General features: G+C 36.4%; 8 protein-coding genes and 1 pseudogene across 9 annotated transcripts; 6 read left to right on the forward strand and 3 right to left on the reverse strand.

The window, feature by feature from the left end:
• The first annotated feature begins 8900 nt into the window (after nt 1-8900).
• Nucleotides 8901-15562, forward strand: LOC129244491 (uncharacterized). Its single transcript, XM_054882136.1, has 6 exons — nt 8901-9913; nt 10334-10718; nt 14287-14418; nt 14493-14680; nt 14766-14952; nt 15013-15562. The coding sequence occupies exons 1-6, from the start codon at nt 8991-8993 to the stop codon at nt 15202-15204; spliced, it is 2007 nt and encodes a 668-aa protein (XP_054738111.1). The 5' UTR covers nt 8901-8990; the 3' UTR covers nt 15205-15562.
• On the reverse strand, nt 10855-13960 carry LOC129244489 (protein O-glucosyltransferase 2-like). The gene is made up of 4 exons (XM_054882135.1): nt 13674-13960; nt 12684-13599; nt 12322-12621; nt 10855-11848 (listed from the first exon to the last, which is right to left on the reverse strand). The coding sequence occupies exons 1-4, from the start codon at nt 13856-13858 to the stop codon at nt 11735-11737; spliced, it is 1515 nt and encodes a 504-aa protein (XP_054738110.1). The 5' UTR covers nt 13859-13960; the 3' UTR covers nt 10855-11734.
• Nucleotides 15563-18622: 3060 nt separating the features above from the next.
• LOC129245022 (U3 small nucleolar RNA-associated protein 18 homolog) lies at nt 18623-20418 on the forward strand. Its single transcript, XM_054882971.1, has 2 exons — nt 18623-19551; nt 19617-20418. Exons 1-2 carry the CDS (start codon nt 18748-18750, stop codon nt 20346-20348), a joined length of 1536 nt encoding a protein of 511 aa, XP_054738946.1. The 5' UTR covers nt 18623-18747; the 3' UTR covers nt 20349-20418.
• Nucleotides 20383-21829, reverse strand: LOC129245023 (nuclear pore glycoprotein p62). Its single transcript, XM_054882972.1, has one exon. The coding sequence runs from the start codon at nt 21686-21688 to the stop codon at nt 20462-20464; it is 1227 nt and encodes a 408-aa protein (XP_054738947.1). The 5' UTR covers nt 21689-21829; the 3' UTR covers nt 20383-20461.
• Nucleotides 21830-23259: 1430 nt separating this feature from the next.
• On the forward strand, nt 23260-40283 carry LOC129243738 (kinesin heavy chain). The gene is made up of 4 exons (XM_054880995.1): nt 23260-23960; nt 36489-36948; nt 37027-38900; nt 38973-40283. The coding sequence occupies exons 1-4, from the start codon at nt 23814-23816 to the stop codon at nt 39414-39416; spliced, it is 2925 nt and encodes a 974-aa protein (XP_054736970.1). The 5' UTR covers nt 23260-23813; the 3' UTR covers nt 39417-40283.
• A 6704-nt stretch (nt 40284-46987) lies between these two features.
• On the forward strand, nt 46988-48155 carry LOC129244106 (jerky protein homolog-like; annotated as a pseudogene).
• A 702-nt stretch (nt 48156-48857) lies between these two features.
• LOC129245427 (protein arginine N-methyltransferase 5) lies at nt 48858-52555 on the reverse strand. Its single transcript, XM_054883587.1, has 6 exons — nt 51996-52555; nt 51481-51925; nt 51258-51423; nt 51024-51186; nt 50416-50963; nt 48858-50348 (listed from the first exon to the last, which is right to left on the reverse strand). Exons 1-6 carry the CDS (start codon nt 52390-52392, stop codon nt 50193-50195), a joined length of 1875 nt encoding a protein of 624 aa, XP_054739562.1. The 5' UTR covers nt 52393-52555; the 3' UTR covers nt 48858-50192.
• A 1585-nt stretch (nt 52556-54140) lies between these two features.
• LOC129245875 (coiled-coil domain-containing protein 93) lies at nt 54141-60044 on the forward strand. Of its 2 annotated transcripts, XM_054884304.1 has the most exons (10): nt 54141-54376; nt 54455-54663; nt 54773-54902; nt 54963-55100; nt 55159-55317; nt 55518-55562; nt 55643-55953; nt 56022-56135; nt 59328-59530; nt 59591-60044. In XM_054884304.1, exons 1-10 carry the CDS (start codon nt 54290-54292, stop codon nt 59965-59967), a joined length of 1773 nt encoding a protein of 590 aa, XP_054740279.1. In that variant the 5' UTR covers nt 54141-54289; the 3' UTR covers nt 59968-60044. The 2 variants fall into 2 exon arrangements, with proteins under 2 accessions (XP_054740279.1, XP_054740280.1); XM_054884305.1 differs by lacking the exon at nt 55518-55562.
• Nucleotides 60045-65383: 5339 nt separating this feature from the next.
• On the forward strand, nt 65384-66549 carry LOC129245003 (uncharacterized). Its single transcript, XM_054882943.1, has 2 exons — nt 65384-66464; nt 66524-66549. Exons 1-2 carry the CDS (start codon nt 65430-65432, stop codon nt 66530-66532), a joined length of 1044 nt encoding a protein of 347 aa, XP_054738918.1. The 5' UTR covers nt 65384-65429; the 3' UTR covers nt 66533-66549.
• Nucleotides 66550-70883: the final 4334 nt, after the last annotated feature.

Consider the following 70883-nt stretch of genomic DNA (forward strand, 5'->3'; position numbering starts at 1 on the left):
CAGAACGACCCAGAGGACTGTTACTCCAGCACTTTTTCCAACCATTTTTGACATGGGAAATTAATCCAATGAAATAAGAGCCTTATTCAAATCTTTGCGGACGTTTACATATTTTGACGGCACTCAGTGTAATTCATTGAATAGAAAATTATAGAGAGGTTTTTTGAGATGATTCTGCCCTCCGGCAGGCAATTGCTAATTTGTTCGTGTACTTTTCTGCCATGAAAGTGCTTTTCATTAAAGCGTATGCTGTTCAGAGATGGCATAAGAATCACCATTTGTAAAAGCATATAAAATAGTTCAGACTTGTTTAAGTTTTTTCAAGCCTTTGTTCAATATATTTTTTGGGGTGCTACCCCTACCACTTCCCATTTTCAGCAATTAAACTCAATATAAAATCTGAAGAAGTACTTAAAGTCTATAGTACACACTAAATGGTTTACATTCACTCACACATCTAGGTACATACATATATATGTACATTAATAATTGACAAACTCAGCAGCAGACCTCCATAGACACCTATAACCCTTTGCCCCAACGAAATTTATGCGTTTAACTTTATATTTGTTTGTCAACCCAAAAAAGCAGTGATGAATATTGCATAAATAATGTGCAAGAAAAAGGCTAAAAACATAAAATAAACACATGTTCATACATACATATTTACATACGTGCATACAATTGTATGTGCGTACAAGACAACACCAAGCCTATAATGAATGTGTTTTAAGGTTTTGTGGCTACTCGCCTGTTAGTTGTCACTGTCACAGGGTGTCACATGTGCACGTGTTTGTACGCATGTAGATACATTTATATGTAAATATGTGCCGATGATTTTTAGGAGCACATATTTTATGGCACGAGTATCTATTCTCCAATGTAACAGCACATTTACTAGGAGACATCTAACATACGGGGTCCAACACCTCGTCTGCTACTATTTGACTGGAAAACGAAAAAAACATTTATAAAATATAAATAAAAAAGAAAATTCAACGAAAAAAGTTGTGAGAAAATAAGTAGAAAAAACCAGAACGAAACTAAAAATTGGATAGGTAACACAACACGATTACTACTACTGACAACATGGCCAATACATGTGTTGCACATGTAACGAAATGTATCTGGATATGCTGTGTATCGTATGTAAGTGTGCTCTATGCGACATGTACATGAATACGCAAGAAAGGAGCAGTTTGAGGTCAGCTGAGTACATAAATCACGTTGACGCATTGTGCGAAATTGTGCTGAGATTTTATTTATTTGTTTTATTCGGATTTGTATTTATTCATTTATTTTCTTTTGCGAGTGTAATTTTAGATGCAGTTGCTGATGTTAGCCTTAGCTGTGAGTGTCAGTACTGAAGCATTAAATTTACGAAAAAAATTTAACAAACGGCCACTTAAGTAGCTAATGGAATAGGTTAACTGTAAAATGAGCTGGTGGCTGCCACTCTCCCTGAGGTAGCAGGCCTCACTTAGGCCTGGATGATCATTGTAATATCACTTGGGTGGGATTAGCTAATAGTTAAAAACTCTATGTATTAAAAACAGGTTTAGTAAATAGCAGCTTGTAAAAACTATATTTGTGAAATCTACATATGCTTCTTAGAAACCCTGAGTGAAATTTGAAGAATTTTTTACTTGAGTGGGTTAGAAATTTAACTTTCAAAAGTAAGTAAATTAATCAAGAATCTTTGTCTACTTAAAGCCCATAAAACATACGATAGAGTTTTTTAAAGATTTCGTAATTACACCCTAACATCGTTCGTAGTCAAAAATTCGACCACTAAAAAATCCAATTGTAATTACAGTGAAGCCTCGATATAACGAATCTTAAAATGAAAAACTCAATGTAATAAAATATTGACTGAATCCGCTGAAAAAACCACGTTGTTGCGAAATATTGCATACAAAATTGCTCCATAGATATATAGAAGAAATTTTGAACATGAAGACCTTTGGAATATATGACGGATGAGTACCGTTATAAAAAGGCTCTATATAATGAAGTGTAGTGCGTTGAGTGCACATTGTCAGTCTTGTTTTATTTGTTGTCAAAATCAGTTATCCTGTGAAACGCAATTTGATTTCGCTAAGCGACAGTACTGCAATCAAAACACTCTAATTTTCGAGGTCAAGCAATACACATCGCATTATGTAATATATTTGAGAATTTGACATCTGTAGAAAAATCGATTGACTTTTTGATTCAAAATGAGTATAGACAAACTAAAGTTAAAGAAACTGTTTGAATTAATTAAATAATAATAATAAAATAATAATAAAAAAAGGAAAGCAGTGTATCCTTTGATCTAGAAAAAAAATGTATATAAGGAGCTTTGTTTTAGTTCAGCCTTTTTCATTGTATCGAAGTTTTAATATTCTATAGACAAAACGAAACTAAAGATATAACCAAGCACCAGTCAGCCTCTTCAACTTCGTCATATCGAGGTTTAACTGTAGTCCTTTTTATTCAAATTCAGTTTTGTCTTTAACTTTGTTTTCTTATATTTGTCTCTATCTCCATCTTTGTCTCTACTTTTATCCTGTTCTTTAGCTTTAGCTTATTTTTTTTGCTTTACCTTCACCTTTATCCTCACTTTTATTCTTATGTTTTTCCGCCTTTATATTTATTATTTCCCTTATCTACATATTTAGCTTTACCTTTCTTCTTCTATTATTATGTTATGTAATTTTATTTTCATATTTGCCTTTATACCTTTTTTTATCTGCATATTCACCTTTACCTTTACCCTTGTATTGATCATAACCAAAATCTTATTATTAAATCGCTGCGCAACACGTATCTTTAATTCAGTATAAATATTATAGCATACATTTAGGATGCATATATAAGTGCTTTCGTATTCGCAATAGTATTATTTTTTTATGATTTTTTCGCTTTGTATTAAATTACAATGATTTTAAATGTTTTTAATTTTCTTGCCTTCATTTTCAAAATACCTCTCGAATGGTATACCATTTATACTTCAAAAAAATAGTTTAGTCGTGAGAGAAATGTAATGTATCATACTTATACAATATATGATAAAGTGAAGTTCGTTTCTTAAGTCTTTAGTTTTGAGGAACATTTTTCAAATGATACAAATGTAAAACGTTCTGAGTTAAGCTTCTGGTTTTAAAGTAAGAGAGTCAAATTAATAAATTAAAAAAAAAAAATTTGCTCCCGTTGATATAATCAGTTTAATGTTAAGCAATATTTCCATTGCCAGTTTATTAATTACCTGTACCATGTATCCGGTTGATAAAGCGATTGTATTGGCATACCACACATAGTGTAGTATTGACGATTAGAAACACTAGTACTGAGTTTTGACTACGTAGACATATTCTAAGTGATCCCGCGTTAGCTATTTTCTGGGGCTAAATTTAGAATTTCCCGTTAAATATGCCTGCATTCACTTTAAAAATGATGCATAATGGGCCAAGATGCTATCGATGTTACTTATTAATATGATAAAACAACAATCAAGCCAAAACTCAACAACAACAATTAAACAAACAAAAAATTTAAAAAAATAAACACAAAAAACACGATTTCTTGGAACAAGATTTTATTGATATATTTCTTTGTTCTTTGATTAGTGTGTAGCACTACGATCATATGATGAAGAATCTTCCTCGCAAGACTCCTATTACGGGGAAAGAAATCGTAATTTCTGGCAGGGACCGAAAATAATCATTATCTTCAAATTTCAAAAGCTTCCTAATATCGTAGAACAATTTCGAATATATACCTACTGTATGTGCATATTTATTAGTGATCTGTATGAAGCTTTTGCGATTAAAAAATTTTTGAGCGATATCTATAAAATTTATCATTAAGATCAAATTTCGATTTTTAATTAATCGCTCAGAAATGAATAATCATACATACATACAGGGTGGGCCATAGAGCGTTTGCTTTTTGAACCACCTATTTTTTTGAGAATGGTAACACAAATGACATGTCAAATGTCAATGTCATAATTTACTTAAAAGTTTGACATTTACGAAATGGGACGCTATACGCTTGAACAAAATTGGGAAATATTGAAAACCTATTTCCAAAGTGGTGAGTCTTCTTCTTCTTTTCTGATTTTCACATCGGTGGCTACGTCAATAAGCAAAATTGTCGGATTTGGGGCTCAGAAAATTCACACGTTACTGTAGAGAAGCAAATGCATCCGCAACGAGTCACTGTTTGGTGCGGTTTTTGGTCTGGCGGCATCATCGGGCCATATTTTTTCGAAAATGAGCGAGGAGCCGCGGTTACAGTAAATGGCGAGCGTTACCGTGACATGCTCAAAGAGTTGTTTCCAAAAATTGAAGATGATGACATGGACGACATTTGGTTTCAACAGGACGGTGCAACTTGTCACACTGGCCAAGTTACACTCGAACTTTTGGCTAACGTTTTTGAAAACCGAATAATCAGCCGAAATTCCGATATCAATTGGCCGCCTCGGAGCTGTGATTTAAGCCCGTTGGACTATTTTTTGTGGGGAGCCGTTAAGGACTCCATTCATGAAACTGGAGCCCAAACAATCGAAAATGTGCTTAAAAATTGGGTTGATCGAATGGCCTACTGTAAAGCCAGTCGTGACAGTCATTTGAACGATATTATTTTTCACTCATAAATGACAATGTTCAATCTTCAAAATAAAAAAAGAGTTTGAAAAAATATTGATTAGTTTTTTTATAGCCGATTCAAAAAGCAAATTTTACATGGCCCACCTTATATATCGAGTTATATACATATATTTTTTTTAATAAAGTTTATTTTCTAGTTTTGTTTCTTCGCTCTGGAATAATAATTATTTTCTGAGTTGTTCTTTTTTGATCAATAATTAAATAAGTAAATAATCATTGTTTTTTAACCCTTTACTGCATGATATAATAATAAAAAAAAAAATTGTTTCATTCATTCAATTGGAAATAGCTTTATTTAATTATATAGAGACATACAAAAATAACGAATAAATTTTGTATTTTGGTTTTTACGAACCATACATAAAAACTAGTTGTAAAGTTGAACACCGGAAAAGTTATTATCCGCCAACACCATGAAAATATTTTAATATTTTTTTGCCAAAAAGTACTTACGTTTTACTCTGTCACCGTTGTATTTTTTTGTTTGTTTAATGAATCACTTGCACTTCAATTCTGCTTTTTCATCCACTTAACCAAAAGTGAGGTTTTTCGAAATGCCATAAAATCATAGAAATTTTTTTTTACGTTTTATTATTGCTAAATAATATGATTGATTAAAATAGTTTAAAATATTTTATAATACTTAATTTGAATCAAAACTGCAATACCATATATGGGCCCATATGTGGTAAAGGGTTAATTTTAAGTTTTTCATCAAAAATAATTATTATTTGTTTAATAAAATCTTTATTTTGATCGATAGTAAAATTCATTTCTTGAGCGAAAAATCAAAACGTCGCATCTCAACCAACATTAACTCACTCCTAACGGACTAACACAGCTCTGTTTATGCGCGACTCCTTGACGAAAAGCAAAATTAATATCTTCCGGAAGGTTCGTATTCCTTGTGACGTTTTCCTTCTCCTACGAATGTGACAATTGTGACTTCAAATTTGGACTATGAAAAGTGGTTTGAAGATTGCAGGAAGCGTTTGAATATGTGTCCTAACTTGGAAGCTACCTTGACGAAAATACAATAAATATTGATAAATTAAGTGTACTTATGGTAATGAGCGCACGAAACACCCCTTTTTGTCTCAAAAACCTGTATCTTTATATGTTTCGTTTCAAACTGAACTAAACTTTGTAATTTTGTATCCTAGAGAGTATTTTTGTAAATAGTTTCGCTCTTCACTTTTTACTCGTTCGCTTCGGCAGAAATTGTTGGATAGGTAACCCGTCTATTTAACTTTATAATGCTGATGACTGAACTTATAAATTGGCGATGAAGAAAGATTTTTTTCAGCGACATTTAGCCAGATTTTTATAATACAGCTTCACAAGCAATATCCGAAATTCATCTGATAGTCGGTCGGCATAGACAATAAAGTCGTTATAATTTAATAATTCCAGCATTGGAAACAGAATGTACTTCAAACAATTTGATACCTTTCCTTTACTATCCCATCCGCAATACAATACGGTGCCATGAGTGCAACGGTGAACGGAAACCCCTACTGCATCCATAATACAAAGCGGGGCCCGCTCATTTAGGGATATCCCACATTGCACGATAACTAACTTCGAAGGGATGCTGTTGGATTCTGAGCATTTAATGGCTATTAGAATAAATTATATATATTGTCCAAGCTTACCTTATCAACCTATTTCTCTAACATTACATAAATAAATCGAAAGTCATAAAATCATTTTATTTTAAAACTCTAAAACACTTTCAAAAATTGTAAATGACAAGAAAATGTAAATATTTGTGCTAAAACTGAAACAGTTTTTGTGTGTCGCCAAAACACGTCACAAAATGCCTTTCACTAGCAATTTGTAAAGATTTCCAATTGGCAACAAAGAACCAATAATTAAATGCTATAAAAAATAATAAGAGTCACATACTGCCCAGAGCAAGCAAACAAAGTTTAGAATAGTCACTTAACTGCTGAGCCTATTGGCCGACTAAAATGTTAGTGTGGACCATTTAAACTAAAATTTTGCCAACGCCGCTTCAGGCATCAGCTACGCACGCACTAATTACGGAGCTTGCCGCAAGATATTTGGGCGTATAGTAATTGGGGAATGTTAATTACAAAATATATTACAAACTCGAATGGCAATTTTCTGTGTGGAAATTTATTGTGGTACTTTATTTTCAATGGAATATTAATAGCAGTCATTACTGGAGTACGCAATTTCATATGCGTAGGTTCACACATATAGTACATAGGTATACAGGGTGTTCAAAAAAGAATGTAAAATTTTAGGATGGACCAAAAGAAGCTAAAAAGTCTGCATTAACTCAGGTCGGAAAACCAACGGTTTCGCAGATATGGCAAGTTAATAATTTTTTAGTTTGGATGGATTTCAGATTTGGGCTCTCGGAACTTCTCAAAAATCTTCCGAAATTTCTGTTTTGAAAATAATTATTCCACACGAACCCTAGAAAGTTGTCAATGGGATAACTCCAAGCATAAACGGGCTAATCTTAACCCTCAAGATGAGTGACAATCACCGCAAACGCAACCTAGCCTAATCTGGGAGCTGCTCTATCATTCAACTTGCGAAAACAGGAAAAACAGGAAACACAGCGGATTTTGTATGCTTGTGTTCAATGTTTTCTACGGACTTTCCTCTGCCTCTTCAAAGTCTGCTTTCTAATTTCCCCGAAACAACTCTAACTCCTGACACCCAGTACAGATTAACGCTGCTGTCGCATAGTCTTTTAGGAATCTTCGCCGTTCTTGAACACAATTTGAGCGGGCCATTACCACCCCAAAAGGTCTTGATCGCTACTTGACGGTCTAAATAGAAGAAGAGTTCTAAAGAAGTGAGGTCCCTAATGCTTGACACCTTCGCCGCAATATCAATTATAAGCTTATCTTAAAAAAAGTAGCAGGACGCAGACGCTAGATCTTGATCATTATTTTTTGAACAGAATCTTTTGGAATGCCGTCAGTCGCTTCTACCGGGAAAGCAAAGATTATTCACAAGTTTATTCCTCAAAATTGATATTATCGCCTTCAAGATGCTCCCCATTATTTGCAACGCATTTATGCCAGTGTTTGATCCAACTATCGAAACATTTCTGAAACTCTATTTTCGGTATAGCCATCAGAGGCTCCGATTTTTCCATTACCGTCGCCGTAGTGTTTTTTGACTCGATTAAACAGAAAACAATCGCAGGAAGCCATATTGGATGAATTCGATGGCTGTTGAAGGGTATTCGTTTCTTTCTTGATGCAAAATTCACAAGTTGTTTCCCCAAAATATCCTTCATTTGATTTAATTGTTTCACGTAAAAATTCGTGGTTTACAATACCGTTGTAAATCATAAAACCCGTGAGCATCGCTTTTTTTACTTACTCGCCTAATGCCTGGATTGCGTATCGTACTCATAACGTCTCGTCTCCAGTAACAATGATGAATGTTCGGCCTTAGAAATCATAAAATTCAGGTTCTTGGGACAACACTGTGAAAACCCAAATCGTTAACTACAATGTCTTTAACGGATCCATAAACAATACTCAAGTACTCTGACAGCTCTCTGATGGTTAATTTGCGTTTATTGGCCGACTTTTCTTTCAGTTTATTGATGCTTTTACCAGTTTTCGATGTCAAGGGCTTGCCACTGCGTACGTCATCCTCGATGGACTCACGATCTCTTCTGAAGCAGTCATGCCACTCGTTAATGGGTGTTTTCTTTAGAGTATCATTACCGAAACAGTCTTCCAACGTTCTCGCACCGTTTAATCAATTTTTAGCGCAAAATTTAATACAAGGCAAATTCAAATTCATTCCGTCTAGCAATTATTCACTACTGGCATCTTGGCGTCGCTTTAGAAGGACCCTTTAGTATTGTTGTAGTCCGTGAGGTTAAGCTTCCCACTTTTGGCTGTTGTTCGGTGGTTAACAGTGCTCGCATTGTTGAATACGAACCGAGGTTCAAAGGTTGTAAATCGATAATCTCTACAAATCTACTTCTAAATCTATAAAACAAATAGTATGACGTTCTTATTGACGAATAATTTGGAATATTTAGAATCTTAGAATAAAACACTAGGAACACCTCAAAGAAAATCACAAAAAAATTTATTGCATCCTTCCCACCGAGCTCCGCATTTCGGTAGTAAGGTTGATTACTATTACAAAAGCAACATTTGCAACAATTACCGCATAACGAACTTTCACTAAAACAAATTTATTTATTTTCTTTGCCTGTCTACTTGCAGAGAACAACAGCTTCTCAACATCTTCGAGGTAATAATCTCAACCCTCGAGGGCAAGCTGAAGCGCATCGACAGCCTCGACAAATCTGTCGAACATATGGTGAAGCGTATGGAAGCACTGGATAATCGTGTGGCGGACAATTTACTCAAAACCGACGCCGTCATCTCCAAACTTCGCACACTGGACAATAAAATCACCAACGATATACACGCCTCGTCCAATGATGGCAGCGGTAGTGGCGGGCGCTCGGCACGCATAGCCAATATGGCCACTGCAGAGCATCTAGATAATCGCCTACTGCTGCTGGATCAAAAGGTTAGCGATATCGATACCAAGCTTGAAGTGCTCAAAACACAAATCGATAATAATTTTCTACAAGTTGACGACATTAATGCGGAGGCGAGCGAGAAGAAACCGATCAGCATGAATGTTGTTGAGATAACGAAGGCTATGAATGCCGAAGTAATGAATCATGTGTCTACGGAATTAAATGAATTACGCGACACTACCGACAATATTGACAAGAAGCTACAATTTCACATCAATATTGTGTCGGAGAATGTGGGCCATATGTTGCGTATGGTGGGTGACATACACGAAGCCGTTGTGGATCATCAGGAACAATTGAATGCATTGAATGCCACTACAACGGCACTACCAATTATAAAGTCGAGTAAAATCGATGCGCTCGTAAAACAGATACGACCAATGGTATCGGTTTCGGAGAAAATGGACGAAGTATGGGACGTTGTTGTGGGCACAAAGTCATCGGTCATTAACGATTTGCTACCCAAATCGGATGCCTTACTGACGCAGACACAACGGCAGGAGCGTGCTATTGGCGAGATCCATCACGATCTGAAGGCGAAAACGAATCAAATCATCAACAATTTGGATATGGTTGAGAAACGTTTGAAGAAACAGGAAGATGATGTGCAACTATTGGCGCAACGACCAGTACCAGCTGAGCTGCTAATGGATCCCACTATCGATCGACTTGTCGAATATGATCCCAATCGGTAAGTATTCAATTATGAGGAACCAGTTTTTCAGTGCTCGTTTGGTTATGTTTTCCCGTTACACTAAATTTAAACGCCCAATTTTGCAGTCTTAAAGTTAGTTTAAAAATTCACCACAGTCAGAGTAGTACTGAAAAACTGACCTTAGCATGATACAAGGTGGCACAAAATTAATCACACTGTCGGAAGATTTATATTTTTTGCAAATGGCATCGCACGTACATCATATTTGGTACTTGTGAACTGAATAATTGCAGTATATTTACAAACACTCAAACTCATTTTTTTGATTTATTAAAATGGAAGTTACGCAAAACCAAAATTAGATGATTAATTTTGCGCCACCTTGTATATATTATTACTTGTATATTTGTTTAAGGTATAAATAAATTCGAATTATTCTCATTTGTTTACTGACAGTTACTCCGTCATTGATGAGTATCCCGAAACGAATATGCCCACCACACCAATCACTACAAGCGCAACAGGCACCTCAACTGTGCCACCCCCTACAGTAGCCGCTTCACTGAGCGCATATACCACATTCGCGACAACAACACCCAGCCCGTCATTAGCATCAGCCAGTCAACCTACTACGTCATCATTTACGGCGCAAATGGCTGCAAATGGAGGCGCTTCATCGGCGGCTATGTTAGCAGCGGTCTCATCGGCAGCCACAACAACATCAACCTCGGCAAAGCCACTATCACGTAAAGGCGGCATTATCTTTCCCAGCGTCAAGAATAAGCCTGCTGTGGTGAATTCGACATTTTCCACCGACATACTCACGCTGAAGGACATAAAGGTGAATTTGAATAATCACGAAAACAGTATTTTCTATATTGCACAGACACATACATACATTTAATTTTTTTTTATAATTTTTGTTCAACTTTTTGAGTACACTCAAGACAATATAAAATTTTGCTAATACATTTCATTTGCATATACATATATTTTTTTAAACTAAACAAAATTTAAGTACAACTTGGAATGCTTTAAGTTTTATACTCGTAAAAAAACTTTCTTAAAAAAGTATAAAATGTGTAAAAATGGCAATACAAATACGTTTGCATGTATATTTATTTGTTCAAAATTCAGTTCCTATAACCGAAAATCGAATGATAATACACGACGCGGATTTAAATACATTAATTGTGCAAGGCAGGCGTAGACATGCATTTATACTCATTGATATTATATATAAAAAAAGGATAAAAATACATTTAAGCAACTTGAATTTTAACTATGCTGTGAATTCCATTAAATTAAGAGACATTGAACACTTCTAATACTTGCGGATAGGCAGTTTTACGAAAATTTAATAGATTTCCGATATTTAACTAGTTTACGAGTTTAGCAGCATAAGGCGTTCCTCTAAGAACCCGGACACGCGCACTGACACTCCTCGTTATTTACCGGTGCTGCTGGACTAACGATCAGGAAACATTCCGCCTTGAAATTATTTACTTTATAAGCAACTTAAAAATCCAGTACATTTTCTATTTTTTAGCATTGAATAGTCAAACTTTTTCAAGCTCCTATACAATGAGTTCCTCTACGTTTAACTTAAAAGCTAAAGATTGTGATGTGAGATTTCTATTCATGCATTGAGTACTACTTGCAGACGGTGAAAAACGAAAAGCAGGACTATCGCGGGGATGCAGTTTGAAAACCCACAACCAATACATAGAAATAAATGAGTGCAAAAATAAAAAGTGAGAAAGTAAAAATGAAAAATGAGAATTTTAACGCTGAAAAAATTCAAAATAAGGAAAATAAATGTGTGCGAAGACCGCAGACGTGCACTTTAGTGAGTGTTTAAAGTTCATCTCTAGGATAAGGCGGCTCTTTGCAAGAGCAGGTGTAGACTTGGTCGACCTTCTCCATGCCAGGCAACACGGTAATGGGCGAGACAAGACGGGTGCTCCATTCCTAAATGAGTTAGATGACAAAAGTTATTTTTTTAATTAATGTACTGATTGTAAAAAAATATTACAAATTCTATGTTTTTGAACTCCCTATATTATTGTATATTCTCATAAAGGCTATACATTTTCTCTGTTTCTCAGATTTTCGGCTTTTCTTCTTTCAACATAATAAATATTTTAAAAGCCTTATGAAATACACCTAATTAACCCAAAAAATTCCCGTAAAAAGAGAATTAGGTGAAAACAAAATTAAAAAAATATTTTTAGAGTTGACTTAAGCAATTATTTCTTGCTTACAGATTATAATTCATTAAATAATATATTTATATTATACATAAGAAATAAATTATTAAACGGCGAGAGAAAAATCAACCTAGAGGAAAAGTCTCTGAGACTATTTTAAACGCTTCGTAAAATCTGACTCTACTTGCTTATTATATTGTTGTTGATATCAAAACAAAAATAGGATTTACTTACCTTGAACAATGCCATGTGATAACAATAAATGTTTTGTGGCATAAGATTTTGTTCTACAAATTTACGCGATTCGGCCACGATCTCACGCGCACGATCATCATTTTCTTTAGCCCACTGTAAGCGTTCAATCAAATCGCTTAAATCACGCTTGAATGGCACATATTGCTTGAAAGGCGTCAGTCTGCTGTAGAAGTGTTCGTAGAAGCCAGAATCTTGCTTGAATACCAACGAATCACTAGCCAACAAATAAGGAAAACGATAGGCGGCAACCACGCCATCCACATTCAATTGATATTTGTACTGTAGAATGCAAAAACAAAAGTATTGTAAGTCATTTTGCTTTATTTATTACATATACTTACCCGAAAGAATTCTAAAAATGATATATGCGGCACTTTAGGTCCATAAACGTCCTCCTCGTTACGGAAGAAAAAGAAATTTGTCAGTGATGCATTAATCAAGTCTGGGTGTTTGCGCGCCAACTCTATCAGTTCGAGTCTCTCACGCCGCGAATCTCTGCCACGCCAAAATGCCTTATTCTCTTTAATATCCCAAAGAAATTCGCTTTTTTGCACAGACAACATATCTAACGTAACACGTCCCATATTCTCTAAAGTGGACTCAGTTATATCGTATGTCGGCAGCACTATATCATATGAATCGTCACTGCCACACCATGAAAATATAGGATAGGGGCCAGAGGTACGTTGTTGGCCACCCTTCTTCGACAGCGGCCAATCGCCCAAATTTAAATAGAATTCCATATCCGGCAACATGACAACACGTCCCAATGCCAATAATGTAGCGTCCATGAACATTTTGAATCCAGTGTACTTGCCATAGCATTGACGCCATACTTGTTGCTGCTTCACCACATAATGACACAGCGATACACTCTCGGGTTGATTGTATCGTCGCAGTAAGTTCTCGCGTATAGCGCTAAAGTTTACACGTTTAAATGAGTGTAAGTCCCAAACGATTTGTTTGTCACTTAATGGTGCAGGACAACTATTGTGCAACATCCAAAGATTTAATTCTTGCGGACAGTAACACCGTTCCGAGTACACTTTGTTATATATGACATATGGTGATTGCGCCACATGAGAACCATTATAGCGCACTTCCAGCTCGACTTGATCACACCAGTCAGCTATGGTGTATCGCACAATCGAAGAACCATCGCCACGATCGATAAAATTCACATTCGAGCGGCATTTACCATGCGGCGAATTGCCTTTCACAGATACTTGAAAGTCCTGAGGAGGTGACTGCTCAAATCTGCAAAAATTCCAAACATTTTTTATACAAATTTAGGTGTCAACTTTCACTAATTATGCAAATATGTAACGCACTTGCGGCCTGTTTTGTCCACAGCGTGTATGAAGAAGTAACGCGCTGGTAAGACAACTTCATCCGGCTTCAATCCGGGCCCCCAAACCAAGGTTTTTTCAGCATCGACTATCCGCCTTTCGTCGATTGAGTAAACAAAACCGACTAGTGATAATATTGATAGCAGTAGAAAATTGAACCACAACATCACACGACTTTTCCTCCAACTAGTTTTGCAATGTATGCATTCGCATAAATTTTCCAAACAAATACCAAAATACCGCTGATAAGCAAAAATTGGCAATTGACGTTGGTGCTGCCAGATGGCACAAAAGTGGATGAAATCAGTGATTTTTTTATTTGAATGAGATTCAGTGATGACAAATTTGTACGCTTTTCTACGTTATTTCTCAATTGAACGCTAATTTGCGTATGTGACCATAACCGATTCCTATTTTACATTGAATAACTGTTATAACAGAAAAAACTAGCTCGGTATCACGGAGATAATACAACATATATGATTTTTTTATGTTTGGAATTTCATGTTATCATTATATATGGAATTATATTGCAAACTTTGGTTAAAATAATGTGTTTTCTAGTAATATTGTTTTAACTTGCAACTATTTTTAGGGGTTCTCTTGCGTGGATCTCCTTAACGCTGGCATGAGGCAATCGGGTGTGTTCTACTTGCAAATTCGTGGTACCACCTATTGGTTCTTGAAGGTCTTTTGCGAGCAAGAAGTATCTGATGGTGGCTGGACGGTAAAATCTGCTTGAGCATTGTCAATTCAAACATGAAAAGATGTCAACACCTTGCCTTCACTTTTCAATTTTAGGTCATACAAAGACGAGACGATTTTGGTGAGCCACGCGAAAACTTCAATCGTGATTGGGCTGACTATAAAAATGGATTCGGCGATCCCGCCAAGGAATTCTGGCTCGGTAATGAGAATATTTATATGCTAACGAATAATGAGGATTATGCGCTTCGCGTTGAGTTAGAAGACTTTGAAGGCAATAAGAGGTATTTGTGAATGTTCTTATCGTATCGTATCTTATCTTATAACGGTTGTATGCAATTAAAAAAAAATACTTTAAATTTGTTTAAGATATGCACAATATTCGCACTTTAAAATTCACTCTGAAGCTGATTACTATAAATTGGAAATCGATGGTTATGAGGGTAACGCTGGCGATTCACTAAATGATCCTTGGTACGGTTCGAACAATAGTCCCTTCTCAACCTACAATAGGGACAACGATCGTAGCTCACTGAATTGTGCTAGTATGCTGAAGGTGAATATATCTTCCTTGATTTAAATGAAAATTTTAAAACGTTTTCTATATAACTTGTAGGGCGGTTGGTGGTGGAAGTCTTGCGGTCGTGGTCTAAATGGTCTATACTTACATGATCCACAAGATTTGACAGCACGACAAGGTATCGTCTGGTTCCGTTGGCGCGGATGGGACTACACACTAAAGAAGGCCACTATGATGATTCGTCCTCGCGCACCCCAGCCAATGGGCAGTACCGTGTCGGCGTCATAAGCATTGAGCGACTTGCGAACCTACTTGGAGGCGTTAAGTTGTAAACAAAAAAAAAAACAACTGTTTTTAATCACCTAAAATCAACCGCAAACAAGTTTCAAATGAAATATTTTTAAAAGCAGAGCGGCATTTAAAAACGAAACTTTTTTCATGTAGGCAGACATTTTCGAATTGAAATATCCTGCACTGTGAAAATAAAGCGGAAGTACGATATTTGGGCCGAAATATTACACGCACACATGCATACATACAAAATATCCATATACATTTACACGTCCATAAAAACTTGCATATGAAATGTAGTTTTACTTCATTTTCGGGTTGATTTTTATTTTCGAAATTTTTTAAATTTTTCGTTGATAGCCAATTATATATGTATACGTTTACATCCTTATTTGTTATTTGTTTTACAGATATTAACTTATTTTATCATACATATTGCATATATATACATATGTACATTATATTCGTACATGCATAGATTCATATTTGTAAACCACACATAAATACATTTTTTTATATTGGAAATTATTTGATTGTTAACACAACAATTGCCAAAACTCATCAACGCATCGGACTTTGAACGAAATTCTATGCATGGAATTCTTATTGTAACGAATATCGTACAAAATAACTGACTTCTGTTTGTCTCGTTAACGGTATTCAAAATAAAAAGAAGTAAATTGGCCGGTTATGTGACAATATTTTGCCTATCATTATCATGTACACATAAATTTTAGTTACTTTGAAGCATATGCAAATCAAAATCATATGTACAATTACATATATAAGTGAATACAAACTATCTTCTTTATTTAATTGCATTATCTTACGGCAAAGCATAGTTTTTTACTAAAATATTCAATTTTTCCCAATTTTTTATATTCAGATAATTGTTGCGTTTTTTTTTTTTTTTGTTTTCTAAATTGGAGATATAATTTCCATTCAAATATCATATTGTAAATATTATTCCTTTTCATAACAGCAAACTTTTTTACTCTAAATTATCTCCTGTTTATTTTGTCAGTTATCACATCTATAATTTTGATTGTTTTCTTAATTCATTGTTATTCGTATTTATGCAATCAATCCAAAAATGTACAGAACCTTCAATATACTCTTAAATAGAATTCGTAAAGAACAAAACAAAAATAGTATTTTTAAGAGATTTTGTAGGCAATAAAATAGTTATTAAAAAAATGCGTCTTTTTATTAATTTGAAGCGGAAAGTGAGTATATGGATAAAATCAATAATTTAATACATAACCATTTGCCCCTATAACAAACCATTTTAGTTTTTGGGTACTGAATAAAAATTATTTTAATTATATTACTCATAACAATGCCTAGAGGTCGAAATAGATCTTATATTAAAACTCAAATTCAGAAATTAAACAAATATTCCCTCCTTAGGAAAGATTTTCTATGATGTTGAAGGGCAAGCGAATAAAATACTCGTGTGAGAAGTAGTAATTTTATGAAAATGATAATTATATGACAGAATTTCATGTAAATTTTTTGGCGAATTCAGAATTGATTATTTGATTAACCTCTGACCGGCTATTAAGGTTTTTCAGTACTAGTTGTACTTTGCCGAGTTTATATTCAATGCTGCCAATACTCTTTTACTGATATTCGAAACAGGCGTTTTCGATTCGCCGATACTCTGCTCGTTTGACGAATGATTTGCATGTGAAAGTCATAAAAAGTTATCGAGCAAGAGTCGCCACTAGCTCAATATGTTCAATGCTACCAACGTTTTTTTTTTTTTTTTTTTTTTTGATATTAGGCAAATTTAATAAGACCCCCGTTCAAACAAGGCAATTTTGTTCATTGACCTCGTAGCTTGTGGAAGAGAGAATATAAGGAGAATATAATATATAAGAATATAACGTGTGTTCTCGTTCTTCTCAATGTTGTTGCTGGCTGTAGACACGAAAACAATTGCAATCAACGGAGTTGCGTGCGTGAACCCGACGGTTTGCTCCAGAAGAGAATTCGCAAAGTTAAACCAACAAAAGTTTCCCTGTAAAAGCCTCCATGTAAGTGAGTTCTCCGTTCCGTAGTATCGTAGATTTTATCGTGGGATTTTGGATAACTTCCGTAGAATCGTGTCAGCTGATTGCTCTCTCACCACACGGTGCTGCCAATCATTTACAAAATAAACTAAGAAAAATTTTAGTTTTTATTAAAATAACTTAAAAACATTGTTGAATAATGTTAGTTATAGATAAATGAACTATTTGCATTTGTTGGTTTTTGACTTTGGCATATTATACAATGAAAAGTTATAACTGATAACGCGGATATGTGTAAAAGTGTATATGCATTGTGTCGGTACAAACAAAAACAAGCACACACAAACTGATTTATTGAGTAAATATGTAACTAAAAAAATGCAGTTGTTTTCTATGGGATAAGTTTTGCTCAATTTTGTGTATCCTACGGGCAGCGGAAAGGGACTACTGCATTGGTGAGTGTGAGCACCATAAAGTTTGATGAACAGTAATCACTAAGTGCTATTTTCCAGCGTTGCCAACGTATTTTTCTTTGCACGGTGTATGAATGGTTATGAGTTTAAAATATGTACAAAGTTCTTTTAAAAAGTACCTAATGGACTTAACATTAATTTAAATGACAAGTTTATACTGAATAGCAGCATTAACGAAAGTCGAAGATGTGAGATCATATTATTATATAAATGATAGGTCATTGATAGATTTAAAAAGGTTTGCAGAATTCATTGCCATAAGTTTTGAAAATAGTTTTAATTAGAAAAAAATTCGAAATCGGGCAGAGCGAATTATCTCACCGCTCTGGAACTTAGTGCTTAAACACATTTGACGCGCCGGGCTACGACCACGCAATTGGAGCATCTAATTTACATTAGTTTTGCCCATGTCGTCGGCTACGAGGATAATAAATAGAATGCAAGGTTCGGCCATCTGAGAGATTCTTTGTGGGAGTAACTTTGCCTGCTACGTCATGGGGGTTTTGGCAACAGATTTGTGCCCGCTCATATCATAGGTATTCGTACGCTCTTCTGAGCAGCGCCTTCGTTGATCTTTTCTTATATTACCCACACGATTTGAGGTTTTGCCGACCTTTATCGTAAACGGACCGTCGTTATAACCCCAGTTGCGTGAGCAAGTCAGGTGATTCCTTCAAATTCGCTGAAAGCGGAGTAACGGTTTGATATTGGCCAATTTTTGCATTCTGAACGTCGTAGTCGGCCTAGCGGCCTTACTAATTTCTTCAAATAAAAATTTTGCTTTTAATAAATTTTTTCCCAAACACAAATATCGACTGGCGGGCACGAAAAAAAGAATAGAAAAAGAGCAATGGCAGTACTTTCCCTAATTGTATGTACCAATATAATCGACATCACTGTAATTTGAAATCCACAAGATCTACACACGTGTGTGTAAAAAATTCCAACTGTCAAAAATACAAAACAAATGTATTGCCGTACAAGTTTTGCAAATAATATCGACGCATTATTATAATTATATTTGCTTTTAAAAGTATAGGAATACAAATAAAATGAGTGACAGTGAAAACGAAAGCATTAAGGATCTGCTCGAATGTGCTGAAGAGTATGAAAATTTGATGCAGGAAAAATTGAAAGCTAGTGGCAAAAGGGATGATAGGGCATCAGCTGCAGTTGCTGTGAAAAACAAGGAACATAAAAGCAACAATGATATTCAGGAGATACCCATGGAAAAAGTTATATTTGGTGATAAGAAGAATTTGTTAAAAAATTTTGCGGCTGCCGTAGGTGAAGCCAAAAACCTAAAACAGATCAAAGAAGAGGTGAGCGGTGGCGAGAACGACGACCGCAATGAGACAAAGAAGCGTAAGCCCGCCTGGACGGACGCAGATGATACAGATATTACTATAGGCGATGTAAAACGGCGAACGCGGTTCTCTGGACCACAAGACCATTTGCGAAAGGACAAATCTTACACGGAGTATCTCACATCACGATATGTGCGCACAGTAGCCCAACCTAATTGGGCGTCACTAGATCACAAGAAAGAATTTGGTGATTCTGGAGAAGAAGCACTTCTACAAACTGTAGGTTTTGTAGCAAAGCCAGATAGAAGTACTTTGTTGCCAACTCATTTAAAATTCAAAGGATTGAAAGATTTAAACCGTGCCACTTATGCAGAAGGAGCTATAACTAGCATACAATTTATACCTAAAAGCACAGCAACTCTTGTAGCTGGACTGAAGGGCATAGCCACTATTTATAGCATTGACGGTTACCAGAATGAAAAATTGCATAGCATCCGCTTTAAAAAATTCCCCATCATGTGTGCTCGTTTGAAACCATGTGGTACAAAGGTTCGGATATTTCTAAAAAAAGTGTAAACTTATTTACTATACAATTTTTCCCCTATTTTTTGCAGGCTATTTTTGGTTCCTCAAGACGGAAATACTTCGTTTACGATCTGCTGACGGCGCAGGAAACGAGCTATAACCTGCCAAATGATATCACTATAATGCGCAACTTCAGAGTGTCTTCATGTGGACGCTACATGGCCGTCGCTGGTCGTTTCGGCAACTTGCATCTATTTGATGCCGCCTCTCAAGAGCTTATACACTCATTCAAACAGGAGGAGGATGTAGCGTCCATATGCTTTACTGCAGACTCCAAAAGCATCATATGCAGCTCGCTGTCTTCTAAGATTAACATTTTTTCTTTACCAATGCAGCGTTTGGCGCATAGTTTTATTGATGATGGATGCTTGAATGGCAGTGCAATGGATCTATCAGTAGATCAACGCCTCCTCGCAACTGGTAGTATGGAAGGTGTGGTTAACGTTTACGACTTCCAAAAAGTGCAAACATCAGCTACGCCGCAGCCAACAAAGACGTTCCTGAACTTGCGAACTAGCATTTCTGATGTAAAATTCAACAACACTGCCGAAATTTTGGCCATGAGTTCAGCTGAAGTACCTTCTGCCGTAAAGTTGGCACATTTCCCAAGCGCAACAGTTTTCTCCAATTTCCCGTCAGAGAAAATCAAAATTGGTGAAACCCGCGTTGTCGAATTTTCTCCCAACAGCGGATATTTAGCTTTGGGCAGCACTCGGAAAGAAGTGAATTTTTTGCGGCTTAAACATTATAAATATTACTAATATAATTTAAAAAAAAAGGTCATGGGAAATGAAATTAAAGTTTGTAAAAAAGTGTATTTTAACAAACATGTATATTAAAAAAGAAATTATAATTTTCCATCACACATCATTATTTAATTGTAATAAGCTGATCGGAAAGAACGTTCCGACTCGCGCTTAAATGATTCGTGCATCTTTGTAATGTCATCAAGTTTATTAGAAATATTTGTTGCAGATGACTCGATCCATTGTAGTGAGCTCATATGCGCGTTCAATATTTTGCCAATTTGTATAATAGGATCCGTACTGTCTTGACCCTTATTGGCCTCATTCAGACTGTCGATGATTTCTTTAAGATCCTCTGACATTTGCTTTAGCTGTGTGTCCAAGTTTTCCACCAAAAGATATGTCTGACTGCGCTCCACATCAACTTGCGGCAATTTCAGGAATTCTTTTTGCAGCGGTACAATACTTTCCTCTAGTTCCTTGTGTTGAGTTGCTATGAATTCCAGCTCCTGTTCCAATGTTTGCTGATCCGACTTAACTTTTTGCACAGCGTCATTTAACTCGAGTATTTTATGGTTGTTGCCTATAAGAATTTTATCCCATGCATTTATTTGCGTAGCCTGGTCAGCAAACACTTTTTCTTGCTCCTCTAACTCTAAAGTCCATTTATTAATATGTTCTTCCAACTGATTATATGATAGTTGTGAAGCATTTGCCACAGCCGCTGAATCCGTCGTCTTTGTTGCCGTACTAAGATTTGCAAAACCGCCCGTGGCGGGAGCAGTTGACGTACTTATTGCACCAAGGGCCGGTAGAGATGCAGAAGTGGTCTTAGCAGTTGCCAATTGGAATGCTGGCGCTGCGGTTGTTGGTACCGAGGTTGTACTCGCACCTGCTATTGATGCTGCAGTTGCTGTAGTGCCGAAATTAAAGCCGGTCGTGGTAGTAGTGGTTGTAACGGCTGGCGCACCAAATCCAAAACCTCCCGAAGTAGTTGTAGGAGCAATGGCAGTTGGTGCAACAGCAGCGGAGTTTGCGGTTGGTGTCCCAAACGAAAAACCTGCAGATGTGACAGCAGCTGCGCTTGGGAGAGCTGCGGTCGCGGCACTCGAAGTGGTGGTACCAAGAAATCCGCTACCAAATCCCACAGCAGCGGGAGCAGCCATTGGAGCCGTAGTCGCAGCTGGAGCTCCAAATGTTATTGGCTTTACTGCACCTGCGTCTCCGCCACCAGTGGCGCCAAATGAAAAAGATCCTGGTTTTGCAGTAGCTGCACTACCCGCGGATGGCGCTCCCAGACCAAACGAGAAACTTGTGCTCGCGGCTGTGGTTGTTGCTGGTAATTGGAAACTCATGGAGCCTTGCACTTGGTACAAATATTATGATGTCTTAATTTATGTCTGTACAGCAAATTTTTAAACAATTAAAGCGTGTTTATAAAATTACGCACCGGCACGAAATTTTCAAAGCGAGGGATTTTTACAATGTCAATTTATGATTAGTGTGGTGTTGCCAGAATTTTTGAGTACTTCTTCCCAAGGCGAATTGAATACTGAAAGTGGCGTCCAAGCAAGACGAATTTATTTATTTAATAAATCCACATTGGGCCCAAGTTACCAAGAATGACAGAGAAGAAGATTGCACCTTTCAAACTCGCCGTGTCGTAAGAGTCCAACAGTAAAAAAAAAATAGGAAGGGGAATTACTTGTTTATGAAAAAGAGGACTAGGCAAAAGCAGTGGAAACAACCAAACGCAAGAAATTATACGCACACACGATTACTTTCTATACACGGCGCCTTCCGCATAAACACGCAGCAAACTGCCTTTGGAGGCCTTATATTCAGTTGTGCTTTAACAATTTGAAACACGGCATTTCGTTTGCATTATTTTACTTAGTTGTAATCTCACAAATCACAATATTACTAAGCCATTCACTGAATTTTCACAAACATGCAATCTCCTACTTTTGTTTGTTTTATTCCTTTGTTTTGTGTTGGAAAGAAGGCATAAGGCAAATAACTTACAGGCTTGTGAAAATTCCGCGATTCTCTTGGTAATACTAATGAAAACGAAGTGCCACGTGTTAATTGCATTATCTTTCATTCTTGCAGAGAACGTAAATTCCTGCATTTAAGTTCTCTGATCCTTGAGGCACAAGGTGAATCTGCGCTAAAATTACTGGTATGCGAATTCCGACAAGGCGAACCCACACAAGATGAATTCTGTAAAGCAGCTGATTTGTTTGTTTCTTGTTATTTTCTGGTTGGAATGTGAAAGTGCCTTACAGCTTTGTTTTTTCCTTATTTCTGTGTTTACATTCCCATTGAAATTTTGCATTCGAAAGATTAAATTGTAAAACAATATATACTTATAAATAATTCTGTTTCTGCAACAAATACATATTTTATGAATTTGCCTTAGATTTCGATTTGTGAGCATTATACAAAATCTTCACAACGAAATATAAATTTATAAGCAATGCGAATTTGAAATTCGGGAAACTTTGTGAAAGTAAAGATAAAATAATTAAAGTTAGTATATTTTGGTTCACTACATTTAATTGTCTGGCAACTGTGTTATGACAGCTGATTTTATATTGACCGTTAAGAAAAAAAAGAGACGACTGCTGTATTTAAATGCAGAGTGGAAAGGTTTACGCAAAACCGCAAACGATATCAGCGTTGCCATATTCACAGTGAACAAAAGTGGATTATTCAAGCAGCGGCGTTTTAATAGCTTTTAAGCAGATTTTATAGTTTGTGCGCAGATTATTTATTTAGAATAAATAAATATAAAGTAATATTTTAGGCAAACATATGTGGATATCATTAAATTGCCTTTAATTATATCGCCTTGAGTTAATCCCACATCTGTCCACTCTGGTGTGCTGTCAAATGCTGTCACCTTTCCAATACTCTAGGAGATGTGTATTTGTCGTCTCGTTTGCTGCTGTTCGGTTCGTTTCGGTTCGGTTCAACGAGCAAAGTGAAAATTTTTATATTTTTTAACAATAAAAAATTTGAAAAATTTTCCATAAAACCTTCAGAGCGTTGAATGAAGGTTATTCCTTGCTAACTTAAATTGCATTTTTTTGTATGGAAATCGTAACGCGTCCATTCCGTTGTGTGATTGACGTGTGAATTGCATGTGCCTGCGTCTCTGCCCAGCAGAAAAGGTCGTCGTTGAAGTCGGAGTCGTCGTCACAGTCGTTAAAGCAAAAGCAGCAATAGGGAAGTTGGAAAAAGAAAATAATTAAAAACTGGAAATAGGAAGCAGGAGTGGAAAAATAGCCAATAATTGTTCAACCAAAGGATCGTTTTCACTATAGGGATAGCGTAGAAATAAGAAAGAAAACTGCAGTGGAGCGGTGCTAATTGGAAGTGTAATTGCAGTGCAATCGAATTTGCTGCACCCTATCGATAAAATTCTTAATTCTTAAATAGTTTAACGGTCTCATCAGTACCGCTGTAGCCATCAAAATGTCTGCGGAACGAGAGATTCCAGCGGAGGACAGTATCAAAGTAGTCTGTCGTTTTCGTCCGCTCAACGACAGCGAGGAAAGGGCCGGCTCCAAATTCGTCGTGAAATTTCCTAACAGCACTGAAGAAAATTGCATTTCCATTGCGGTATGTTTATTTTTTATTTCCAAAAATTTAAAATGTAACAAAGCTGTTCGTTACAAACTGTAGTTTTACGACTTTTGTTTGCAAAATACTTACGCATATGCACCACTCCCCCAACGCACCTTAGCTGATTGGATGATGACGTCATTTTTACCCCATACTATTCCTAACAGAAATAAGATGTACAACAAAAAGCAGGAGACATCGGAAGGTTGGGTTATTATTGGGAGTTGCCACCCCACAATGTGCAATTTCATAACAATGATGATTTGTTTGATTCCTTATATTTGATTGTGATTTTATTGGTTGCTTATGAAATTTTACATTGCATGACGCTGAACAGAAATAATAACTTCAATCTTTGCTTGGTAGACTTTTTTTTTAAATAGATTGAAAACTAAATAGCTGGTTTAAATAATATAATTTGTTTCACATATTTATTCCTACCGCGGCCGCCGCATGGGTTTGTGCGTGACGACCATTCGGAATACAGAGAGAACGTAGGTTCGAATCTCGGTGAAACACCACGATTAAGACCAAGTTTTTTCGCCCTCGGCAGGGAATGGCACACCTCCGAGTATATTTCTACCATTAAAAGTATCTGCTGTTCGGAGTCCGCTTGAAACTGTGGCCCCTCCATTTGTGGAACAACTACAAGACGCACGCTTCAAATAGGACGATGAGCTCGGCCAAACTCCCAAAAAGGGTATACGCGCCAATTATATATATATATATAAATAAAATGTAAGAGCATACAAGGTTAATAGTGAAAATTAAGTTGGTTTTAGATACGGGGTTTTTTCCCCTTAATCTTGAGCAGGCAGTCCCTCAGCAGATATAAAAGCTAAACCATTTTTTGTTTTGCAGAGAACTCAATCGATTGTAAATAGGGTGTCGCACAAAGGCTCCATCTTAATAAATGATAAAATAAGTTTGTAATAAATTTCAGGACGTTAACGAGTTTTTTAAGAACTTTATTAAGCTATCAACCAATTTCTCTTGCAAAGATCAAACAATTTCAATTTATTTGGCCAAGCAGTGCCCGGTCTTAAAGCATTTTTTACAATCCAGTATTTTCTTGACGTCATTCTCGTTCAGCAATGTTTCTCAGATAGGAAATTGACCTATTTATAAAAAGCGATACTTAGTCCCGTGGTAATGTACAAAGTACTCATGTGCTGATATTCTTCAATGATTTTTGCACAACGAGGGTCAGCCACATTTTAATAACAAAAACTGGTAGTTCATTTCGCTATTGTTTTTCTATTAACTGCGTTATATTGCACCGCACACTAACCGACTTTTCACATGCCATATCAAACCTACTCACACAACACAAATCTCCCTCTGGACCCAACCTGCCGAAACAGCACGTTACCTGGGTATATCGTTAGATGATTTAGACGAAGAGGACGGCTAACTACGACGGTTTGACAGGGTTTAGTAAGCTGCAACAACAACAAGATTACCTTTTTTCATTAAGACAAAAAATGGGGTGATTTGCAAACGAATGACAGTATCACCGACGGTCCTTATAAGGCTTTAAAAAAATAAGAATATCTTTTTTAATGAAAAATTCAAAAGGAAATTGGGTTTGCAGTCACTGATTTCGGATTATTTTAATGCATTATACCTTTTACTTGTGTTTGCAGTTTCTTAAAAAAAAAAACCAAATATTCTGTACCTCGAAATCCCCATAAGTCATTGGATTATGGTAATTCGAGTTATAGGAGTTTACCTGTATATGAAAAAACTGTTAAAAATCCTAACATACATACATATGTACTTGCATATGTATATTCAAATATTCAACGGTTCGTTAAATTTATTGGTTTTAATATTAAAACAACAGGGTTTTAATTTTTAAACAAAAACATATTATTGTATTCTATTTTTTGTTTACATTTTGTTTTAATACTAATTAAAAACCGGCTTAGCAATTACTTTCAATCGAACATATTTCTCTCAGCATTCTCCTTCTAATCAATCATTCAATTCAAGTCTAAAAATCTGGAGACGAATATAAAGAAAACAAAATTGGGAAATATAGAAAACAAAACAAAAGACAACGATTCCATATTAATTTACAGCAAGTACTATAGGCTAAAACGGCCGAAATTCCGGCTGGAAAATTTTATTTCCCCATGTTTTCCACTGTGGTTACAGCCGACGACGCTGATGTGCGTCGACCGCGCATAAGCTCTACAGGGAATATAAAGACAATTTAAGTACTCGAAAAAAACAAAAAAAAAAAGATTAAAAGATACACTAAGTGTAAGCGAATGAGAACACAACGCTAAAAAGAGAAAAGCCGAAAGAAAAGTGGACTAATGCGGGCAAAGACGTAGGAAGGAAGAAAGAATTGCGCGTATCTAAACGAGTCATACACCGCTTATAGTCACCGATGCCCCGATGCCGTTGCCATCGCTGTCGTCTACGACGACGTTGTGATTCGTCGCCAGCGTCAGCGCTAACACAACCAATTCAGCCTCATACCAAGTATCGTGCCAACTTACCAGCAGCATGAACGGTGTCTATGGCGCGCGTGAGTCATGTCCATACATCATTTAGGAGCGACGAAGGCAATGAAGGCGAAGACTGCACGCGGCATTTTCATATGTGCGCCGCTGAGCAGCATGGAATGGCATGGGGGCAGTATTAACTGTCCAACACAGGCGGCAATGTTCTCCACTGTAGGAGTAGGAATGTAGCAATGTGAAAGATTCATACTAACAATATTATACTAAATGAACATGTACATATGTAAGCAAGTATATGTGTTCATCCGTGAATATGTTTGCCAATTACAGAGTAGCTATCGACAGGGCTGTGCACAAGGCAAGTATTTCGGTGCGAATGAAGCACAAGAAGTTTAATAATTTATTTAGCCCTCACAGGCACTTTTGCTGCAATACCTATATTTGTATGTTTCCTCGACTCCAGAAGCGTTAAATTGAAATGCGAAAAATACTAGTACGTACGTACTCAAGCATATTTTATTTGCATATGAACATATGTATGTATTAACACTTTTGTTGGTAATTCTCCTTTTTTCATTGAAAGAGAAAAAGCTCGAAAGTGTTTATTATCTCTCATTTTTAATGCATGCAGGTAAAAATTATGGATGAAATTTAGGTTTTCGTTACAAAATAACGGGAAACGTTTACAGAAGTTACCCGGATTTATATCCAACCAGGGATTATCACTTATACTTTTGAAACAGTGCAGTACCGAGGAGTTATGCTCGTATGTAGCGGTGATTCAACTTCCGCACTCAGGGATTTCATCAACGCCGCCAACAAAGCGTATTACGCCCACGCTCCCACGGCAGTCGGTTCTACGCTACCGGAACGACCCGGATTTATATCCGGTCAAGAAGCATTCCCCGTACATGTATAATGTTCATGGGAATGATCATGCTGCTCAAGTCCCCACTTTTATCTAAAGCTACGATCTAACTCAGAGATCGGAGACAGCTGTACGTTTTATTAAAGAGCAGCGCATAAGATGGCTAGGCCACGTGATCCGTATACCTGCTGACTGTACCCTGAAGAAAGCCTTGACAGGCAAGCTAATGGGCGTGAAGACCAAAGACAGACGTTTCCACGATAGTCGGTTCTACGTTACCGAAACGACCCGGATTTATATCCGGCCAAGGACTGTCACTCCAGCAGCATTCACCGTATGTAAGTATGGGGAATGTTTATGCTGCTACAACAACAACAACAACCAAAGGCAGACCGAGGCACCGTTGGATAGACGCAATGGAACACGATCTTAAGAAGTTGGGAATACGTAACTACATACGAAGCAACAACTCAAGATAGACCGCTTTGGAGGAGCATTTTGAAGAAAGCTTTTTTCACGTAGCCCGCGTTGTAACGCTATGAAAGAAGAAGAATGAATTATCACTTAAGCAGCATTGCTTAAAAGTTTTAAATCTTTTTAAACAGGAAAATTTAAGAAGGTTTCGAATTTGGAAATACCAATTAGAAATCCTGTATGTTCGAACTATCTCTTCCATTATAGATCATATCTTTAATCCCATATCTGCCATATCGACGAGAAGTTCGAAATGCTCTTAACTAATTCTAACATGTTTATGTTCGGTTGATTTTGGAAAGTCATCAAACTCAAGTCGCTGTTTCCATACCCCTTAATAGCTACTCATCTAATACCCCTTATCCTTTTCGTTAGATGTGGTCGAACTAGGGCCGTTCCGAAGACCTACAGTTAGGTCACCGTGATAAATAAAATATTTTACTAGTTGGCAAATTTTATTACCGAATGTTGTTACCACTTCCTGTAACCGCAACCTTAGTGAGAAAAGCTGCCAACAATGCGATAGGGTGTGGTGAAAATATTTCTTCATGTAATAGTGTAAAAGCTCAAGCCGAAATGCTCCTGTTGCCTGCTTTGGTATTCAATATGTGCAATTCAAGTAATGCCTACATATGTTATTGCAAAAGTTGTTGGAGTTTTTATTTGCTGTAACACAAATTGAGTATATATAATATAACCCTTATTTTCACCTTGTGTACTTTGTCCAAATAATTTTTGTTTAGTTAGCTATCTATCAATAATAAATAGGTATATCAAATTTTCATAATACTAAACATTTTCATGCTTTCTTCTCATTTGCTGGCTCCAATGTTTCGCCTTTTCCATGCGCTGAAAAATATGTGTTGCGTCAAATGCGGTCTGACCGATCCAACGCCTTTCATGTTGGCGCACAGCGCCACATATTTCTTTCTTTTGCGTCTCGCTGCACGAATAACAACGGTTTCGTGGATTTTTATTCATACAAGTATGTTTGTTTGATTTCTAGATGTACAGTTGTACGATTGTGGGTTTGGCAAACTAAACCGTCTGAGCAGGCAACTATACATACATACATACATCTACATACGAATAAATACAGCTAGACAATTCGCTAATAAACCTACATAGTAAACTTTCATATGCATCTACCACCAAGAAGCGATTGCCAATTACGAAAATGGCAATTAAACTCCAACGTCCATTACCGACTGACTGGAGTGCACTCGACGCTGACGGACTAACTGACTACCTACAGTCTTCATTGTATTATTTTTCTCAATTTTTTCGAACATTTTTCTAAGTAAACCTTAACATCTTTACTGCATAGCGTTTTTATCTGCAGCATTTGTTAAATTTTTTTTGTCGAACATAAAAGACGGAATATTTTTATTTATCATTCACACTTTGCCAACAGAAAAGTTAACATCTTTTGCTGTGATACTTTTTGCGGATTTTCTTCCGCTGCTTCTGCCTCATGAGCAGAAGCGAGCATTCTGCTGTTCATGCGTATGTAATGTTTCATGAATGATTTTAAAAATAGATTACTTGACGCTTTATTCGAACTCTCTGTGTGTCGTGCTGCTTCTTTCGCTTTTCTTCTTATTATTCACGTCTTTTCTCTCCTGGTCTTTTGTGTTTTCTTGGGAGTTTTCTTAACAACATAAAAACTTGACATCAATTTTATGTCAAACGCCGGCGGCTTAAGTGCAAGTTGTTTCCTCCTTAGCAAACTCATAAAAGTGAAAAACGTGTTGGTTTTGATGTTTACATTTTGTTCTTAAAGAGCTTAATTGCGCTCTAAATAAACGGGGATATGATGTGCAATGTATTTTTGAATTTTTTATTATTTTACTTTATTTTTAAGGACCAACTTCTTACTATTCTAAATTTTGGGTTTAAATATTAAAGTTTGGTTGAAAAGTAAGAAAGCGAAAATTAAAATAGTTAATTTTTTAATGAAGTTAGTTTTTTATCGGATATAATCTTTTTCAACTTAAATACACTTATACTAATGTTCTTCCAATAATTTTTTACCAACACTGTAATGATTTTCCGGAAGCTCTGTAAAATACTGTTCAACAGCTATTTGCTGAATTGTTTTAATTTTAATTCTTCATTTAAAATATTAACTCGTTCACTTGAGATGCCTATGGCATCAGCCGTTCTGCAATTCTTGGATTCCCACTACGTAGTTCCTTTGCCATGTTTGGGCGGTCACATTTGAACTCTGAAACCCATCGATGCATAGTTGGAAATGAAGGAGCAGAATCCTTTTAACACTTTCAACATTTTGTTTTTATGCATTTTTGTTGCTAATAAAACTTGCAAAATAAAGAATTTTACACAATGCGCGATACTTGGTTCTTTCCTTTGTAAAAAAACAGCACTGAAACATACTCGTATACTTCAAATGGCTTGTAAGCAAAGAATGAATTTACAGTCACAAATACTTTTTTTTGTGTATTCAAATAAAAGTTGAAATTTAAAGGGCCTGATAATTTTTTATTTCTCCACTGGTTAATGGGTATCGCTTTTAATGCATTTTAACCAATCTGTAAAAATATTTATAATTATTTATTGTAGTAGGCTATTGTAGTAAGTTAAATTCTTAAAAAAGAATAAACAAATAATTGGCGCGTATACTTCTGTTAGGTGTTTGGACGAGCTTCTCCTTCTACTTGTGGTGTACGCCTTGATATTGCTTCGTAAATGGAGGTACCTACAGTTTAAAGCCGACTCCGAACGGTAAATGGGTTTTTATGAGGAACATTTTCATGGCAGAAATACACTCGGAAGCTTGCCATTGCCTGCCGAGGGCCGACCACTATTAGAAAAAAGTTAAACTCTTATCGAGAATTCACCACGCCATACTCAATATGCATACAACTATGGACAGAGAAATATCACACTTCCCTACAACAATAGCAGTAAATTTTGTACAAATCCGTTCTTTTATTTCAGTAGTATCAAAAAATAATAATAATAATTCAATATCGACACTGAAAAGGAGCTAGAAAAATCGGTTTTTATCATATTCTGCACTGGACACTGAAATAGCGCGCTTTAATCTCCTGTAAGAAAATCACAAATTAATATAGTTATTTCAAATTGGCTAAAATTGTTTATTAATTTTTTATCTGATTAGTATTTTGTTAAGCATCCATTTTTTTTAAAACTGCTTCACACCTGGAAGGTATATTTTCTATTAACTTTTGACATCTCTCCAAAGACATAGAGTTTCAAGTTTCATGTAATCCTTGCCATAGTTCATTGGCATTTCTAATTTTTATTTTTTGCCCAACTTTAACCTTAATATCGTTCCATAGATGTTCTATGCGATTAAGGTCGGGGCCTTATGCTCGCCGTTCCAGAACTGGAATTTATTCTCATTATTGCTCCAACTCCATTCCAAGAAAATGATACCTAAACTTTCAAGTTACCCTCACCGTGTTTTACGATTTTTTTTTGTACCAGGGATTGTACTCTTGGTTTTTCCGTGAACAAAAGTCTTCCCGATCAGGATGATTGATTAATTTTTTTATTTTTTTTTCAAAATTTTACGTCTTTGCTTCTATGGGCATTCACGAAAAACAAACATGCCTTGTTATCTCTTTTCGACAGTAGCAGTTTTTTTCTGCTGACGCGCCTATACAGTTTATTTTCATTAAATCTCCATCGCACAAGTATGTTTAATATATTCGGGCTATATTTCTCATTTATTTTCAGCGTTATTGAAAGGACTTAAAAGGGTTACGCTTACTTTTCTTAACAATCTCCTTGTCCTGCTGAAATGAACCCGTGAAACACCAAAATGAAAAAAAAAAATATTTTTCTAATAGCGGTCGCCCTTCAGCAAGTAATGGCAAACCTCCGATTGTATTTCTGCCATGAAAAAACGCGGTTTGGTCGAGCTCCTCCTTCAATTTATGGTGTACGTCTTGAAATTTTTCCATAAATGGAGATACCTACAGTTTTAAATCGACTCCGAACGGCAGATATACATATATTTATACAATAACTTATATGTATATACCTATAAATATATCTATAAGAATTTACCGAAAAAATGTGCTGTAATTATCTTAGCTAATGATTGAAATAGAACTGTGCTATTTCGTTGGCCAACTTAATAATATGCATTTCGAGTGAAACATGGCAAAAAGAAACATTAAAAAAGTTAACGGGACTTATTGTCCGATGTTAGAGAGAAGTGATTCACAGCATAACATTGGCATAAAAATATGTACGAATACCTTCTACCTGTTCCGCTTGTCAACGAGCCGACAGGACTCCAACCATTTCTTTACTTGTTCTCAAAGCAACTTTTCCTACACCCTTTTACCTTTATTCTGATTTCATAGAAAAGGCTGTTTGTTGTTATTTAGCAATTTATTTTTATTTTCGTTTTCTTTCATATAAAAAAATTCAGTCATGTACTTTGTATGGAAGAAAAGGCGTGACACTTCAGCGAATAAAAAATGTCAAAAAATAACGGTATTTTGCACTCACTTGAATTGTACGCATTTTCATACCAAAAAAACAAGCGCACAAATTTTACATACCAAAAAAGAGAAAGTTTTAATGAAATTAAAAGAAAAATTTTTTAATTTTGTGGAAAATTTGATGTTTTTGTACAAAGTGTTGCATTTTAAATTTTGCAACGCATTAGTAGTGGTTAGGGCAAGTAGTATGAATATATTAAAATTAATTTCCATAAATGGGTGTGTGCAGCTCAGACGAAATCTATCGGCTATAAGCTTCAGAATAAACAAATGTTTGCACTTTAAAACGCGTGCATTTCGTCGTTGTATATATGTCTGCTTATTTCAATATAATCTACATTTTTTTCTAATCAAAATATTATTACTGGATTGTACATACAACATACATATGTACATACATACACTAAATAATAGAAAAAAAAATTCTTAAAAATTAATTCATGACTATAACGATTCAGACATTGCAAATTGCGCAAAAAGAACAGCTTTTTGCATATTGCTCTGATGAGCGTAAATTTCTCGCACTTTACAACAACAATTGAAAATGTATATTAAAATAATAGCAACAACAAACTAGTGGAAAGTCTCAAGCACATTTTCACAACCGCGTACTTTTCTTTCCTTGCTGTCATTGAATTTTTGAGTCATTGTTTTACTTCAGCTGAAAAATATTTCCTACCATTGCTCATACATTTGTCTAGTTTTTCGTCTTATTTTTATTTTTGGAATTTGGTTCTTAATTTTTCTTTCTTGCATTCATTTGCATTATTTATGAAACTCTCCTAAAACGTTGAGTGGTTGTTGAATGGTGAAGTGTGAAGTAAAGTTGTTTCCACTCGTTTCTATCTTCATAAAATTTTAGGGTTAGTAGATTAAATAGGGTCAAGCTTTTTATTTGATTTCAACGACTTTCGAAATTACTTTTTAAAATTAATGTATAGAATAAGATGCTGTAGTTTATAAGAAACGGTCTACTGGTTCAAAATATATCAACATTTCGTAGCGGGCGTTTTTTTCGACGCAGTGTTTATAATATTCGGTTCCGCCCGAATTATAATGAGTAATAAGAACTGCACAGCATAGCAAAGTTATCGTTACACTTGCTTTAATTATATGTGCATGTGTGTGTGAAATTATCACACAATTCCTAAAAAATCTCCTGGATACTTGCTTACTATTACTTCTTCGCTTGCGATCGCTTGAATCTGTGAGAACATGACTCGGCTTTTTTTATATTTATGATCTAAGTTATGAGAGCACAATACAGCCGATTTTTTGTGTGTACATTTCAATCACATAAATGCTCTCGGTATACGTAGATGAGTCAAACATTGATGACCAACACAGGGCGGCGTAACGACCTATTCAATTACTACCAACTTAATTGAACTTAAGCTAATTTGTTTTAAGTTTTAAATACTCGTATAATGTTGTTGATGTTCTGAAAGCTCCACACTTTCTCTCAAATCGTGCAAATGCTGCATTTATCAGCGGGAGACTTTGGTAGTTGCTTTTGTTATCATCGCATTTTCTCATGCACTATCATTTTTTATTTTGACTTTCTATCTGCTGCATAATATGTTACTTTTTCACATCACCACATGTATAATAATTTGATATTGGCTATTGTGCTTTTTAGTCCATATTCCCGTTTAAGGGGTAAATATTGATTTTTTCTAACATCATCGCAATTAATTTGTACAACGTTTTGTTATTTATTTTTACATAAATATATAGTATATATATAATATCATTATATGTTTAGTTTTTTCTCATCGCCGGTAATCTGTTGTGAAATTTTCCTTGGCAAGCGGCCAATATGTGAGTGCGTTTCAAGTTCTACTCGTACTCGTTGCCAATCAACTGCCGGTTAGCCTAACTAATGTATTTGCCCCAAATTTAAGGTTCCCCTTTCACGGCGGTCTCTTTGGTACGAAGTAGTCAGGTACCAAGTCGTTAGCGCATAAGTAAATATTCGTAATACAGCAACAAGAAAATGATTATGTGATTGATGGCATATCGAATAGAAGATAGTAAAATGAAATGCGAACGTTTACTAAAACAAATGAAAACAATATTCTGTTCATGCGTTAAAGCTTTATGGATTTGAAAAACCCTCAATGACTTTAAAAGCAACACAAATGTAACCAAGCTATTACTCAAATTTATATACGCCCGTCGTTCAACCCATTTTATTATTCCACTTACTTGTATGTGAGGGCTTGGTATTCACTGAAAAGTAGGTCAGCAGGATGCATTCGTTTGCAAAGAAAAAAACAACAACAACAACGACATTGTGCCAAACAACCCACCGTGGCATGTGCACATCGGAATTTGATGGAACTTTTGCGTTTATTTTTGTAGCTGCACATCTGTCAGGATGTTTGATTGCACACACATATCCGTAACTAGAAGATCAACAGAAAACTGTTGATAAATATAAAACAGATTGTCTATTGCTGAGCCATGTTGGTGTAGCAATTGGCAGTTAAACGAAAATATATAGTATGTGGTAAAATAATTTGAGTAATTACCCAACTGGAAAATACCGATTAAAAACATCAGAGCGGTTGAGATTGTTAGCGTTGAAGAAATGCGAAAAATACGAATATATTTACAACCATGGGTCGATTCGCTGGGATGCATGTCATACTTCGTCCCCTTAGTATTAAAATAGCCTATAAATTTTTTGATGCTTTGAGAAAATGAATTTCAAACTTTTTGTCGAAAGTAGCTCACACTCAAATCTCGTTATGTCTGTAAATATTTATTATTTTTTGACTGACGTTTTGACCCACTTTGTGGAACTAGAATTTGATAAAATTTTGACCACATATAAAATCGACGATGGAGAATCCAAAAATTCAATAAAAAAATAATAGCCTATGAGCACATAGGCTATTGTTATACTAAGGGGACGACTTGTCCTAAGCACGATTACATCATGCCTCTATAAATTTTTCTCATATGCACCCTGTTGCAAAACTATAAACACAACACTTAATTTTGTATAATAAATATAATAAATGCAGTTCATGCTGCACCGCAAAGTTTCAAACTCAGTACAAAATTTCATCAAAACATTCACCTTCTTAACCAGAATTTTCAGAGCTTTATTATAACAAAGTGCAAGTCTTTAGCGACTACAAAATACCGTTGATTTTTTTGTTTATGGTGGTAGGCTTTTTCTTCCATATACAAAGAAACCAGTTATGCACTCACTATCTTTCACTAAAATTGGCAAATAAAGAATTGACAGATATATGTACCAACGTAGAAAAATTGATTTCAGAGTAAACCCGTTCTATTAGTTTATCATGGAATAATTACCCCTCTGCGACTTGCTGTAGAATAAAAACCTCTTCTCTCTCAAAGAGAAATACATATTTCTAAAATCGAAGTCAAAATTTGCGAAAAACGGCAAGTTTCATGAACAGCTGATTGACTGCTTTTTAACATCTTTGGGGAATTTACTAAAGAAAATTTGCAAAAATCAAGAATTTGTGTTCCCGACATCGTGGACAAAAATTATCTTTACTTCTTGCTTATTTATTTATTTCGCTTCAAGAATTAGCTGTTCCTCCTCAAAATTGAATGTCGCTTTGCTTCTCCACTTTTTTCTATGTTTTTGGGTACTTGAGTACCAAATGCGGATAATTCGTGATAATTAGTACAAGAAATTATATGTACTATCAATAAAATGTTTGGGTCGAAACGGATTTTTTTCTGCAAAGAGGGCATAGAATACTGCCGCCGTGTTTTGTATTCATCTTTGCACCTGCTTGAAGAAATCCGGCTCATACTGGTTTTGCAGGACCGGCTGACGTGGGAACGGTGAAATTTTATAATAGATTGATGGACGGACAACAGTTTTTTTTTCAGATGGCAATGCTTCGCTACATTAGCATTACCACTAACAATGCAAATGAGTAAATTTTACAGTTTTGGCCATATTGGATCATTATTTTATTTAATTCTGCTTCAATATTTTAAGAGAAAAGTTTCGGGCATGATTTTTTAAAATTAGTTTCACCCTCCAAGTAGTGGACGACCGATGTTAGCTGAAGTTGATTTGACACTGACAACTTAGCTCTATGAAATATTTGTATTAAATTCCTTGTATTACATATCAATTATGGAATATTTAAATTAGATACATCTTCATTCAAAATTAAATGATTTCTAATTCTTTGATTCTTTTTTATAGGGCAAAGTATATTTGTTCGACAAAGTCTTCAAGCCAAATGCATCCCAAGAGAAAGTGTACAATGAAGCCGCAAAGTCTATTGTCACAGATGTTCTGGCCGGTTACAACGGTACGATTTTTGCCTACGGTCAGACATCTTCCGGTAAGACACACACCATGGAGGGTGTTATCGGTGATCCTGTCAAGCAAGGTATCATACCGCGTATAGTCAACGATATCTTCAATCACATCTACACAATGGAGATGAACCTCGAGTTTCACATTAAGGTCTCATACTATGAAATTTATATGGATAAGATTCGTGATTTGCTTGATGTCTCGAAAGTTAATCTGAGCGTGCACGAGGACAAGAATCGTGTGCCGTACGTTAAAGGCGCTACAGAACGTTTTGTGTCGTCACCTGAAGATGTATTCGAGGTGATTGAGGAGGGAAAATCGAATCGGCACATTGCTGTGACAAGTAAGTCTAGTTTAGCGTTGTTTTTATGAGTCCAAGATTTTCAGTTTATTTCTCTATGCAATTTCTTTTGGTTTGCAGACATGAATGAACATTCTTCACGTTCGCATTCAGTATTTTTAATTAATGTAAAACAAGAGAACTTGGAGAATCAAAAGAAGCTATCCGGCAAATTGTATCTTGTGGATTTGGCTGGTTCGGAGAAAGTATCAAAAACTGGTGCCGAAGGTACTGTACTCGATGAAGCCAAAAACATCAACAAGTCATTGTCCGCCTTGGGTAATGTGATTTCCGCACTGGCGGACGGTAATAAGACGCACATACCGTATCGTGATTCGAAGTTGACGCGTATCTTGCAAGAGTCTTTGGGTGGTAATGCACGCACCACAATTGTGATTTGTTGTTCGCCAGCTAGTTTTAATGAGGCTGAAACCAAATCGACATTAGAGTTCGGTCGACGCGCCAAGACCGTGAAGAATGTGGTATGTGTCAACGAGGAACTTACTGCTGAAGAATGGAAACGACGATATGAGAAGGAGAAGGAAAAAAATGCACGCCTCAAGGGTAAGATTGAGAAGCTGGAATTGGAGTTGGCTCGCTGGCGCGCCGGTGAAACGGTTAATGCCGAAGAGCAGGTCAACGTAGATGACGTCATGGAGGCGAGTACACCCAATTTGGAAGTTGAGACTCCTGCGCCCGCTGCTGGTCCAGTACCTGCCACTCCAGCTGCCGGTCTTATGGTGGGCTCAATCAGCAGCGATGAGCGTACACGTCTGGAAGCTGAACGTGAACGCCTCTACCAGCAGTTGGATGAGAAAGATGAAGAAATTAATCAGCAGAGCCAGTATGTGGAGAATCTGAAGGATCAGATTTTAGAGCAGGAAGAACTCATTGCGAATGCACGCCGGGAATACGAGGCACTGCAGTCGGAAATGGCACGCATTCAACAGGAAAACGAATCGGCCAAGGAAGAAGTGAAAGAAGTTCTACAAGCACTCGAGGAGTTGGCTGTTAACTATGACCAGAAGTCGCAGGAAATTGACACCAAAAACAAGGATATCGATGCCCTGAACGAGGAATTGCAACAAAAGCAGACACTACTCAATACGACTACATCAGAGCTGCAGCAACTGAAGGATATGTCATCGCATCAGAAGAAACGCATCAATGAGATGTTGACCAATCTTTTGCGTGATCTAGCCGAAGTTGGACAGGCATTGGCCACAAGTGACTCTGGCGTCGATATGAAGATGAACAGTGTTACCGGTGCGGGCGATGCGACTAAGGTAGAGGAAGACTTCACCATGGCGCGCCTATACATTAGTAAAATGAAGACAGAGGCGAAGAATATGGCCCAGCGTTGTGTCAACATGGAAACGCAGCAGGTGGACTCGAATAAGAAATTGTCCGAGTACGAAAAAGACCTGGGTGAATACCGTCTATTGATCTCACAACATGAGGCACGCATGAAGTCGCTGCAAGAATCAATGCGAGAGGCTGAAAACAAGAAGCGTACACTTGAAGAACAAATTGATTCGCTGCGTGAGGAATGCGCCAAACTGAAGGCAGCCGAGCATGTGTCCGCTGTGAACGCTGAAGAGAAACAAAAAGCGGAGGAGCTACGTTCCATGTTTGATTCGCAAATGGATGAGCTGCGTGAAGCGCACACCAGACAAGTGTCCGAATTGCGTGATGAGATACTGGCCAAGCAGCATGAGATGAGCGAGATGAAGGATGTATACCAAAAATTGATCTTGGCACACCAGCAGATGACAGCTGACTATGAGAAATTGAAGCAAGAGGAAGCCGATAAATCCAATAAGCTACAGGACATCATTTTAACCAACGAGAGACGCGAACAGGCACGCAAGGACTTAAAGGGTCTCGAAGATACCGTAGCAAAGGAACTGCAGACGCTTCATAACCTCAGGAAACTCTTCGTGCAAGATTTACAGGTAAGTGTTAATGAGAAAGGAACTCACTTAAATGACATACAAAAAAAAAAAAACTAAATCACATCCATACAGGCGCGCATCAAGAAGACCGTGATCAACGAAGACAACGAAGAGGATGGCTGCTCTTTAGCACAAAAACAGAAAATCTCTTTCCTCGAAAACAATCTCGATCAGCTGACAAAGGTGCATAAGCAATTGGTGCGTGACAATGCCGATCTGCGCTGTGAACTGCCGAAGTTAGAGAAGCGACTACGCACCACTATGGAGCGTGTTAAGGCACTGGAGTCAGCGCTCAAGGAGGCGAAAGAAGGTGCGATGCGTGACCGTAAACGCTATCAATACGAAGTGGATCGCATCAAAGAAGCAGTGCGACAAAAACATCTGGGACGACGTGGTCCACAGGCACAAATCGCCAAACCCATTCGCGCCGGACAGGGCAATATTTCCATTCGCGGTGGTGGCGGCGGCAGTGCAATGGGCGGTCAATTGCCGCAAGCAAGTGCTGTTAACTCATAAAGCGAGCAATGCTACTATATTTTAACGTAATGCGTATGCTTTTAAAAAGAATTTGCAATTTTCCAATGAATGATGCAAGCAAGAAAGTGCGGGAGAGAGGAAATGCTGAAAAGAAAAAGAAGGCGGGTTAAGAGCCCGAATCGAGATAAGAGTGAAGTGGTGATGGAGGGATTAGAAGCGTTGAAATGCATTGAGGCAAGAATAGGAATGGCGAAGCAAATAACAAATGATTTAATATTTCTATTTAGAGAAAAAAATAATTATTTATTTTACATGAAAACCATAATAATTAATTGTAATACAAAAAAAGAAAAACTAATGATATAAAATATAATTTTAAACCATACAGAATATGAAGAAAATTTAAATGAAAAAAATACAAAAAAAAAATACATAGTATACAATATATACATATTTGTGAAAAATGAATATAATGTACGAACGTCACTTTTGGTTGCTACAGGAAGGGTATATTCTCCTTGTTTCCTTACTTATATTTTGTGCAATGAAAATTGTGTATTCGAAAAGGATGCTGAGCAATAAGTTTTCCAGCAAATGTGTTTCATTGCGTTTTTATTGCTTTAAATTTCAGATAATTTCAGTTCTTGTGCTCTTCTTTCAGCTCTTGGTTCGCTGCGATGAATCATCTTCTGCGCAACAGTTATATGATTAGTATTTTTTTATTTTGTTTTGTATAATGGAGTTCTTATTTGGACAGCAAAAGCATGATTTTGCCTGGTGCAAAATTTCGAAAAATGCATTTTGCTGATGAGTTTGCTGTGCTGATTATTCCATTTGTGCCTTTTGGAAATTTGCTCAATTACTAACATTTTTAAATTTGTATTAAAATTTTCTGTTTTAAATTCATTCAATTTTCGTTATTATTTTTATAAAATACGATATTGTAAATATGTATCTACTATGTAGTTTTGAATGACCTTTTTTACACTTAATGGCAACTAAAAGTGCTGGCGTGGTGATGTCTCTGAAAATTCAATTCAATTAAAGCGATGCTAAAAATACTTTGAAAAGCATCTTTGGTTGCATAGACATACATACATGCATACAAGCATAAAAGGATGGGTATGTATGATTTTAATAGTTTTTATTTAAGGGTTTCTGGTGATTAATTAGCTCAGCCAGTAAAAGAAAAAAACAAAAAACGATTTCCTTAGTTTTGCATGAAAACTGGAAATAATTGCCTTTCGCTTTTTTAAAGTAACATATTTTTATTAGAACTAATTGTGAAACGCTTTAAAAAAGATGCCGCATAACTAACTACCTTCACATATGGAAAGTAAAGCTTGTGTTAAAAACTTCGGTTTTTATGACCTATGACCTGTGTCAAAATAATTTTTTTCGATTTGAATGGGATCAGCTGATACTCAAATCGAATGAAAATATATGTAAAATTAAACGGTTTTGAGCAGATTTTTATTATTTAACTTTCTCTTATTGTTAATGAAATGTAGTTGGTTCAAAAACAAAAAAAAAACACCGCATGCTCCTATTGCATTCGTCATCTGACGACCTCGAATGATGAAATGAATTCGTTTTAAATTTTTCTTACTGTACAGTGAACTACGTAAAACAATTGTAATTAAATACCAAAAAAATATAATGTTTTTTGTTTTTTCTTCTTACGTAGTTGTCTCTTAAAACAATTGAAATTAAATACCAAAAAAATAATTTTTTTTTTACTGAGTCAACAACTTAAAACAATGGAAATTAAATACCAAAAAAATATAATTTTTTTTACTGAGTCAACAACTTAAAACAATTGAAATTAAATACCAAAAACATATAATAATTTTTTTTTTTTTTTCAAAATACATTTTTTTTTTTTTTCAAAATACAATTTTTTTTTTTTTTCAAAATACAATTTTTTTTTTACTGCGCAGCATCTTAAAACAATTAAATTTTTTAATTTATGTATATATATGTATACAACTTTTTACCTTGCTTCATTTGCTTTCTAAATTCGAAATCTTTTTCTTATGGTACATTTTTGAGAAAGGAAAAGTTGAAAACACAGCAAGCAGAAATTCAGAGTATAACAATACTTTTTCCACTGAATTTACTAATCAAAAAGAAAAAAATTCAAAATTAAATATATGAATCTAATTTTTTTATATAAAATTTTAATAAAAATGGCAAAAAAATAATACTAAACCAAAAGCATATAAAAAAAATTACTGAATTTTTTCACAAAAAAAAAACATCAAAGAAAACTTAAAAAAAAAATTGAAAGTAAAGTAGCGATCATAGTTTCAAATAAAAAACTATAATTCCACAAATTGAAAAAAAAAAATTATAATAAACAAAAGTTTGCGCGTGTCCACGCTCTGCTTTAATTTTTGCGAATTCTGCATTGTATTATATTGGAAGTTCGGTAAGGAAAATTATAGTACATCACGTATTTGAATGGGTAAACAATTTTAATAAAGTAGTTTGAAAAAAGACGAATATTTATGCAAATTCAACTTATCTAAATTATGCCAGCAGCGTTAAGATGCAATGTGCTTTCATATAAATTTACTCAACGCCACGTTGTATTAATTCAATATTTAGTAAAATAAGTAAATATGCGCGATGGGAGATGGGAGAGTTATGGCACAGAATCCGGAACACCCGTTGCCTTCCCACACTGGCGACGGCGTGTTTTGCACAATGTTTTTGCTATATTATAACAAAAAATAATATAATAATAATTAACTAAAAATGACCAAGCGTTTCTCAGAAGGAATGCATAAAAAATATTACAAAAAAAGAAAAAAAAAATTAACAAAATTCGCTTATAAACACAACATTTCACAAGAACACACGCAGAAATTCAATAATGCGGCAGCAGGATTCAAAAATTGTAGAACTATAAATATGAAAATGAGAAATCATGCAATGAAAAATGAAAATAAAAAAATAAATAGTAGTTATATATGTATGTATGTATTTACGTATACATATACATATGTTCATGAAGGGATCAAGAGTAATAAAAAGGTATATGAAATTCATTCTTGTTTTTATTGGGTGGCTTTAAAAAAGCGTTCACTACGATTTTAGTATCTCAGCGGAATGAAGTGCGCGAATCAAGCAATCAGTTTTTCAGAGTTGGCTTAACTATGCTTTTGCCAGTGTTTATGTCGCGTGTACTCGTCATGACTGTCACTTCAGCAGCCTTCCCCATATACATATGTATGGGGAATATTTATGCTGCTACAACAACAAGATCAGTATACTCGTCATGAAATGATGACATTTTTTGTTTAATGTCGACTATACGCGACATCAAGAGAAAGAAAGTCGTTTTGTTATTTATTTTAATATTAAAGTAAACAACTCCAAGCCTACGCAGACGATGTGTGCGTATTAATCTCAGGACGATCACTTGAAGCTATTTGTAATAAAATGCAGGTAGCTCTAAATAAGATTGAGCGAATTGCATGGTCTTTCGGTGAATCCTATAAAAAGTACCTTAATGCTTTTCACTAGGGAACGCAATATGGAAGACGTATTACTACCCACATTGAAAGGTGTAACACTGAAACTGTCTTCTGAGGTTAAATACTTAGGAGTAATCCTAGATAGTAAGCTTACCTAGAAGAAGCACATCGAGCAGAAGGTCTCTCGAACACTAAAAGTTTTCTGGTGGTGTATGAGAACTTTTGGCAAGACATGGGGTCTAAGACTGGCGATAGTACACTGGTTGTACATCACCCTGATTAGACTAAATATTACATATGCCTCTGTAGTATGGTGGAAGGCTACACTGGTTAATTCCAGAGTAAAACCCTTAAACAGGCTACAGAGAAGTGTGTGCTTGGGTATCACATGAGCATGCTATGAGTACTACATCTGGCATCTGGTGGTGCTCTTAATGCCATTCTGAACTTGAAACCTCTAGATCTTCAAATTCGAAAGGAAACGATGAAGGCGACGTGAAGGCTCAAGTTAAACGGAGTCCGGGGAAATGAAGAAAGCACTGGCCACTGTCAGATATACCACCAGTTGTCGGAGCGGGACACACTGTTCTCGATGCCAGTGGAAAATCGGGTGCCTTTCGTTAGCTTCGGTAGAAAGTATGATGTTTTGATCCCAGACAGAGATCAATGGTTAAGTCCAGAGAACCTATTAATGGGATATTAGCACACTTTCTACACCGACGGATCCAAAACCAGTGATGGTAGCGGATATGGATGGTAGTTAGACGAAGATACTAAGTACTCCTATGCCACAGAACAGATGGCCACGGTATTCCTTACGAAAGTCTATGCCATCTTGAATGTGGCATACTGGCTAATTGAGAAAAAGTGGCGGGGCAACAGTTTTGGAATTTGTAGTGACAGTCAAGCACTGAAAGCCCTTGCTAACCCACGTTGCTCTTCGAAGTTAGTCGGTGAATGTAAGACAAAACTGTACATTGCTGCAAAACACAACAAAGTTAGTCTTATTTTGGTGCCTGGACATTGTGGTATTACAGGGAACGAGCTAACTGATAAACTGGCTAATGAAGGCTCTGCAAGTATGCCACTAGGCCTGGAACCCTTTCTAGGTGTCAATTCCGCATCGATTCAACTATGGATTGACGACTTCATGAGGTCGTGTACCCATAGAGCACGTTGCTCTGGGGTGAACTCGCCCTATCTGTACAACCTGCAACACAAACCAAACATTGGACCGCATCCTCAACAAATGTCCAAATCACGCCAACGCAAGAAAAGAAATACTAAACTCAGAACAAATAAGCGACATCCTCGCCATTCCCAGTCACTCAAACAACGAAAAAATAAGCAAATTCATTAAAACTATCGAAATGACAATATAACAAATAATCCAGACACCCACAGACGACACAGAGCTGATGGCCTCTGCAGCCAATGCTCAAACATAATTTTAGTACTGGTATTCATACCAGTCACTAAATAATAATAATAATAATAATAAATAATTTTTCCGTCTTTCCACCCACATTTTATCTTTCCTATCTCTATTCTTTCTACTGAAATCTATCCGGGTGCAGTACAATAGTCTCCTAACTGAGTGCTTGGACTTATCCAACCCACCACAAATGTAATCTAATCTATCTAAACAACTCTGAAGACGTTTCCTTCTTAAGCTCCCGACCCCCGAATGCCGTTATCGGAGTCCAACCACCACCAATCGCAGACGAAGAGCTCCAATTTCCCCGAGAGTACCGCGTAACCTTGGCACAATTACGTTCTAGATATTGTAGCAGGTTAAACTCCTACTTACCCAGAATCGACCCCGACATACTAAACATATGTCCAGCATGTGAAGGCACCCCGCACGACACTAACCACCTTTTCACTTGCCCCATTAAACCCACTCATTTAACACCCCTCTCCCTGACAGGGCAAAGGTACTGCTACAACAACAACAACGTTTCCGTCAAGTATACTCGTCATCGCCTAAGAATAAGTAAGTACAGCGGTGCACATTTTCAAGTAATACGAAGGCGCTAAAAAACTGTCGTATTTTTTAATATAATTGCCACACCATATTTAGTTATACCTGCGTAAGCCAAATCACGAAGCACCAAAATCCGAAGAGACGAAAAACAGTTCTCCGTGAGTCTGAAGTATTTTTACAAAGTAATTTCCAAAAAAATTGCTTTTTTTCGTGTCCGAAGGTGCGGACCGGGTCGACTTTTTATATTTTTCATTATATGGTCGTCATTTATGAATTTTAAAGAATTTTATTTTAGTATATCGATGCTCCAAAATTCCATGACCTCTAGTATCCTGTTGTAGTACTTATCCGCCAGATCTTAGCCCAACGTCCCACCCTGATGCTAATAAATTAGAGGTCCTCAAAAATCACTAACCTTTTGCTAAGAAAGTTTTTCTTTTATTCCAGTAGAAGGATTCATTATCTTTATTATTATTTATTTGCAGTAGAAGTATTTGTTATGTTTATTTTTATTTATTTCCATTAGAGGCCGTCTTTTTACATTTTTCGTCATATCCTCGGCATTTACAGTCGGATTTTAGAGTAGCATGATCGATGTTTTTGTAACTCCAACAGCATTCTTCAAAAGTTGATTGGCGTTTAATGCTATTGCAAGAATAGCAACAACTGCCCACAAGATCGCATTGAACTATCACTTGTTTTTGTAAGCTTTTACAGCTGAATTTTCAGGTTACTTCGTTTTCAAGCAACTAACAAACAGAAAACAATCGACAGTTTGTCTGTACACTTTACACTCACTGAATGAAAAAAATTTACAAGAAAATATAAAGTATATTGTTGTTGGAAATATTTCGACCTAGCTAACTTTACTCGTTAACGAATTATATCGTTAAGATTAATATTTTAAACATTAAAATAAGCATATCAAAAAATTTTAAAATATATCAGAATTCGTTTTAGAGGTATGGTTCCTTCGGCAAAGTTTCTTATTTTGATCCCTAGAATACGATTTTCATAGAGCAATGGGCGATTTTTAAATCGACCCGCCCTACTGTACATGCAATGCTGTGCCTATGAATGCGCGCTGGATTTCTTGAGAAATTTTAACGTATGTTTTGCTGTGGCGAGGCACATATGTACATACACACAACATATATACATATATCCGCATATATACATACATATGTATATAAATTCACAAATTTAAATTTGCTTATGCCATCCTTCTGTGTGCCTGGTAATGAAGCATTTTCTATACATACATGTACAGTGGAGTCTGGGTATAAGGAACCCCCGGTATAATGAACACCTCGATATAGTGAACACCTAGAAATTTACATTGAGTACTCTAAATAGTGAACTATCGACAACTCGAAATAGTGAACAAAGCTTTAAACGCAACGGCAAGCATAAACTGTTAAAAAAAAAACTTAAACAGAAATAAAGTCGGGTATTCCCCGAAATTGCTCAATTTATGTTTTTTTACTGGAAAAGCTGCTGCTATGTATTTGGTGCCAGTCTTTATTTATCTCTTGTCGGGTGCAAAACGCTTCTGAGTGAATGTGTAATGTTTTATGTGTTTTTAAAAGTGTTTATGTGCTAATAAATTAAGTGTTATCATGCCTGTGAGGAAATTCCTTCCATTAAAGCAAAAACTTGATATTGCTCAAAAACTCGAGAAAGTTGCTAGTGTTTCATCCATAGCAAAAATTTATGGTGTGGCCAAATCAACAGTTTCGGGAATAAAAAAAATGCTCGTAGTATTATATCCCACCAGGCAGTCGGAGCATCTAAGCGGAAGACTCTTAGAAAAGGCGAGTATCCCCGCATGGAGAAGATGTTATACAAGTGGTTTATAGCTCAACGAAACAAAAATTGTCCAGTTACTGGGGAAATGCTTAAGAAAAAAGCAATGAAGCTGCTTAAAGGAAAAAGAAGGTAGCTTTCATGCCAGCCCCGGTTGGTTATCTGGATTTAAAACTCGCTTTGGAATCCGACTTTTAAAAGTGTGTGGCGAGAAACTTTCATCGGATATCCAGGCAACTGATCCCTTTAAGAAAAAACTCAGAAACATTATTTACGAATTGAAGCTTTGCGAGGACCAAGTATATAACGCAGACGAGACCGGCTTGTTTTGGAAAATGCTTCCTGATAGAACGTATGTCAGCCAAACAGAAAAAACAGCTCCGGGGAGAAAAGCAGAAAAGGACAGAATTACTTTTCTTGCATGTACAAATGCAACTGGTCAGCATAAAGTCAAACCGTTAATAATTGGGCATGCCAAGAAGCCGCGCTCCTTTAAGGCTTATGACATCCCGGTAGACTATCGGAACTCTAAGAATGGATGACCGCCAACATTTTCAGAGAATGGTTTCACCATACATACATTTATAATGCAACTCTTGATATTTTTGCAGAGTATTTATTCGTTTTTAATTTATATTAGGTTCAAAAGTATTTACTACAGAAAGGATTACCAGCCAAAGCTATCCTTTTGCTTGATAACGCCCCTTGCCATCCACCAGAAGATGAACTTAAAACTGCTGATGGATCCATATTCGTGATTTATATGCCTCCAAATGTAACGCCTTTAATTCAGCCTATGGATCAAAATGTGATTCGCTTAACTAAGTTGTATTACAAAAAGCATCTCCTGCTTTTAGCTGTAGGAAAGGATGACATCACACAATTTCTTAAACATTTAACTTTAAAGGAAGCTGTATCATTTTTAATGCTTGCTTGGAATCAGCTGCAGGCAAATGTAATAGTAAAATGTTGGAAGCCTTTATTAGAATGCTTAAATACTACAGAAGCAAATGAAAGCGAGGATGAAGACGATGATATTCCATTGAGCTTACTTCGTGAAAAAATATTGCAGGAAAAATGTGAAGAAGTTCATGATATACAGGGTCTGCTGCAAATTGTATTACCGGAGGTAATTTTATTCACCCTCTTGACAAGCACCTGTTAATTAAGCTTGTATGTGAAAATTATTTGTTTTAGGAAACCTACACTGAACAAGATATTGAGAAGTGGAATTCAATCCAAGTTGACGAAGAAATTGATTTAGATAATTATGCCATGGATACTGAAGAATCTGGTAGTGACAGCCAAGGCGAAGGACAGATCGGAAATTCAATAAAAGCTACTGAAGCCATTAAAAGCTTCGATATAGCTATCGCATGGGCTGAAGCTAACATCACTGACTATGCTGGCATACTAGTACTGAAAAGTCTACGCGAAAAAGCGGTCCAAAAGTCAATTTCCGAACACAAACAGCAAACATCTATTCGTAAATTCTTTCAATAATATGTATGTATTTTTCCAAATATTACTTTATACAAATAATCTGTTTTGTTTATATAAAAAACCTGAATTTAAAGCTAATAAACCAAGTTAAAACAAAAAAAAATGTCAACCTTAATATAGTGAACAACCTGGATACTGTGAACAGTCCTTGCAGAAATTAGTTCACTATATCCAGACTCCACTGTATATACGTATATCTTTTTTCTTCTTCTTTTTGGTGTCGCTTTTTCGTTTCACTTTTTCTCAAATCACTCCCAACGATTCTAAAGAAGTTTTCACTTCAAAATGTCAAAAATCAATGCTTGCATTTTATTCCACTGATTTTGAATGAGCTACGAAACTTCATGCTCGTACATAAAAAGTTGCTATCTGCAAATTCTGATCAAAAAGTTGAAATTTTTGAAGACAATTCTTTGAAATTTTTAAAATTTCGCAAAAAAGTTAAAGTTTGGAACTTTTTTTCATAACTTTTTTTCTACAATCAACCAAATTTACACAAAAAATGCGAAACAAATTTTGCATGAAAAATACTGCAACTATTCTATTATAAATAGACAAAGTTATTTATTTAAGTGAGCACAAGTGTACTTATATTAATATCGAGCATCGTAACTGCAAAACTTTCGGAGAATTCGCCTTGAGTGACGGTCCTCAAACCGATTACTCCTCGTCATGCGTAATGAAATGGATAACACACTGCTATTATTTTTGCATTAAGTGTGATTTTATTTTTATTAAATTTAAATGGGGAAATTAAGCATTTGTTTTACAAATTTTGTGTCTTACTTCACATTTCTAGCATATCGCACCCTAAATACAAAAGGGTCACAACTCAAAATTTTGCAAAACTGAGTTTTTTGCATAAATTAATTCAGAGTACACATTTCTAACTGCTGCAAATATTTCGTTCACATAACTATCTCTTTAACTGGAAAAATACAGTTATGTCTATTTTTATGTCAAGTGTGTTGCTTTTGCACGATCAACTAAAGAGAATTATTTTAGTTGCGTTAATGGGCTCAAGAACAGCTGATTACTTTTATTACACACAAAGAGTTTTATTTTGAGTTCTGCCTTTATAACTGTAAAAGTGATAAATTTCGTGGTATATTATTTTGCATTGTGCCTCTTTAGTTGTGAAAAGTGAGTTCAATTAGGTTAGGAAACTTATAAAATTAAAACATTTTATCAGTTAAAAAGGCACAACTTAAGATAATATCACTAGCTAATCGAAAAAATTTCAGTTAAAGAGTCATAAATCAAAATTTTGTTTTATTTTCGCAAATATATTGTAATATAAAATTGAAAAAAAAAGTAGTAGAACCTTCTTCAATGTTGTATATTTTCATGGTGGAACAATATTTTCTTTAAATATTACAATAATTTTTACATAAAACGTTTTTCGTCTCTATTGAAAATCTTAGTATTTTGAGTTGTGACCCTTTTGTATTTAGGGTGCGATATGATATTGTCGAATGGCATGTTTTTAACTTATTATTCCATTAATAGCTCTGAAAAAATCTTGGCTTTATTCATAATGCAATAGAAAAACGGTGTAAAAATGTTTAATAAAATATGCTGCATGAACTAAAGTTTGTGCTTTCTAAAAAAAGTTATAGTCAAAACAATGCAAAAAATAAAGTACATAAAATAATTCAAAAACGAAAATATATATAAATATCTGTAAATAAAATCTTATTTTTGCACTATAAACAGCCAAATTTGTAGAGTATCTATTATGCTATTAAGAAAAAATTAGCCATTTCCTATTCAAAGTTTTTAATATCATATAAAAATATTTGGTTTTATAATACAACATACATACATTTCGGATCCTTAAAGAAATCGGTTACAAAGTGTTTCTGATTCAATTATTAAAGTCATAGCGAGATAATAGTCACTTATTTATTAATCCCTTAACAGAATTTAGCAAATTATTAATAATTTTAAATTTGTCAAGTTTTTCGGTGAACGAATTTTATATTTCTAATTTTTGCATAGAATATTTATAAGCGTTTGCAACGTACGCCTTTATGCTTATGTACTGTAGATGGGACATGACCGTCCACCATGATTGTGTATATGCGTGCGGAGTGGCGAAGCCAAACACCATTCATACCAAATTTTTTGTTTTGTAACGCAACGCCAAAAGTGAATTTCAATAGTTTGCCCTTTTTTTACGTCTATTGGTTCCTGTAAAATTATATGATACTTAATTTGACAACACTTAAATGTATAAAAATTTCAAAAAAAATATTACCGTGAACGGAAAGTACATCGGAAACCAAGAGAACATGCCTGGCGTGTGCGTTTGTGGGTTAATACTCAGCTTAATATCCTTATAAAGCACCGTATCAAAGTAGCCCGCTACACCCGTAAGCACACAATCCAATTCCACATCGAAGCGCAATGTTTTATAGCGACTATTATCAATTGGACTTTGAGGGTTAGGATGTACAAATTCGAACAAAGATTGTGGCAAGCCAATATTGTATATATTTTTGAGTAGCACAACAAAGGTACTCTCTGCATGTGTATGATAAGTGGCCTGCTTTTGCCGACCAAATGTCTCATGACGCATCACTTGACGCACACCATTAAGCAGCTTGGAAGACATTATTGGATTGATATAGGAGGTAGACTTGCAGGGAATGCTTATGCCATCGGATTTTAGTAGTTTTTGTGCACAATCCAAGCATTCTGGTGAAAGTTCATTATCACCAAATGAGCCCAATAGCTCAGAGACTAGAATATCGGCTGGTTCAGGTGGTGAGAATTCGCGCATATCCTTAGAGAATATATGCACATCTGTCGATGATTAAAAAATGTAATTTAAATTTATATAATATAATACTAATAATGGTATACCTTTCTTGTACCACAATTTTTTAGCAATAGCATTCAGTGTGCGTATAGCGTTGGGATTTTTCTCGATAATGTAGACGCGCACTTTACGCCCGGTGTTTTCTGCGGCATTTAACGCTGAACGTACAAGTGGACCTCGACCTGCCCCTAGCACCATTATAACGGTCTGTAGGTGATAACGTTTATTATAAGTCAACGCTTTTGATTTGATGACAAAAATATGTAAATAAAAAATACCAATTTCTTTTCCTTGTCTTTTTCAGCAACACGGTCCAAAAGTGCTTGTTCAATGGCCTCTTGATAAAGCTTATATTTGGCAGGATCCTTTTCGAAGACCTCATAAGTATAACAATCTAAGTTATCGTATAATGGTTGCAGCGGCTCCTCCAACACATCTTCGAAACTGTAAAAATAAGCTGCTTACATAAATTATTTAAATATGGCCTACTCAAAGACTTACGCCAACAGTTCGTGCATGTCACTGTTAATATCCTGGAAACGGATCATATAATCGGCATAGAGTTTCAGGCTGCCGTCATGCACATCCGAAGAGATAATTATATTTATGCGTGCACGCATAAAATAAGATAAAATCTCCTGCCAAGCTTTTGGTAGCACTGGGTAATCTTGGCGATTGCAAATGAACATTGTAGAGGGCACAATGATTGCTTCGACCGGCTCACCCATCCAACGACGCACAACTTCCAATGATGGACGATCACTTTCATTTAACTCGAGTACCACTTTAATTTTTGGATTAAAATCGGCCGCCCATCGAAAGCTGTTCCACCAATGCCAAGTGTCCTGCTGTTCGAGACGCTCCAACTGTCCATTGTCAATGTCACGACGCCAGGTAGACTGTGCAATCTTTGAATTATATAACGGTACTTGCACGAGCAGTAACCCTATATAAATGCCAACGAAAGTAACCGTTAGTTTGAGGGAAGCGAAAAAATAAGTTGAAAGTAAGCCTACCCTTCACATTACTTGAAGCAATGCGTGCCATATTAAGATTACGGTCAGACTTTAGTTGTATCATCGTATAACCACCATATTGCAAATGTTCTCCCCACGATATATCACGCTTCAGTGTTTCCTCTGCATTGCGACGCACTACTGGATCCTCGGCATCACAGTCGATGGTGTCCGACAGAATACTTATCACTTTTCCATTCCATTGATCTGATGGGAAGATCAAGTCTGAGTACGTGAACTCCGTTTGCCGATCACACATTGGTGGTTCCTGATACTCCAATGGTATTTCAGTTGCATTTATGGGTGCAGCTATGACCGCGTAGCCGTTTTGCTGAGCGCTGTTCATGAGACGCGACAGGCTCTCATTGCCTTCCTGTAGCAAACAAATGTAAGGCATCTTTTTTCAAATTACACACTTCTTCAGTAATAGAATTATGTATTTTATGGACTGTCTGCTGACCGATTTTTTCATGCACGCACCAACGAATTATTTTATTATTTGCCCACGTTGTGCCGGCTAGACGCCAATCCATTCAAGAAAATTTGCGAGAAATAACAACAATGAGCACGAGGTAGAGAGAGAAAATGAGAGTAGTGGTCAGTCAGGGTTGCAATGAGCAATAAAAAGAAGGGAATTAGATAAGTCAATTAGATGATTAAAAATGGTTTAATATATTATCTATATTTAATAGAAATCTTTTCAAAGCAGGGCATTAGCCTTTCCATGAAAATGGCTTGAAATTAGCTTTTTTAGTAATTATGTAGATCTCAAGACACATTAAACAGGTAGTAGAAGGTAAAAACTGCAGCCGTAGCCGAATGGTTGGTGCGTGACTACTATTCGGAATTCACAGAGAGAACGCCGGTTCGAATCTTGGTGAAACACCAAAATTAAGAAAAAGATTTTTCTAATAGCGGTAGGCCCTCGGCAGGCAATGGCAAACCTCCGAGTGTATTTCCAAAATGATGCACAAGTATTTACTGTTAGTTGCGACAAAGTACCTGAAATAGTTTAAATGTCTATAAAAATGGCAAAATCTAACAAAAAACCGCTGAAATAGTTAAATTAAATCCTTCGCATACAAATCTTTAATTACAATGCTTCTACATCGATTTTACGAAAAATACGTAAAAATCCAAATGAGAGTGCTACAATAATTATAAACTGATTTGCATGGACGCACAGCCCGCAACAAGTTATTTATCTACGCAATAAACCATATTTCCAGATTGAACTTTGCAAGAGATCATAGAACTAAGAATGGGAAGTTCCGGAAAACCCTAATTTTTGCCGATGAAAACAAGTTTAACCTTTTCAAAACCTAGGGAAAAGGTTTTGTTTGGAGAAAACTACATGCACATCCAAATGCACTACCACCAAATCTGTACAACAGATAGGCATAATTATTAAATCTTAAAAGAAACTTGGCTAAAAAATGCCAAAAAATTAAACATAGGGACAATTTTCGCTATCATGAAACGACGATTGTACAGAATTAAATTTGAAACTAATCCGACCTCAAAAAGGCGTTAAAAGGGAATGATAACAGATTAATTCTGAGTATACTAGAACGTTAGTGGAGGTTAGAATTTGATATTGACGAAAGGGGATACTCTGCAAAATATTAGTTTTTTTGTACTATACTATAACGTGAATATTCAAAAAGAATTTTTTTGTTATATTTTAAATAGAGAAATGTATTGCCAACAGGTATTTCCATTTTGTCAAAAATGTGATTTATTTTCCTTTAATTTAAGCATTTGTTTTTTTAAATGTCAGTGCTTATTTTTGTTTGTGAGCTATTAGTAAAATTTAATTTACCATAAATTCATTATAATTAAAATAAAGGTAATCACATAAATATTGTGATTTTTGAATATTTGTACATCATCCAATTTTGTTTTTGAATAACATGGCTTCTAAATAAAAAAATTATGATGGCAATAAATTATATGAAAATTTTTTCCATTTAAAACAATTACAAAATAGTTATTTTTATTTGATTACTTAAGAAACTTCTTTTTTAAGTAAAAATAAAATTATTTTAGCAAATAGCTTTACTAACTTTATTTACGTTTGTCACCATCGTAACACCCCTTATCAGATGTTTACAATTCCCACAGTAAATACAGCTCACCACAACCCAGCTGATTACATTGACAACTCTATTAGAAAATATTTTCTATTTTCCTTTTTGCCATTCGGCAAATTTTAATACATTGTTTGTTGATAAATTGGGCAGATTCGATTTATAAAGCATTAGCACAAAAGTGATGAAAGTGGGCGTTTTTCGATGGCGTCCAACCGTGATATATTCTCGAAGCATTTGCCTAACGTGAAGTTGGCCACACGTATCGACGCCGAAGGTCGGGAAGTGCAGGTGAGTGATTGAAAATAAAGCTTCCTATAGAAAACAGGTAATAAATTACCGTGTTGATTTCATGTACTGAATCTGAAGGTGGAGCGGCGTGAGGATGTGGACGCTACAGCGAAAGAGCAGGAAACATTTGATATGTTGGTGGCTGCGGGCTACTATAGAGCGCGTATTAAGGGATTGTCTTCCTTTGACAAAGTGATCGGGGGTATGACTTGGTGCATTGAGTGCTGTGAATATGATGTTGATGTGGATTTACTGTTTCATGAGAACTTAACTATTGGCCAAAAAATGTTCGTATGAAGAAGTATTTGCTTTCATATTATTACAAAAAAGATCAAAACAAGCTCTTTCATAAACTAAAAAAAATGTTATTCATATTTTACTGCTTGCTTCTTACAGAGCACTTGTTGAAAAAATCGTATCTGTTCTGCCACAAATGAAGTGCCCTTTTCAAATAGAACCACATCAAATACAGGGACTAGAGTTCCTTAGCATACATCCAGTTATACAATGGCTGGTTAAAAAATCGGTTCGTATTATTAAATCGCGTAGTATAGAGGAACAAAATAATTACAAATTTTCGCTTTAGGTGGAAAATCGCGCAGAGCGTGCTCAACGACTGAAAAAATTTGCCATTGGTCAGTTTCACAATCACTACCAGTATAAAACGGATAAAGAGCAATTAGCGAAAATAAGAAATGCCTCAACGTATATTAAGCACATTCAAGTACGACGACGTACTTAATTTATTTATTTTATTATTATTAAAAGTGTTTCTTCTGTAGGAGCTATACAATCCAACCCGGCTATACCAGCGCAAAGATACCAGCAATGAGGACGAGAAGATGCGTGTGCGTATGACATTGTTGGAGTATGGTAACGCAGCTGTAGCGAAGGCCGGTAGTGAAAGCCAGTTAGGCAATCAAGATGGCGCTGAGGATGAGGTTCAAACAAGCATTTTTAACTAATTTTCTTTTTGTTAACTCATAATCATATAATTTACGTCTTTGCACTTAATTCGCTTATTTTAGTTTAATGTTTTTATTATATTTTTTTTTTGCATATCCGAATAATTGACGGGCCTTGCTTTTTTGGTTCACATTGCTTTTGTGTGTTGTGCAAATGTAAATATTTTGATTTGCAGTTTGATGTGCAGCAATTGCTTAAGAATCTTACCTTAGCAAATGAGGTAAAATAATGGACCTTAAATTTTCTTAGACTGAGTAAGTTGAATGATGGAGAAAAAATAATACATTTCCACATTTGTAGGATATCACTTGTTCTCCAACGCACCGTCTCGACGCTAACGAGCGTAGCGCAATGCACAAACACTACACAGAACTGCAACAGGAAATGGAAACGGATGCCAAACAACTATCCGAACATAGTCAAATTAAAATGCTCGAAGCTTCTAAAGAAGCGTTAGAACGCAAAGTTCAATGTAATCTCAAAGAGAATGAAGAAATAAAAGTAGAATTGCAAAAGCAACAACAACAGTTGCGGTTGCTAGAAGAACAAAAACAGCAGTTGGAAGCTGAAATTGAACAGTACAAAGCGATCGAAGCGAAAGCTGACCCAGAGTAAGCCTAAAAACTAAACTCAATTTTATTCTTTTGTACATATTTGAGACTAATTCAAATTGTTGCAGGATTGTTGCTAAAGTGCAAGATATGCTGAAACAGCACGACCAACTGAAGAAAGAGGAGACGGAGTTCAAAGAGTTCTGTCGACAAGATTTGGCCAATTTGCAAAAAGAAATAGAGTAAGTCTACCCAAAATGCAATCAGGAGCTTAAATCGATGTCAAATGACGCCAAAACCTATATAATTAGATCTTCGTTCTTGCGAATGTATTAAATTGTCGAAATGATCCAACCAAGGACTTCCATATCAGAATTATTAGCAAAAATTGTAGGGCGGTATTTTATGCCTTTACAACAACAATAACAGCAAAGTAATTCGCTTCTTCACTACTAAAAGTTTCGCTCTACTAATACTTTAGCATTCGAATTTACGTGAGTGAGGATTAGTAGTCGCGGTAACGACAATTCTGCTGGTCAGTAACACAAAAAACTACTTTTATAGTAAACATAACTTATTCTGAGTAGGCATTTTTTCATTAAAATTATCGAAAATAATCTAAGCAAAAACATATTCAGATTTCTTTACATAGCTTCATTTTGATCAATCCTCACCATTAAGTTAAGTATCTTAGGTTAGTTAGGCTGTGTTATTCACTATGTGACATAATGCGGAGATTGTCCTGGTAGGATAGATCAAGGATGAACGTGAACAGATATTAGGATGCTAGACTAGAGTGCTTAGACTTTATTGGTCCTCTAGATCGCACATAGACCAGAAATTGGCCAATAGTGATACCAAGTGCTAGTATGGAGAGTTTATCTTATATTTTTCTTTGATACACAGTTTGCATAATTTAAGTAGGCTGCTAATTTTCTGATCTGCCACACTTTCTAATGTTGAAATATTCGTGTTCTACTAAGTGCAGGGCAGTGGCAGAGTAGGTGTTCCAGGGTTCCTCTTCTTTACTCGGCCTTATGGCTAAGATAATAGTGTAAATGATGACTTGGTTCCTAAACCATATGTATGTCAAAGAGCACAACACAATGTCCTAGTAGCGTTGGACCTGAAGAAAGCTTTCGATACAGTCAGCCATTTCACGCTACTAGATGATATTTATCAGTCGACACTCTCACCAGGGCTGAAGAGGTGTTCCGCAAACTACCTGAGCGGTCGTCACTCGTCAGTGATTTTTCGAGACCAAATATCAAAGCAGAGAAAGATTAAGCAAGGTGTACCGCAGGGCGGTGTCCTTTCATCCTTGCTGTTCCACTTCTATATCTCGAAGCTCCTCCAACCAACAGCGGGAGTCTCCCTGGTCTCATACGCTGACGACTGCTCGGTGGTCTGTGTTCCAAAGTGAACGGCCACCTCACCGACCTTTCTCGCTTTTTCACTGCGAGGAATCTCCAACTTTCCCCGTTAAATCCACGGAGACCCTCTTTACCACCTGGACAAAGGAGGTCAAACTGTCCCTCAGGGTAAAAGTCGATGACAAACCGATTCCGACGGTAAACAATCCCAAAATTTTGGGTGTGACCTTTGACAGTTTTCTCGCCTTCTCAGTGCACTCAATCGCAATTGCCACTAAGGTCTTAAATCGCAACAAGGTCCTCAAGTTGCTTGCCGACAGCCCTTGGGACAAAGGCAAAGAACTGTTGCTCTAAACTATGCTGCGCCTGCCTGGTCGCCTGGAACTACTGACACGCAGGGGATAAAGCTACAGACTTGCCAAAATACTGCCATTCGGTTGCCTTCTGATGTCCCCCATTCAACACCTTCACAGGCACAAATGCTCCCTGTAATGGAGCACAATGAACTGCTCAGCAAGCAGTTCCTGCTGGGGTGTTACCGCAGGTTTCACCCTTGCAGACACTTGCTTGAGCCAGAGCTGCCTCCTAGGCGCGTCAGGAGACACCTTTTAAACTATACCGACGAGATACAGGACAAAACTGACAGAAATCTACTGGACCAGACAGTATTTAGACAGTCAATAAACGACATTCACCGGGAGACCGTCACCACCTTCTTAAGCTCCCGCCCTGTGAATGCCTTAATCGGAGATCAACCACCACCTATTGCAGATGAAGAGCTCCAGCTTCCCCGTGAGACACGCGTAACACTAGCACAACTACGTTCTGGATACTGTAGCAGGTTCAACTCCTACTTATCCAGAATTGACCCCGACATACCAAACACATGTCCGGCATGTGAAGATACTTCGCACGACACTAACCACCTCTTCACATGTCCCCTTAAACCTACTCATCTAACACCCCTCTTCCTCTGGACGCAATCCGCCGAAACAGCATTGTTCCTGGGCCTACCTTTAGATGAGCCAGACGAAGACGACCGGTGATATACCCTACACTGACGGGGCTTCTATTACTGTTAAAACAACAACAACACCAACTACAAATATTGGACCGGACAGTATACCGATAAACACTAAACGACACTCAACAAGAGACCACCGAATGCCGTTATCGGAGTCCAATCATCACCTATTGTGGACGAAGAGCTTCAGCTGCCTCGCGAGACCCGCGTAACTTTAGCCCAATTATATATATAATTGGCGCGTACTTCTTTTTTGGGTGTTTGGCCGAGCTCCTCCTCCTATTTGTGGCGTGCGTCTTGATGTTGTTCCACAAATGGAGGGACCTACAGTGTCAAGCCAACTCCGAACGGCATATATTTTTTTGAGGAGCTTTTTCAAGGCAGAAATACAATCGGTTTGCCATTGCCTGCCAAGGGGCGACCGCTATAGGAAAAATGTTCCTCATTTTGGTGTGTCACCGAGATTCGAACCAACGTTCTCTCTCTGAAATCCGAATGGTAGTCACGCACGCGAATGGGTTGGTGGTACGGCGGCCGTCCAATTTAGCCCAATTACAGTCTGGATATTGTAGCAGGTTAAACTCAATAATATTATATATATCCAGCATGTGAAGGGACACCGCACGACATTAACTACCTTTTCATATGGCCCTTCAAAACCACTGATCTAACACCCCTCTTCGTCTGGACCCAACTTGTCAAAACAGCACGTTTTCTGGGTCCACCGTTAAATGAGTTAGACGATGACGACCGGTGACTACACCGCACTAACAGAGTTTAGTAAGCTGCTACAACAACAACTAAATATTTCATCCGAGTGCTGCATTACACTTATTTGTGTTTACTTTCTAGTTCTACCTTTGGTGAGGTAGTTTATTAGATCATCCATTAGCTTATTTGTATTAAAGTCGTATGGAAACATATCAATAGTTTAATGGTCCTAGGTTTTCAACTTTGATGTAATAAGCTTTCCAAAATCAATCTTACTAACCATAATGTGCCCTTGACTTTACATTTATTTTTTTTTTTATTCATAGTGAACTGGAGGCACTCAATGCACAAACGCCAGAGGAACAAGAGGCTGCTGTGTCAAAAGAGAAAGCACAAATACACGAATTGAAGTTGCAGATAGCGAAAAAGAATCGTGGAATTGTGGCCATACAGCGACGTTTAGATGCCATACCCGATCGCACGGAGCTGACGCAGTATCAGCGACGATTTCATGAGCTGTATAATGAAAGTATGGTTTTAACAAAATCAATTATATTATTATATTATTCATGCATCGGTTTCTTTTCAGTGAGTGCCAAACATATCGAAACGAAACAATACTACACCCTTTTTAATACGCTCAACGATAAAAAGCGATATCTCGAAAAAGAACTCTCACTACTCAACTCCATATGTGAGGCATATAACGAAGGTATGACGAGCGCACATGGGCGTGAGGAGTTTATCAAACAGTTTGAGGCGATTGTGGCTGGTGTGAAGCAAACCGAACAAAAGGTGCGTCAAAAGTACAATGAGGAGTGTGCGAGACGTGATGCACTGAATACAGAGCTGCAAGGACTGCTCGAGCTGCAGCGCCAATATGCGGCCGCAGTGAAACAGCTGACCAAGGAGTGCCAACGTTGCGAACAATTGCAACAGCATTTAAAGTCAATTCAGCAAAAATAATTTAGTGTAAAGAGGTATAGAAATATATGCGATATATGCATAATTTATGAGTAAAAGAAAAAAACGAAAAAATGCAACTGCTTTCCGAGTTTTAATGAAGTAATTTTGCTTTTAGTTCAAAGTACACGCGAATAGTTGCGACACGCAAGCTAACGTGAAGTGGCTTACAATAAAACAAAAAAAAAAAAAAAAAGAAAGAAAAAAGATGCGATGTTTATACACACTAATTACTAATATATTAAATAAATAGTTTCCAATGCAAAAATATATGTATTATATAAAGATTTTAGAAGAGGAATTAAAATTTAATTCCATTTTGCTACATACTCGCATATGAAAATGTGTTGATTTAGGAAAATTACTTAATTAATTTAAATTTATAAAAAAAAGTTATCGTAAAAAAATGATGATACACTTATTTATGATATTGCAAATAAAAGACAAAAATTTGTGAAATTAAATTTTGTATAACCATTTTAACTACTCACTAAAACAAAGGTAATTACCAAATATTTATAAGGACGCTGCACTAGCACTCGACGACGTCTCTCTATCGCTGAAATGCGGCACCGAATACCTAGGAGTAATAGCGGAAAATAATTTGACGTGGAAATCCAATGTTGAGAGGACGGTGAAAAAGGCCACGAATGCTTTGTACGCATGTAAAGCACATGGGGGCTCTACCTGCTCTTATGCACTGGTGCTAGACTGCAATTGTTAGACTAATATTACTATGTGGCCTATTGGTGTGGTGGAAGGCGGTTAAGAAGAAAACATGGCCATTGGGAAAAGTTCAACGACTCCCCGCGCCTTGTATTATGGGAGCTATGAAATCAATTTCAACGCCAGCTCTCTAGGGTATCCTCAACCTAACACCGATTGATCTCTATGCTGAAAATCGGACAGCAAACTGAGCTGTGAGTGAGGCTACAAACAACCGGCTAGCATACCTCTAAAATCTTCGCACATAGCTCTATTACTGGGAATGCCATGGTCAATTCAGACTATAGGTTCCAGTTACGAGTTTAGGAAAACCACTAAAGATCGTTATCGAAGACGGTGAATGGCGCAAAGGCTTGTTTCCGCGGAGTAATACCATCAATATATTTACTGATGCATCAAAAATGGAAGAGGCGACTGGCGCTGGCATATATTGTGCGGAATTATGCATCAAAAAGTCATTTAAGCTCCCTAACATGGCACTGTGTTTCAAGCTGAGATATTTGCTGTAAAGAAAGCAGCAGAGCAGTGGATAGCCAAGCGGCTATAAGAGCGAGCACATCACATTGGATATCATTCAAAAATGTCCATGAATGAAAGGAAGCAATTAACAAGCTCGTTCATAACCGCAAGCTTTGTGTATATGGGGTTCCGGGGCATAAAGGATGGCGGGAAATGAGACAGTTGTTGTTGTTGTAGCATAAACATTCCCCATACTTACATACGAGGAATGCTACTGGAGTGACAGTCCTTAGCCGGATATAAATCCGGGTCGTTTCGGTAACGTAGAACTGACTGCCGTGGATGAAATGGCTAAAGAAGGCGCGATACTTGCAGGGGATCAAATAAATTACGCACATTTCAAAAAAAAAACTAGAAGATCGCATGCTAAGAAAGGCAATAGGCAGATGGCTTAGCTTAACCAGTTGCAAAGGTGCCGGGATCATTTGTGAACTCGCATATGCTGACAAGTATACACTATGATACCTGGGTACTCTCAACCCTGAACTGGAGCTTAAAGGCCTCTATCATTCGGAATTCACAGAGAGAACGACGGTTCGAATCTCGGTGAAACACCAAAATTAAGAAAAACATTTTTTTAATAGCGGTCGCCCCTCGGCAGGCAATGGAAAACCTCCGAGTGTATTTCTGCCATGAAAAAGCTCCTCATAAAAATATCTGCCGTTCGGAGTTGGCTTGAAACTGTAGATCCCTCCATTTGTGGAACAACATCAAGACGCAAACACCCAAAAAGGGTGTACGCGCCAATTATATATATATATACAGGGTTGGCCATATTAAACTGACCCATGTGATTATTAAAAAAATATGGAAAAAGAAACATTTTTTTGTGTTTCATTGTGAAAAACATTTAATTTAGTTCAAGGAGATTCGTTTACATCACTTTTTGAATATGATATCGCGCAAGTGGTCGCCCTTAGCACGTATTTGGATATGTACAGGGTTGGCCATATTAAACTGACCCATGTGATTATTAAAAAAATATGGAAAAAGAAACATTTTTTTGTGTTTCATTGTGAAAAACATTTAATTTAGTTCAAGGAGATTCGTTTCCATCACTTTTTGAATATGATATCGCGCAAGTGGTCGCCCTTAGCTCGTATAGCGTAATGTGCCCGTTTTTCGGCGTTTTCCATAGTTTTGGCCAGCGTCTCGGCCGATATGGCGGCTATTTCCCGTCGGATATTGGCCTTAAGTGCGCCTAGTGTCTTTGGCTTGTTGACGTAAACCTTAGATTTCAAATCACAGTAAAAAGTTATAGGGTTACTCAATGGGTCAGTTTAATATGGCCAACCCTGTATATACATATATATAACCTACGGTGTATTAGACGGGCCAAGATTGCTTCAGCTACCCCGCGATACCCCCGTAACCTTGGCTCAACTGCGTTCTGGATACTGTATCAGTTTAAACTCCTATCCTATCCTATCCACAATCGACCCGATATACCCAACATATGTGCAACATGTGAAGGCACACCGCACGACACTAACCATCTCTTCACATGCCCCATCAGACCTATTCACTCAACACCCATTTCCCTCTGGAAACAACCTGTCGAAACAGCACGTTTCCTGGGTTTACCTTGAGATGAGTTAGATTAGATTCAATTCTTTATGAGGTTTGCCCTTCGACCCCATGGTCATTGATGCCCTCTACTCAATGCAGTACCTCATCCAGACCTAGTTTCCTTATTAAACTCAGGATAGGGCTGGGTTGGATTGAGCACATGTGCCATTCTTTTGGCTGCAGTTGGCCAAGATGTCTTAACTTTCTTCGAACTATACCGCTATATTCTAGGAGAAGGTACATTGGAGTCTCCTGCGATTGGTCGCAGAAACGCCAGGAGTCAGTAGACTATATCTCGATCATGTGCCGATGACTACGCAGTCTCTCTTAGCCTTAGCTCTTCACTCCTAAGCATCTCCTTGATGGTGTGTTATCCCATAGCAATGAAGGGCACGGGTCTTATTGAAAGCATTTCTTATACATTTAGTTTCTCGATACGCTCAAGGACCTGTGCAGACTTGATCTCACTGGACGATAGGGATTTAAATGCGGGCTGTCTGTCGCTCAGAATGGCAATTCGCTCATTCCAGAAATTCCTGTCTAAGTTTATCTCTGCATATAGACAGATGGCATACATTACCGTTTGGAAGGCATAGCCACAGAAAGCTTGATTCTTGGCCGTAAATTCCAGCGCATATGCTTTCTGGGTTCATCGAGCTATATGTATACCAGTGCAGGGTGCATTCCTGGAGTTTCCTTTCAAAAGCAGGTTTACTCCAGTTTAGATATCGTCCAGTTCAATCCTGAACTTCTTTTCGAACTTGTTGACTTAAGTGATTTTATCTCTGGGTAGCTGAGTAAGTGGGAGCTGCAGCCTCAGCAATTTCATGCTTTTAGATTACATCATTTCTTCTCTATCGAAGCCTTCCGTGGTAATATTCAGCAGGGTACGCGGAATAACTGTATGAAGCGGTGTCAACTCAAGCATCACCTCCATCGCAGCTGTAGGGCAGATCCGCATCGTACCCGTAATGCACATTAGGGTGGTTCGAATTCCAAAAAATTTTTCAAATCAAATTCTAATAGTGCGGAAAAGTTGCTATGGAGTAACACAAGTATTTTGGTAAAAAAAAAATTGAAATCGGTTAATATCTTCTGTTCGCGCAACTCACTTAAAGTTTTGAAAATTTTGTCGAAAATAGTGCATTTTCTGAACTTTTTGAAAGTAAGATTTAATTGTTATTTTTTATTAATATTTTGTTACTTATGCTGTCAGATTGTTAGTTTTTTCATAATAATTAACTTTATGTTGTTTGAGACAATTATTTTTTAAGATCCAGTGGAGGTGAAAGAGTGAGACTGTGACTCTTGTACGCGATATTCAAAAGTCAAATAATATTGACTTTTACTGGCACTTTTTACGAATTATTACCAAGCTATATCACTTTCTTTAATTGTTATTCAGTAGTTGTAGTATATTTACTTTTGCTTAAAATGAGTGAAAAAGCAAAAAAACCCCGGTTTCATATTTCTCGGAAAGATCATGTTTGTCCAATATTTGGCGCTCCTAAGGATTTTTCTTTAAGAAATCTGCCCTCTTATGCTGACGTTATTCTTTGTTGTTTTGAACAAAGATACGTAATGTCATCATCAACAGAATTATCTTCACAGAAAATTGCTTTTTCAGAAATAGCGAATGTGGTAGCTCAGAAAATTAAGATGCTTTATATGACAGCATCTATCCCTACAGTTTCTCAAACCAGGGTTGAACAAATGATCACTGCATATCATGCAAAATATTGGAAAAAAAGAAAGTCTTACAAAAGAGATAAAGAAAATCCTAAGTTTCAGAAAGCTCATGAAATATTCAAGACCGAAGCAGAGAAAATTTTTGACATTTCTTCATGCAAATGTCAAATGACTGTAACTACGGTAAACCTTTGTCATTATGTATTTGTCCAAACCCTATTTCTATTGACTGTGGATGTGAAAAAGATCGTAAAATTCCTGTCATAGAACGTAAATTTCTTTTCGATCAAAGAACTGCCAGAGTCGGAAAGATTGGTTCTATAGATGTACTTGAAACTGCAAAACTTACTCGTCGAGCTGAAAGAAATGAAAAAACGAAACATAAAATGACATCCTCTAGTACTTACACTTCTTCTGTTGACAATGCCAAAAGTTTTTCAGATGATTTGGATGACAACATTGAAGAGTTCGTTGAGAATCGTTCGCCTGAAGTACAAGAACATGTCAAAGATCCAAAATTCGCTCTCAGCAAATCAACATCATACCTTCAAAAGCCTTCTACCTCACAAATGCGCATTAATCTTCCTGAAACTGCAGTAATTAGTGACCGATTTGGTGTTTCGGAAAGAGCAACCGCTGCAATTGCGACGTCAGTTCTGAAAGACCTACAAATCGTTACTGATACAGACTTGACTTTTGTTATAGATAAAAATAAAATCAGAAGGGAGAAATCTAAAATCAGAAAAGCCTTGCAACAGGAACCTAAAACTATGTCCGAAGCCCTTACATCCCTTTATTTTGATGGGAGAAAAGATGAGACCTTATACCAGGAGGAAGTAGGCTCCAAGCGTTATCGCAAAACACGCAAGGAAGAACATGTCTCTATTATAATGGAACCAGGTTCTCAATATATAACTCATGTAACGCCTATTTCTGGTACAAGCAAAGGTATCACTGAAAGTATGATATCTCACTTAAATGAAATGGAATTTGATTTTAGTGAACTTCTCCTAGTTGGTTGTGATGGCACAGCAACTAATACAGGCTGGAGAGGTGGTATTATTAGGCGTATTGAATTATACTTGAACAGACCAATTCAGTGGAATATATGCTTGCTTCATGCAAATGAATTACCTTTGCGACACGTATTTCAACATTTTGATGGAAAAACAAGTGGACCGAATTCATTTTCAGGTACAATCGGAAAACAACTTCAGGGCGTTGAACACTTGCCTGTTGTTAATTTCAATAAAATTGAGTGTGATTTAGTACAAGTCACATGCAGAGACAATTTGAGTAAAGATCAAAAATATCTTTACGACATTGGGCAAGCTATTCATTTAGGTAATTGTTCATCTGATCTGTCTCTGCGAGATCCAGGAAAACTCTCCCACGCGCGTTGGCTCACTCTAGGAAACAGAACGTTGAGATTATACATATCAAGTGAAGACCCTTCTGAAAACTTAGTTCACATAGTTACATTTATAATGAAAGTGTATTTACCTATGTGGTTTCAAATAAAACTGAACGATTCAATTGCAGATGGTGCGAGACATGTCTTCACTATGATTAAAAATTCTCGGTACTTACCAGAACATCTTCTGAGAGTAGTTGATCCTGTGATACAACACAATGCTTATTTCGCGCATCCTGAAAATTTGCTTTTATCTATGGTCACAGATGAAAATCGGAATGTACGTAAGATTGGGGTACAAAGGATTTTAAAAGCCAGAGAGACAACTTCTACTGCGAAGAATTCGGTGCGCTCATTCATTTTGCCAAAACTGAACTTTAATGCCACTAATTACTATGAAATGATCGACTGGTCTTCTACAATACTATCACCTCCTCCAGTACTAAGAAATGTCTTAAATGCAGATCTGTTATCTTCCATTGATAACCAACCATCTATCTCTCAATGGAACTTGTCAAGCTTTCCATGCCACACTCAAGCGGTAGAGCGAACTGTTAAGCTTGTCACTGAAGCGTCGAACAAGGTATGTGGTTATCAAAATAGGGATGGTCACATACGGTCAACTTTATTCTCTCGTTCTAGTTTGCCTAAATTTGATCACAAATCCCAGTTTGTAATTAACGCATAAAGAGAATTCACTGTACAAATCTTCACGATCGTAAATTTTTTTAATGATAGTAGCAAACAAAAAATTTAAAAAACAAAAAAAAAATATTTAAAAAAACAAAAAAAACATAAAAAACATAAAATATTAAAAAAAACAAAAAAAAATTATAAAATATAAAAAAAAAAACAAAAAAAAAAGTGGGATCAGATTTTTCACCACGTCCTCGTCGTTGATCCTGGGGAAAGCTAAGCGTGAAAAGCCTTATAGAATGCATGAATAAACTGTTTAAATACAAACTAATCCTTATAAATAATTAAATTTAAACATAATAATAAGTAAAACTTTGGAAAACGACATTTAAAACATAATTCTAAAAAAATTAGGAAATATGCATTTTTCGACAAAATTTTCAAAACTTTAAATGAGTTGCGCGAACAGAAGATATTGACCGATTTCAATTTTTTTTTTACCAAAATACTTGTGTTACTCCATAGCAACTTTTCCGCACTATTAGAATTTGATTTGAAAAATTTGTTGGAATTCGAACCACCCTAATGCACATGCATGCTAAGCACTGACGCTTAGTTAGCGCTGCCCGCGCTGTCGAGAGAGTAGCTTTTGACGCCCAAGCGACTGCTCCATAGGTCACCATTGGTCTTATTATTATGATGAACATCCATCTCAGGATTGTTGGAATACAACCGCAGAATTTTACTGCTAGACGTTTGCAGATCAAGAAAGCCTTTGTTGCTTTGGACAAGGTTGTGTCGTCATGCCCCTTCCTTCCTACTTAACTTCGCTGACCGAAACAATAGTAACCCCGTCCATGCTGATCTCTCTCACTCCTAGTAAAACTGGTAGACAAAGACGACCGATAACTACAACAACAACCAAATTTAGTCAATATATAATAGTATGATACATAGGATTTATAAAAACCAACCTTCCATATTAATTTTATCAATTGGCAATCTCTTCTCGAACCTCAACGCTGTTGCTAACTGAGCACACTGACGCTATCATATCTCGAATACCCATACTACCACATATAAGTATGTACTCCTTAACTTATTTGCGGCTAGTGCACCAATATCAGTTTACCACTCTAGGGACCATTCCACATTTTACCGCATTACGTAAATGCAAAGAGAAATCCTACCAAACACTACACAGTTAATTATATCTACTAAGTGTTTATATATGTATGTGTATGTGCATATGTATGTACATATATGTATGTGTATGTGCATAGGTATGTATGTATGTGACCATTTAAGAGCGATTGCCTTAATTTAAATTGACGCCTTCGTCACAGGATTACACGCAACTAGCAATACTGTAGCCGTGGCTGGACTGCGAGTGCACTGGCGGCTTGCACAGCAGCAATTAAATTGCTTTAATTAATTAATACCTAATGGCGCGTTATTATTAAACGAACATTGAGGACCACATCAACAATAAGCACAACAAAAACAACAATATCGAAGTGCTAGCGAAGAAGGGGTGTCACAAAAGTGGTATCATGCAGTGCAGCACCATTCTCGCCAGCGAGCAGTGAATTGAATTCATGGCTAGGCGCAATTATGTAGAAATCTTAATTGACAATGTCGGCAGCGGTGGAGCTGCCAATATATTCGTATGTATTATAGAAATATATGTATGTATGTATGCCTGCTTTTATTTATGCCTGCATTAGTAGCCTCGTGGCGTCCATTTGGAAATTGTTAACTATTTTTTTTATAAATTACGTTTTTTGTTTTTTTTTTTAATTTATATCTACCCATTTTCGTTCTTTACTGGCACCGGAACCCTCTTGTGCCTTTTTTGCGACAAATTTGCTTGCTTCCCAAGGGTATACTTACTCATTCATTGCACTTCCATTTCAATTGGTAGATTGACAGCCACTTGCTTGCTTCTTTTCGGCGTGTTGTGCTATTTCGCTGGGTTGAGTTTTTTTTTGGGGTTATTGGTGGATTTTCTATTGTTTTCTATAAATGTAAATGTGTTGCCTGGCTGTGAATGGATACGGCTTTGCTGTGATGTCTTTAATTTAATTAATTTATTTTTATGCGTATGGGTGTTTCGTGATTGGCTGCTCGTTATGGTATTTGTATGTATGTATGACTGCGTGGAGGATGTGTGCGCTATCTTCTTTTGGACTATAAAATGCCAAAGCAGATAATTTTTTTCTTTAAAAAATTTAGAGTTCTCTCTATGGTTTATTACGTCAGTACTATTTAGGACTTCGACTGCTCGGTAGAGGCAGAAAATATTAACATATTTTGTAAATTTCGTTCAGTTGGTCATTGAAATAAATTAAAATTTAAAAAAAGGTTCTTCAATATACAAATAACAGATGGCCCATCGCTGTTATGGAACGAAGCCTTTTTTTGCAGGCTGCGCAGGGCATCTGGAATTTTTAATTTACGGCGCAGAAAATATTTTTTATTAGACTTTATAAAAAAAAAAAAAAACTAATAAGGTTTCGAATATGGTGCCTAAAGATTGGTAATTTTGAGGTCAAATAAATAAATAAATAAAAAAGGAAAAAGAAATGAAATCAGCTGCTCTACAAAATGTGGATTGGTAGCGGCAGGCTAACCACCTACCCTGCCAGAAAGCAAAATACATAGATTAACGAAACCATCGCAAGACTGAGTCTTGTCGAGGCTCTATGCTCCCGAGTGGAGTGAATAAAGAAAAAAAAAATATTAAAAGATTCCTAGAATGACAAAATCTATAAACAAAGATGAGCAGCTTAGAGACCAAATAAGTAGGAAAAAATCAGGTGCTCTACTGCTACAGATGGCGCAAAATTAATCATTCAATTTTATATTTTCATAACTTATTTACTAAAACACAAAAAAGTAATTTTGAGGGATGGAAATCTTTATTTTGATCTTTACGCGCTTCATTGCTTGTCTGTTTGTATACTAGTCCACAAGTGCCAAATATGATTGACCCCCGACGCCACGTCCAAAATTATAAATCTTCCGATAGGGTGATTAATTTTGCACCACCTTGTACTATCTGTTCAATGTGCCATGTGTGTATTGGATATTTGAAAGTTCACGTCGTTTTGTTTTGAGGTCGCGTCAAAATTTTCACATTTCTCTGCACATTTTTATGGTGAATCGGCATAGGAAACTGAGTGATTAGATATATGACGTACAGAAGTTCTTCGTTCTTCCATTCACTCTATTGTACCCAAATGAAATGAAGAATTTTGATTAAATATTTTTAAAATTTGATGATAATTTTTTGAAATATGTAAAACTTTTATTTATAAGGGGCTTGTTATATAATATAATGAACCATATTTTCATGAAAAATGTACGAAAGAATGTAGCAAGAAAAATATTCTGAATATTGTAAAAGGATTAAGTGACTTACTAATGTGAGCCCAAGTGGAGATTCTCTTAAAATTTCGGGGGCTCGAAATTGACTTTAGAGCTATGCTCTACTGGATATTTCTTGGTATAATTTTATGTAGAATTCGAATCTGTTAAAAACGATGTCGAAATTTACCCGCGCTAAAGTACATGCATAGGTATATCTAAAATTAAGTTTCGCAAAAAAAAGAAAGATAAACAAAAATACATGAAACTACTTCACCTACTTCAATATTCAAGTGCGAATGTTAAAAGTTTTATAATAATTTTGTTCTAAAGTTTCATTTACATTTCCTTTATCAATCAAATTTATAGGTTTTTTTTCTAATACGTCCCTCTCGTCAACTAAAATTTTGAGAAACAGACTTTTTACACATATTATAGCCACGGCAGCCTACAACAATCACACGTGTACAATTTTGTAAGTGCTTTCACGACGGTCACGCATGTCATCGTGCTACACAATCCACTCATATATAAATATCTGTCAGTCGGTATCGGCCTATTAATCCTTCCAAGCGCTCGCACAAACATAATTGCTAACAAATACGTAAATATATGCACATATACCTATGTATATTCATTTAAGAAACCGTTAGCAACAGGTCGTTTTTCAACTTCACGTGGTATATTGTGCGCTTTCGTTTCTTCCCTTCGACTACATTATTTGCTCTCTCAATTTTACAACTGCGGGTATTTGAAAATTTACAATAACATATTTGCTCTCAACATGTGGGGAAAGCTTTTTCACTGAGCATATGCGCACTGAGTACGTCATGTCGTATGAGTAATGTGTGAGCTTTCTTATCAATCACAAAAAAATGAATGAATTTTATTACATTTGCGAGAGATTTATCAGTAAACAGATAGTAGTGCTGTGCGGCACACGCAACAGTAACAAAAGAAAAGCGGAAAATGGCAATAACAACAATAAAATATGCGT

Source organism: Anastrepha obliqua, chromosome 4, assembly GCF_027943255.1.
Source record: "Anastrepha obliqua isolate idAnaObli1 chromosome 4, idAnaObli1_1.0, whole genome shotgun sequence".
NCBI lineage: Eukaryota > Metazoa > Arthropoda > Insecta > Diptera > Tephritidae > Anastrepha > Anastrepha obliqua.

What these genes read in the sequence shown, in the direction of transcription:
- LOC129245427 (XM_054883587.1), bottom strand. Translation starts at nt 52,392, where the DNA reads ATGCCTTACATTTGTTTGCTACAGGAAGGCAATGAGAGCCTGTCGCGT. An exon ending in AAAATTGTGGTACAAGAAAG is followed by an intron (nt 50,964 to 51,023) that starts GTATACCATTAT and finishes AATCATCGACAG; the next exon opens with ATGTGCATATATTCTCTAAG. An exon ending in CGATGTACTTTCCGTTCACG is followed by an intron (nt 50,349 to 50,415) that starts GTAATATTTTTT and finishes ATAATTTTACAG; the next exon opens with GAACCAATAGACGTAAAAAA.
- LOC129245003 (XM_054882943.1), top strand. Translation starts at nt 65,430, where the DNA reads ATGATATCTCACTTAAATGAAATGGAATTTGATTTTAGTGAACTTCTC.
- LOC129245022 (XM_054882971.1), top strand. Translation starts at nt 18,748, where the DNA reads ATGAGTGACAGTGAAAACGAAAGCATTAAGGATCTGCTCGAATGTGCT. An exon ending in TGAAACCATGTGGTACAAAG is followed by an intron (nt 19,552 to 19,616) that starts GTTCGGATATTT and finishes TATTTTTTGCAG; the next exon opens with GCTATTTTTGGTTCCTCAAG.
- LOC129245875 (XM_054884304.1), top strand. Translation starts at nt 54,290, where the DNA reads ATGGCGTCCAACCGTGATATATTCTCGAAGCATTTGCCTAACGTGAAG. An exon ending in TTAACTATTGGCCAAAAAAT is followed by an intron (nt 54,664 to 54,772) that starts GTTCGTATGAAG and finishes TGCTTCTTACAG; the next exon opens with AGCACTTGTTGAAAAAATCG. An exon ending in GAAGCGAAAGCTGACCCAGA is followed by an intron (nt 55,954 to 56,021) that starts GTAAGCCTAAAA and finishes AAATTGTTGCAG; the next exon opens with GATTGTTGCTAAAGTGCAAG.
- LOC129245023 (XM_054882972.1), bottom strand. Translation starts at nt 21,688, where the DNA reads ATGAGTTTCCAATTACCAGCAACAACCACAGCCGCGAGCACAAGTTTC.
- LOC129244491 (XM_054882136.1), top strand. Translation starts at nt 8,991, where the DNA reads ATGGTGAAGCGTATGGAAGCACTGGATAATCGTGTGGCGGACAATTTA. An exon ending in GACTTTGAAGGCAATAAGAG is followed by an intron (nt 14,681 to 14,765) that starts GTATTTGTGAAT and finishes AATTTGTTTAAG; the next exon opens with ATATGCACAATATTCGCACT. An exon ending in ATTGTGCTAGTATGCTGAAG is followed by an intron (nt 14,953 to 15,012) that starts GTGAATATATCT and finishes TATAACTTGTAG; the next exon opens with GGCGGTTGGTGGTGGAAGTC.
- LOC129243738 (XM_054880995.1), top strand. Translation starts at nt 23,814, where the DNA reads ATGTCTGCGGAACGAGAGATTCCAGCGGAGGACAGTATCAAAGTAGTC. An exon ending in TCGGCACATTGCTGTGACAA is followed by an intron (nt 36,949 to 37,026) that starts GTAAGTCTAGTT and finishes TTTGGTTTGCAG; the next exon opens with ACATGAATGAACATTCTTCA. An exon ending in TCTTCGTGCAAGATTTACAG is followed by an intron (nt 38,901 to 38,972) that starts GTAAGTGTTAAT and finishes ACATCCATACAG; the next exon opens with GCGCGCATCAAGAAGACCGT.
- LOC129244489 (XM_054882135.1), bottom strand. Translation starts at nt 13,858, where the DNA reads ATGTTGTGGTTCAATTTTCTACTGCTATCAATATTATCACTAGTCGGT. An exon ending in GTGGACAAAACAGGCCGCAA is followed by an intron (nt 13,600 to 13,673) that starts GTGCGTTACATA and finishes GAATTTTTGCAG; the next exon opens with ATTTGAGCAGTCACCTCCTC. An exon ending in ATCACATGGCATTGTTCAAG is followed by an intron (nt 11,849 to 12,321) that starts GTAAGTAAATCC and finishes TAACTCATTTAG; the next exon opens with GAATGGAGCACCCGTCTTGT.